A 72089-nucleotide genomic window follows, 5' to 3' on the forward strand; every position below is an offset into this window, starting at 1 on the left:
CAGGAAATTCAGATTCCAGCAGCAGGTAACACCAAAGGATAGAACAGCACAGAGATACAAAGACTAAAATAAAAAACACAAGTTATATACAAATAATATACTGTACACAGTAGCAGCAATAGACATGTCTAAATAAAATATACCAGTACAGATTTATAATAAAATAGCAGCAGCAATAAAAAAAGGTAGCAGCAGTTATGTTGTTTTGTATTTGTAATCAATTACACAAATCAAAACTTTGTGTTAGGTTTTAGGTAACCCTGTTTCTATAAGTCATCGCTTTTAGTTTACACTGTGTCTTTTTGTAGAAACCTCATTGTTTAATGTTTCCTCTTAATGTTTCGATCTTTTCACAATCCACCATCACAACCGACACAGCTAAATCATCTCAAGTCAAAATCATCATTACCTGCATCTAAAAGGATAAAGCCTTATATTTTGATTTCATTCCATTGTTTTTGTTGTCATGAAGAAAATAACACAGCTCGTCCAATTTTGCACATCAGCCACTGATCACAGGGTTTTGGAATTGCTTTTGAATAGACTCCAAATGGAGCTACAAGTAATCGTATGAATGTCCTTCAACTAATATCACTTGAGTCAGTGTCAGATGAGTTTAAAGACTACAAACACACAAAAATGGATATCTCATTGAAAATAATTGATTTTAAATGCAGGCTATTTCCAGGACTCCCTACATGGTCGAACCAGATCTACAATACAACCTAACCCTAACCCTAACCCTAACCATCCTAATGCAGGAGCTGTGTTTTGACAAGAATAATAATTAATGTAGAGAAAGAGAGAGACCTTTTTTTGTTTCAGCCGCATCTTCCTTTTTATGTAACTGTTAGTCCTGCAAAACTGAATTAAAGTTTTGCTGCTCAGAAAAAAATGCATTATTAAATTTTAGCAGCAGAACATTTACAAGCAATTATCTCAAAACCTGAGACAATAACATCATAACTACCTGCACAGCTGGATAACCATAAAGGTTAGTACAGGTGTTTTTAATAAACTGACCCTTTAACCTATGTTTTGCAGTACAAAAATGACTCCTCTATAAAGTGCTTGATTTGTGGTTGTGAAAATGTCAAGAATAAGTTATACCAGCTGAATGTACGGGCTATCCCAGGATTCGCTGCTCCATCTTAATATAGTTACAAGCTGCAGTCATTTGCGGTCCTTCACTGGTAATAGCATCCCGCTAAATGAGCTCCCATTTCCTCATCTCATCTGAGCCCAGCATGACCCACAGATAGGGCCTTGTAAATTCTCCCCCCATCTGGCTCCTTTTAAGTCTATGTCAGACTGTCCATAATCGCTCTGTCAAAATGGCATCCCGTCACCACCGCTTGTTATGAGGTAGCGCAGAGTTGGAGGCTAAGACATACCAGAGTCTGAGTAGTCTAGCGAGCCTGCCAGCCCCCTTCATGTAACATGAGGAAATGAGTTTGTGTCAGGACTATTTTGGAGTTGCTTTGAAGTCTTATTTTGCCCCCTTTGCCTCCAGGGGGGACAGTACAGAAAGCAACGAGGGGGGCTACAAAGCGGGAAGATCTGCTGAAATGCCCTGATAAACCAGAAGGAAGTGCTCTCATGCTCTCATGTCTGGGTGTTCAAAGAACATTGAAACGCACCAATCAAATCTTGTATGTATGTCACTGTGTCATAATAAAAAAATCTCTATTTTTCTTTTTAGTTCCAGAGTTAGTACTCGTGAATCTTCTTGCCTGCCTATATATTTCAGGAGGGATTTTTTTTAATTATCCTAAGGCCTCTTTCTTTCTTTTATTAATGCATTGTTTACATTTTGCACTTATTTTTTATTCAAATATGCATATCATTTATTTATAGCTGTAACCCATATAGTGGTGAATTCATTCTCGCAGCAGTTAAAAAAAATCTATGACTGTAGTTTTCAGTGCTAAGTTGCTACTGGGATGTATGTCGTTGTGTATCTGACCGCCGTTGCACGAAAATCAAAGATAAGATTTAGAAAATTAAACAGAAAATTCACAATCCCCCTACTAAAAAAGACACAGTGTTATTATTACATTGTACAAAATCATAGATCAATAGTCAGCAGAGGGTCCGTCGATATGAGCCGGGAGCGACTGAGTCCTCAGTGGAGAGAAGGGGGAGGGGAATATTCCTTAGGCAGAACAAACAATGATTTTTATTCACTCACAGGATAACACAAATAGGTACACACGCTCGGGACTGCCTTAAAATTGCTTCACACACTGAGGCATAATGCATTAAAGAATAATACGCCCATGTTGCCAGTCAGCAGCACCTTGAACCTGAACACAAGTTTTTTTTTTGTTTTTTTTTACTGAAAAGGGGCCCATCATGTATTGACACCCCAATTTTTCCTCAAAAGCTGCCATAACAACACTAAAGAACTGCAAAGAATTATTATAAACACAACGTGAAATTCACACATGCGCACATGCACACACAGCCACATGTACACACAGATCCTTCGGTGGAAATGGTGGATGCTTCCCACCCCCTGTTGCGTGAAGAGCGGTGTTCCTGGAGTGGGGACAGCGAGGGGGCATCCCGCAGAGCTGTTTGAGCGTCCTTGCCAGCACCAGACAACTTCACTATCCCTGCCCTAGCAGGGGGCGATAATCACATCAAGCTTCCCTGACAAGAGGCATTGAATTCAGCTCCGGTCCCCTTAAGAGTCTGGCATCCAGCAGTCTCTCTTGAGCAAGCTGCTGACGTTACAATGAGAAGGTTTGTGTTTTCATTTTTTCGCACTATAGCATCGCTCTTCTATTCTCTTTTTTTACTCTTTTTTTTTTTTTGCAGCCAAAATGTAATTTAGAACGATATGGGATTCCATGTCACTGGGGCGAAGATCTGAATTGGCAGAAATCGAGTGTTACCGTCATTGAGAAGTGTTATTGTATTGGTGTCTTCTTATTGTCATGGTGAATTTTCAACAACATCTACAGCTTTTGTTGGTCTGTCCTAACATATTTTTGAAAAGTTTTCATGGGAAATCACTTTATTTTCTGTATGTCATTTAAAATGTCCATAGATTCTATCCTGCAAAAGTCGCCATCCAATTGGTCAAACCACTGTCAGTGACCTCAAATGCAGAATAAAAAGCCAAGGACTGAAACAATATAACTATGCTAACTCATACTTTGCAATGAAGCTCTAACCCATGCTGGGCAGTGTTCCGAAAAGAAAAGGATGCTATCTCTTTAAGAGGTCCGTGTCCTCCCTCAAACCAAACTCGATCAATTTTTGCCGGCTCCTCTGACAAGCAGAGGTATTATGATTTTTTTTTTTCATTTGTCAGCTTTTGTGTTTCCGAACTTGTGCTTCTATGCACGTGAATCTGTTGACGGGACTCTTGCAACACCCTCTGCCCTTTTGAAGGTTGTGGGAGACATTGTTTACATTTGGTGATTACTGAAGGCTCATTTGATATGACTATTTTTGGAAAATTCTGTTATCAAGACTTTAAACAGCAAGGACAAAGAAAAGGAATCCTCATTCATCTTTTCTTCTGAAATCCACCAAAACAGATGAGAACCAGACTGGACTGTTTTAAGCAGCTTTATGGGCCTGCATAGCTCCTCTCCTTCCCAGGGAGCCTGGTCTCCAGCAGCTATGCCCCATTCATCACCTGCTTTCAATGGTCGAAACCAAGCCGCCTCCAGCTAGAGGGCCAGGTAGGGTGCCGGGTGGTGCACAATGTTTGGGGGATTAGCAATCAAAGGAGTGCGGAGGCTAGGGCCCTTCGTCCAAGTCGGCCATTCACTCCAAGCAGGGGAGGAGAACTCCAGCAGTGGCCAAGGTCAACGTCTCCAACTCAGCTGGAGGTAACTGGGAAAGAACCCTGGGAACCAGCCGCCTGTGCTGTGGTAATCACCGGCTAGCAGGCTAGCAGCACAGCAGGAGTCTCACCCACCAAACATTCATCAGTTTGAGCTGCTGATAGCATGGCTGACAACAAGATAATGCCTTGCTTTTACTTCTCTCAAACTTTCTTCTTCTGTCCTCTCTTCTTTCCTTCTTTCTTTCTTGAATTTTGTTCCGTTCCATCCTCATACTATGGGATTGGTTGTCTTTCTTTGAGTTAAACTATGTGCTGAGTTAGCAAAACAACGGAAGAGTACAACAGTCTTTGAAGTCAGAATTAGGCTTTCATGAAAGCAAGTGACTTGTCTCCAAATTTCCTCCTATGGCATAACTTGGTTACCACGGTTTCAAACAAAGCATACCAAACTGTAGTGCACTTTGAAAAAACCTTTCTTTAATTTGAATAGTTAGAACATGACAATTCACAGTATGGCCATAAAAGTGCAAACTTTTTGTCAGAGTGAGAAATCCCTCTTTTTTACTGCTATCGCCATCCCGAAGCTCTTAATGGAATACTGATTTTGGACGTTGCATAAGCTGATTTGGTACCCTGTGGTGCGAGACATTGGACTGAGAAACCCTGATGGGACAGCTGGTTGTAGACTCGCATACTGTGGTAAAGTACCCCATGCATTATTGTAGATTGCACTGAACAGATTAGCTTAGCGCGCTAGGACTGACAAGAGGGAAACAAGCAATGAGGTAACGATGAAATAAAATGATTCGTTGTCGTTTTTCCAGTCGCAGGCAGGAATGCAACCATGCCCCACCACCCCACCCTCCCACTAACACACCCCTGTTGGGATATTGGCAAGTTGTCATGACGACAGGGATGTTCTCCTGATGAAGTCTCGCTTAGCGGCATCCAATCAGATTGTGGAGCTACAACCGCAGCGTGAACAGGGGAGGACGCACCTATTCCAGTTGCACAATGCTGAGAAAGGACAGGCGAAACTCTGGACCACCAACGGGAAATTGGCAATCCGTGGGAGGCTGTCAATGTGCTGCTATGGTTCGACAATACACAAACAGCGGGGGTCGTGGATACAGAGGCTGCCAGGTAGGGGGTCTCCATCATGTCTGATGCTGTTAGAGCCGCAATTCTTCGCTTTTATCAATACAAATTATTTATGCATTATTTTTTTGCACTGTTTGCATGCAGTTATTGAACACCACCATTAATGTGGCGTACATGGTCTTTCAGGACATTGGTCATAGCTATCGGACAGCTTCAGGTGAACTTTACTAAATTTGCGAATCACTCCTGCAGGTGGTTTTTACAAATGCTCAACAGCCACAAGAACTACAACAAAAAGCAAGGGGATTATGTGAATAGAGGGGAAATGTCATGTAGCATTAACTTAAATGTAATTTTCTATTCATTTCACTGCGGGACATGGACTACGAGTAGAAGAGGCTAATACGTAGAAACTGCAGGTAGCAAAGTGAACGAAAAACTCTCCTGGTGTTAGTTTGATCCAGGCCTTTTATTAAGGACCCTGGGGTGGATTTCTCTCTTCTTTTTGCTGCTCGGACCAAAGGAGAAGCCGGGGCTTCTTGCGGCTCTATGAAAGATGGAGGGCTTGGTGGGGGCGCGCTCTGTTTTTTTTCCAAGCACTGCAGGTAGCCATTATGGTCATCGTCCTCTTAAGCTTATTATTCCAAACACGCATGGTAGCTGCATGCAATTAATCTTTTTTAAATGTTAGCCCATTCAGAAGATGATAATAATTTTCATTTATTCTTTTTATCAGTTTATTTAAGCTTTAAGATAAACCTCTTTCACCATATCCTTACCCCTCCTTTGCTCAGTTCCAGCCCCTTTACCATGGGATCTCTGTGGGACGCCATTCCACGGACTGACCCCATATAGTGTTTGTGTTTGACTCTTCAAACTTGAGAATCAAATGAAGGTTGTCAGCATGGCAAAACCACTTTCATTAGCTACTGGCTGGATAGCAGCACGTTTTCTTTTTAAAATGTTCTCTATAGGCAGACTTTTTACAATTGACAGCTCCCTTTGGGGTTTAGAGATAATTGTTTTAAATAATAAAAAAAATATTGGGCTATTAAAAATATTTTCTATGTTATTGTATCATACCAGTTCATTTAATTCAGTTTCAGTCATCAGGACCAGAGTTCATTGGTTTTTCCTGTTGTGTTTGGAACTTTTATCAATTGAAACATGCCTATAGTTCTGTTTTTAGCATAAAGTTGTGAATAAAAAAACACACACACTAAAAACACTTGTGATACCATACTGAAGGTAAAGCTCAGAAGTTAGTGTTTTGGACATTGAGCATTGACTCTAGTCATACTGATATAGGCTTAAAGTAATAATACATATCCAGGATGTTACAATTTCAACCAGTTCAGCAGTTTTTTTCTAACTACAAAAGTTGAAGATTCTCTTCCATGAAAATAGGCCTGGTAAGAAACTTTGGTATTAGAAACCGTTTAGCTTGAGTAGAATCTGGGGAGTTCAACTTCACACTGGGAAAATGACTATAGATAAAGTTGAAAAAGCAGGGGGACAACGTGCAAACCTTTATGCTACCCAACTCACTACAGTGTCAACTGCAATCCAAGCTTACTTAAACCAAGATAGAAATTGTGAGACCAACTCATGTTATTGAGAATTCCTTTGAGCGTTAAAATAAGCTTTAAAGTTGTATATTTTGTTTACCAGATTTTGAGTGCCCTTTTTATTGTTACAATGATCTGTACGTGTTTTATGTGCTTTGTTTTGTACTACAAATGGTAAACCAGGCCTTACATCTATCATCATGACCCCCACTTCATGGATTAAGGCATTTTAATGGGCATGAATATCATGAAGAGTCGGTAGGTTAAATGTAACACTAGCCAGCCCAGTGGAAATGTGCTTATTCATGTTAAATTCAAGTTTGGAGGGCATGGGTTTTCCCCAATGCTATGAAATATGCACCACAAAGGTTGTGGAGAGCCTGTTGACAATGATGTCAGTTTGTAGCAGGAAAACCTCTAAGTGGGTGGTTGTTGTCCTTGTAATGCAGATTAGTATAATGTCGGTGCTAGGGTCAGAAATTGTGAGCTTTGCCCCATTCTGTTTATTTTATGACCTTCAGAATCCAGGGAATGTTAACAGCATTGTGTTCAGTGTAAATGGTGTAGTTTGATCATGACAGTGTGTTTTCCATTTAGTTAACTTGTCAAGGCTTGTTTACAGTCAGGATCATTACAATTTTAATTTTGTCTTGTTCCAAAGGTCCAAAGTGTTGTTAACCCTTGTTAATGAAGATGTCAAAGAAGCCACAAAGGCCCTTTAGAAAAAAACAACTCAACCTGCTTGGAATTCAGGGATTGCTTCATGTAAACAACAGCCGCTGTCTTCCAGATCCAGAAACATAGAAAGAAAATGCATAATAAGATGATGTTTCATGGACTGAAATCAATCACCAGAAACACATGTGTCACTAAATGTCATATTGTGGTTGATTGGACCACCCAGAGGTTGCCCATTAAAAGCCATGCGGTTTCCATTGAAGAAGTTCCAGGGTTACAACCCAAAGGCCGTTCCCCCTGCCCACCAACCCCACAGATCCAGATCCTGTGATCTATGGCTGGGGTCCCCTTCCGCAAATTACTCCATTTGAAAGGAGACTGGAGCCTGGACGGAAAGAAACAAGACCCCCGGATTGCTGTGCAGGAAAATGTCATTCTAACTGTTAGCCTGCATCCCAACCAAGTCAGAACCAAAACTACAAGAAACCATGTGATGACAAGTCATACAGCTGACACTTCACTGTTCACTCAGACTGGAAATGTAATATGACCATCTGAAGATGGGGGGAGCAGTTGATGCAGATTAATTGCCCATCATTTGTCAGCGTAGTGCAGAGAAGCTAGCACTGTGCAACTGTCTTTTTGAAAAGTTGTCAGCCAAGGACAATGAATGCATCCCATTCCTTTTCCACCTTGCTACATTTGATTTAATAGACAGAGACATGGACCACAGACAGAGCTGTGAGAGCGCATACAGCAGCAATGTGGTCAGGTTGTAAACACACAGACATGAAGAGGAAGAGCGGGATTACAAACAGGTTTGATCTCCCCGGGGCTGTCCACACCGGCTGACAGGGGAGGAGGGGAAAGGAAAGGAGGCGGGGGGAGAGGTGATTTGGGCTCCTTTTATTCACTCCTCTCTCGTCAACTACCTCTCTCTTGCCGGCAGCATTGTCATTTGGGCTGTCCGGATACAAATGAAAGTCCGGCATTGAAAGAAGCACCACAATGAAGCAGGAGACAGACAAACAAGCAGACAAATGCACCTGGAGGCGGAAATCTTGGTGGAAAAACAGCTGAGACCCACCAATTTGTTAACAGCACAGTTTTGAACAGAGCCATGGTGTTGCCCCCCTGCCCTACCTCCCCCATCCAATCTCTCTTAGTTAGTCTTTCCTATTGTTTATAAGTTTGAAGGACATCAAAGAGAAGTAATTTATCCCTTCCAGGATGGTCAAAGGAGAGCCCAAACTACCTTTAATGCCAAACAAATCAATTTGAATTCGCTATCATGGTTTCTTATTCCAAAAGAATCAAAAGCTTTTTCTAATTCCAGTGAAATTGAGTTCCATTTATCCTTATCCAGTTATAATATTATACTCTTTGTTCACATCCTATTGGTGTAGGAACACGTAGGAATAGGCAGATCATGAGATAATGATGGCCAGCCTTTTTTCCCCAGTGTGAGGATGACACGGTCTAAAGATGAAAAACCATCCTCCCCAGCCAATTTAGACAGAAGAATTAAAGGTCTTGCATAGCTAGAAAGTGACTCACGTCCTTCAAGTTAATGTGTGACTTCTAATATCATCTGTGGCTGAAAGGCAAATGTCTTCTAAAAGGAGTAATGGTACATCTGCAGGAGAAATGGGACCTATCAGTCAAACCTCATCTCCTTTATAGCACCAGTATGTAAAAAAAGCAGTGAAACCCATTTCAAATTTGACTTTAGTTTTCAGTACTCCACATTATATTAATCATTGCAGAATAATATAATCGCTCTTTTGATATTCTACAGTAAGTGTTTGAATATTTAATGAATCTCCTAAAACCCATGTAAGGTTTTATGCAGCAGCTGCCTTAAGACATTTGTTACTACATGTGGTGTTGCAAGTTGTGCTGGCAAGTGTTCAATGTTAAAAGGCAGAACTATATATGTATGTGTTTTGGATTGGATCCCTTGATAGTTAATATTACAACCCTATAGAAAGCGTGATATCATTGCACTAAATGCTGCTATAATTTTATTAGAGAATATCTTATTAGACAATTTCTGTACCATGTGACTATATGTGTTGCACATTGAAACCACTAAGGCAAATCTGGTTCTCATCACTATCTGAGCCCATGATAACTTTATGCATTTAAGCAGCCACGACGTATCTCCAAAGAAGAAAGTTGAAGAAAAAAATAAATGACAAATGAAAATGTCCTGCCAGTCAGTTCTTACACACGGACTGATAAAATGTTCACACATACACACACATTCACATGTGGGCATGCACATCCACACATCAAATAGAGCTGGAACATCTGCCAGACACTGGACCAGTGGTTAAGTTAAAAGATGAGGAGTGGTCTGGTGAACGCTCTGCTATTCATTCATCTCGCATTGCTGCCCATTGGTTTTAATTATGGCTGCTTCTTTCATGTTAGAAATAGGCATGCTTCAAAAACAGAGCTGTCCTTGTTGTGTTTTACCATTGTTTCTGTGGGACTCTGCTGCTGGGGCAAGGGGTTGTATTTGAGTGAGTGTGTGTGTGAGATCTATCTTTCAATCTTTACTGAAGTCTGCCTCAATGTTCATTCAAATGTCTATTTGTGTGCTTTTTAATTAATCAGCATTTGTCTATGCGTCTGTGAGTGCACATCAGCGTGTGCTTCACCATACATGTGTAGAATTTGGTCTTCCTTATTTCCCCGACACAGCTGCAATTGGACTGGATTGATGTGTAACCCAAGTCGACACTTTAAAGGGCGTGAGGCCTGGACAGACGTGGTCCTGCTAGTATACCAGATGGGGCTTTATGATGAAAAGAGCATAATCCCCATCCAGGCATGACTTCCATCGCTTGTGCACTACAAAGCAATTCACATTTTCAAGAAAAAAAAATCTTTTTTTTTTTCAACTGCCCTAAACAGATCTCAGTTTTTCATGTATTCTCCCCTTCTCTAACAATCATTGTATCTAAATCTTCCTCTTCTCACACCCTTCTGTTTCTGCATCCCTCTGTATCTTCCTCATCTCTCTCTTTGCCTCCTCCCCCCCTCATTTTGCTCTTGAAGACTTGCAAATGTGGCATTAGCTAATATTCAGAGAGCTAGGCAAGTGATCCCTTTTCATCTGCCAGGGCCTTTACTGATTGAGCTACAGTGTGTGCATTGGAAATGAGAGCTGGGCCGGGGCTGGCGAGCCCCATGCCTCTGATTGGTATTCAATATACATGTCACTGCAGGACATGCTAGTTTGGGGCTAGGGGTTCACTCCCCATCCCTGTTACAGTGTGTTTCTATCTCTCTCTCTGTCTCTTATCCTCTCCTAATTCCAGCCATAGAAATGGCTTTCTTTGCTACTGTCACTTTTCAAGAAGACAGCAAATTGGACACAGGGGCAATTCATTGTGTGTGCCAGGGTCATACTGTAAATCTGGCTGACATTTTTTCCATTTTGGGTTGTATTAAGACGCATGGCTTTGAGACATTCCACTGTAGCTGGATGTAGTCCTCTTCCAGCACTGCTTGCTTCGGGCTCCAGTATGTTTCATACATAACTTTAAAGAAGCTTAATTGTGCACAACAGAAAATGTAGGTCTCTCTCTAATTCCACTCTCTGCTCTGGTAAATATATCTCTTCTTGCATATTTTCAGTTATAATTATAATCATCGGACATAATAATTGTTATTCACATGGCACACTTTTGCATAATCTTTCGGTTTGTTTTAGTGTTTGCCTGCAGTGTGTATCTGTTTCTCATTCATCTGCCTTTTTTTTTTACACATAGTTTGTTTTTTTAATAGTAAAGCACATACAGCTGGTCCTCCTTCATTCTCTCTGTTGCTTGTTTTCTTCGTTTTAACAGCTTCACTGTGAGCACCATGGGGAGCAAGGATTTCTTTCTGTCTTAGACTTACATCACGCTTGCACAATATGTCAGGGATTGGACTTTGCATTTATATGAGGTGCACTGTACTGTACATGAAAACTGACATGGCAGAAGTGGTGTGTGGCTTAAGCACAAGTTATAGCTCTGATATTCCCTCAGGGAATGGAGCTGTGACGTACACAGGAGCACCTGTGCATCAGCAGAAGAATTCCTGCTTTGAGAGCGATGTGATCACACTCAGAAAAAGGATAGACAATAATGTCATCATCATGAATATAACCTAACATTTTCTGTTTTAAAGTAAGCTTATACATTTTTCAAAAGCCACATCAAAGCCTGATAAGTCACCGTAAACAGAACAATATTTTATAAGGAGACTTAATTTGCAGAGATAGGTACGTAATGAAAGTATGCTGTGGGCCGTATATACTTTGAGCCAATGTTTTCTTTTGTACTTTCTCCATAAGAGGGTGAAAAGCAGTGGGGTAGAGTTAGTGGTGGTGAGTCAATACTCCACTCCAGTCTGAGACACAATCGTTCCTCCCCTCCTGCTGAAATCTGAGGGCCTATCTGTTGGTTCCTCCTTGTGGGCCTTGTTCCAGGTTTGCCTTGGCTCTCTTCCAGGTGTGGGAAGTGAAGTGTAAACAGTTTACAGATCTGCTGTGGCTGGGGAGGGCCGAGGGCTTTAGCTGAGAGGAATGTAACCTGAACACCACTTCACAGGGAGGCAGCGCTGCAAGACGGAGCATTCATGCATTTTGTGTCAGAGCCGAACAGGAAACTGACCCAGCAGTTCAAGGCAGAGTCGGCTGGTGAGAACGCCTGCTGACGTCAGTCCCCATGTGTGTGTGATTGGGGGGGGGGGGGTCCTGGCAGAGGAGAGAAGGCTGCTTGCCTTTTGCGCCATATTCACTCCTCATTCTTTACAGTAGATGGTGTAACATTGTTTTTTCATCAAATACCTAAGCATGGACTCATCACTTGATACAAAGTGTATAATGAAGAGCCTGCTGAGCCTACAAACGCCAAACAGCTGCAGATTACACTAAAATGTGAACACTCACAAGTTCATTTTGAGGTTAATGATACATCCTCTCTCATATTAATTACTGTTATTGTTTTGTGTGTGCACAATAACAGGGTGATAACATAACTCTGACAGTATAAAGATCCAAAAAATAAAGTGCCACTTCATCTCAAGGGTGATATTTGCACCTTCAAAATGATCTGCTCTGTAGTACTCTTTCAGAATAAATCTTTATTTTGTTTTTATTTTATGAATGTAGATAGGCATGACATCGTTTTTCCCTTTCACCCGCTCAGATCATTGAATTGTAATGATCTTTTATGACCCCCATCTTGTCACAAGCTTTATCCTTTTGCAGCTGTGTGACACCCACCAGTCTTTCAATCTTCTCATATTTAAACTTATTGAACAGGGACAATAGCACTTTACACCAAAGGCACAGAGTTTGAGTCTGTTGTGAAACAAGAGTCAACACTGAGAGATCCTTGGACACCTCTTGTGTCTAAGGATGAGAACTTGTTGGAGCAACTTGTATTGCCACTGATTGCTTTACTTTGGAGTTAGTTGATAGCCCTTTTCTTGTCAGATATAGGCACACCAGGTAACCTTGTGTAACCCATTCAGGAGACTGGGGTTCAAGCATCATGTGAAATCAAAATGTCAGTGTTTGAGTTATATTTCAACCCACCCAGCATGATGCTTATCCATGTCGTTAATCAAGCAGTTTGATATGTGATAAAGCAAATGCTACAATATGCATCATGAGAAGCTGGAACAAACCATGTGTATTTGTTGACATTGGATGACAGCACTATAAGAGTATCTCATATTGCTCAGGGTAGGTTAACATTGGGTTAAGTTGACAGTCTGCTGTGTCTCATGCAGTTAGGGCTAAAAGTGACCTTGTCCAATGACTGTATGACTTTACCTCATGACGCTATATTACTCTTTGAGGCCTGGGAAAACAAATCTGTTTGACAACTGGGGAATGTGTTTGGTGTTGAACATCACCACTCTTAATCCTTCATAGAAAGCTCTGGTTTGTCCTGAACTGTTGTTTCTGCAAAATGGCTGATAAACAGTTGGTTTGCCTTACACCAGGGCTCTATGATTTGTGCATAAAATCATAGATGTGGGCAGAAATTAATCAATCTTGAACCAGGGAAGGTTAGTAATATGAGCAAAGATAAAGGACTATCTATACTGTATATTTGAATTTCTTATTTGATTGTGGCTTATGCAAATTATATTTTGTATTTGTAAGTATGCAAAAGAAAAAGCAGTGACAGTATGTGTCAGTCCTGTGATGGACATATCACCTGTATTCATGAGCTTCGTGCTCTTGCAGTGCGCGCACACACACACACACACACACACACACACACACACACACACACACACACACACACACACACACACACACACACACACATCACTGTTGTGTTTAAATCACCTGATGTCACATGCTGTGGATGAGCTGTTCCTCATTGAGAATGAATGCAGCTGAGCCTGCTGCTGCTGTAACACTGAACCTCAGTGCAGGAAAATGAGGTGCTGGCAACAAAGAGCTTTGAGGAAGTAGACACGTATCTCCAAGGACACATACCACCCAGCAGATCAAAGGACCTAGAGGACGTGTTTGATGGGGAAACCACACTGGTTTTCAAAGCATTGTAGTCCTGCATCTCACTAGCCCACCAAGGCCCATGATAGAAATTCTAATACGTCCGCCTGTCAGTTAATTGAAGCCCCTTTCTGTCCCTCAGGGGACAGCAGGCTGGTCTTTAGAGAGCATTTTTGTCCTGCTGCATGCTCCTCATTAATTACTCTTCCTCAATCACCTCTGCAATAATGTATTGTTCTTTTATTGTTTGAGTGCGTTCTTGTGTCTTGTCACAAATCTCTTGTCTTGGGAGGAGAAGCTGATGTTTGACAGAAAAGAGATCACAGCTATCCACATATTCAATCATATTCTAACAGTCTACCTTTGGGGATGTTGTGTGTTGGCTGTGGATGTGTTTGGTTGTCAGTGTTGTTGCATTTGATCATGGGGGGATGATTCAGATTGTTTACTATTGTCTGTGTTTATGATAACAGAATACATGGTAGAGGACATGAGGAGGACAAGAGAGGAGATCCAATTGGAGGTTTTGAAGGTGATTGTCTTTGGCAAAGCAGAATCATTTTTTTTACTCAAGGTAGACATGCACAACAAACACTTGCAGAGAGATGGAGAACTCCTGTCATTCCAGAGACATGCCCCCCCTCCCCCCGAGACAGACAATCTACCAGACAGTCAGGAAGTCAGCCCTGTCTGTATGTGAAGTTGTCAGAGCTCAGCCGTGTTTTTACATATGGCACTTGGTGGTGTTCAGAGTAAAGCTTACACTTGATCTCTGCAAAAATATACACACCGCTCAGGATGTGAAGCGGTGAGAGTTATCATGTCTGGGATCATATTTGACAATGCAAACCCAGGAATATTTCCAAGATTAACATGTCCGTTAAAGCCATTGAGCAGGATGATGCTGCATTCTGCTGACAGTCCTGACATATATTACCTTGAAATCCCTGATGAATGCTTATTCAATTGCAGTGATATCATGGCGTATCTTCAGTTGTGTCAGCGTGGAGAACTCGCCGGGTGCTCTTGTAGATGTATATGATACTCCAGTAATAGACACTGACTCTAGCTCTTGCTCGGGTCCAAATAGCAGTTGGAAGTCAACAGTTCATTGCCACAGCGTTTAGTATTTCTATACTTTCCCACTCTGTCTCTGTGACCTCCTATCTACAGACCAAATGACCAGTTGGGACATTGAAAGGGAAATTGCGTGCATTCCTCCATAATCGTAAGAGGTATTTAAATGTGCTTTCTAAATAATTATGTGGTCCAGTTGGGAGCATCCAATGAATTTTACACAAAAGAAACTTTCTGCTATTTACATTCCTAAAGTGTAATGTGGTTTACTTATGCAGCTGGACGCGCCGAATCAAAGCATTCATTCCCGAGTGCAGGCAGAGAGACATAGAGAGAGAGAGAGAGAGACATGAGGGGGGGTTGAGGAGAAAAGTTCAAAGCGTGTGAGGTCAAGCTTGAGGGTCACTCTCTCAGTGCTTTTTCACTGTCTGCATGAATATATAACCGGCAATTGACTTTCTAATCGGGAGTGGCCTCATAAAATATGCAGTTTAATAATAACCGTTATCATGGGTCCTTTTTTGTTTTCATCCTGTGTTTAAGCATCTAAAGCCAGCTGTGAATTAAATAATAATGGGGCTGCTGCCGCCTGCCTCCCATTTGGTTTTAAGTTTTACCTCTGAAATCCAAAATGACAGCCAACCGTTTCCCTCTACCCCTCACTCACATACAAAGCCCTTCCCTGCTGGATTTCCTCTGATTGGATCAAAGCTTTGACCTGTGTTGCCAGGTGGCCTTTCCTGATCCCAGTGGTCCCTGCTGAGTAGGGACCCATGCCGGGGCACCTGGGAATTACCTCGACAGTTGTGCAGTCGGCGGCTGTCATAGAGCCCTTGTCTTTTTCATGTCACCTTTGACACTGGCCTCTGTAGCCGTCGCCTGGGAGATCTGATGCTGCGCAGTGAATAATAGAATATCCACCTCTCTATGACCAGCGTTGTCACCTGTGCTCCCCATGATGAAATGTTCCCATGCTTATCTTCAGGGGTGATGTGTTCTTGCTGTCTTTTCCAGGGTACAAAGGAAGGCATAGGATACCAGCCATTGGGGAAAGCTGTCAACAAGGTGGCTAAGCTGGCAGTGCCAGGGGCTCACACCGGGACCAGAGCTGCCTGAAGTAAAGACTCAAGGATGCTGCAAGATGACAAGGGACAGCTGGAGGAGTTGAAGACGCTTCACTCTGAGAGTTGACACAATGGACAACAGTAAACAGTGAGAAACACAAAGTGATGTTCAGTATCTCTCCTTTCCCATTTGTCTGAACATCAAAACCCCATTAGCCGCACAAGTAAGTTTTTATTCATGCTTGATTTTCTGTTTTTATTTTGTTCTGCAAACTTGTCCATGAACATATGTCCATGTTTTCATTTCATACTGATTTACCACATGTGCCACATTTTGGTGAACCATTTGCTTTCAATTAGCACAGCCTGTCTTATCAATGACAGCTTTAAATGTTCCTCCCTTATACCAGTGGAAGTTTACAGTCCTCTGGCCTGTTACATTTACCTCTGTGATCCTTGGAAAAGGATTCCACTGCTATTCTCAGCTGTGTAGGAGGACAACACTCTTACATGTCAATCGCTGTGAGTGATGTTTTGTAGATTTGGCATGTGCCAATGTTTGCATGGATGGATGGATGGATGGATGGATGGATGGATGGATGGGTGGATATGTGGATGGATGGATGGATGGATATGTGGATGGATGGATGGATGGATGGATATGTGGATGGATGGATGGATGGATGGATATGTGGATGGATGGATGGATGGATGGGTGGATATGTGGATGGATGGATGGATGGATGGATGATGGATGGATGGATGGTTAGATATGTGGATGGATGGATGGATGGGTGGATATGTGGATGGAAGGATGGATGGATGGATATGTGGATGGATGGATGGATGATGGATGGATGGATGGTTAGATATGTGGATGGATGGATGGATGGATGGATGGATAGATATGTGGATGGATGGATGGATGGATGGATGGATGGATGGATGGATGGATGGATGGATGGATGGATATGTGCATACTCAGGGCTTTGCAGAGGATAAGGGGATGAGTGTAGAAGACCAGGGAGCTGTGGTTTGGCCAGATGTGATGCTTTTTCTGTTGTTGCTTTCACTACTCACATTTTCCAAGCAGGACTTTTGCAGTCAGTTGGCTTATGATGTATCATTTTGTTCACTCAGTTACTACAAACTGCCCACTAGGAACATTAAGAAATATTATTTCTGAAGAGTTAACCTTAACTCCGAGTCAACTAAGAGTCGTTGTTATTAGTAATTGTTAATACATTAAAGATATACAGTATGTATGGTAAATCATTGTGCAGGAAATAATGCTCATGGGTGTGTGACCATGATGGTTGCCATCAAAGCCACTGTCTTTATGGAGCACATGTGTGTGTCAGGCATCATCTGCTGTGGATTATTGTGGTCTGGGAATGTCTGCGGGTTGATCCGGCCCCCACCATTTTGTCACCATGTGTCACCCCATTATACCCTTTTGAATTATAGTTGTTATGTATTCTTTGTGATGTCCATATATATAATGTCCTTATTTGTAAACAGCATTCTGAAACAAAAAATAAGGTGTAATAGAATAGTATAGTAGTTTTTCTTGCATTTTATTGAATAAATCATAGTTCATAATTAAAAATGCCATCCCACCTTACAAGCTTGCACATATCAAGGCTCTTCGTATGCATTAGGCTAAACACACAAACTGATTTGATGCTCTGCTCAATTAGCTAGAAATATGATGCAGTAGTTCGCTGTTATCCTGTTATTGGCAGCAGTGGTACTTACTTGACGGTGCAATACAGTATAGCTGTTTTCACATATGCACTCCTGAAAATATCTAGATCATTTCAGGAGGACTGCTCCTGAGATTGTCATATGCACCTCACAGCATGAGACTATCCCTGTCAGATAGGAGGGTGGGGGGGGGGGGGTCTCCTAAGGTAAAATGTGCAGTAAAAAAAACGGTGCGGAAGTAGCAGATGAAGCAACAGAGTCCGCTATACAATGCTATAATGAGAATATTTAAAGGGATACTTCACCCGTTGAAACATGAATCTGTACTGACATTGGGTCATATGTGTAGTAGAAATGTGAAACACATTTTGAAGTTGGTGCCTTCTTGGCCAAGAAAAGGCAGAAAGTATCTTTTTGGCTCATGTGGATGAAAGACACCAAATCCCAGAATGCACAGCACCGCAGGCCACTCCCACTAAGGTCAGGTATACAGACATAATTTACTTCAACACAGAAGGAATTGGCATCTTGGAAATTCCTGTCAGAAAACAGACTCTACGTCTGTGTCCATAGACAAACAGTGAGAGCACCGACACTACCAGTCCGCCCCAGCTCGAGCCGGCCCCGGCTCCTCATCCTCACCACCGCTGACAGGCAGGCCTTATGTCTCGGGTGTTGAGCTGGCAGCGGCTGGCGTCGGCCAGCAATATGGTAATATCACCGCGAGACAGTTGCTGCCGACAGGCCGGTTTAGTTTCTTGGCCAGCACGGCCGCAGCAGCGAAGACACAAGACCGGCCTGTCAGCAGCAGCCGTCTCACCGCTATATTTATATTTTTTCACCATTATCAGCTTTCTCCATAGAGCCTGTTAGCATAGCTTCCAAGCAATATGGCGGACGTTAAGTTTCGTTTCTGGGAGTGAGTTCCCACCCACTGATCTGTGATTGGTCTGTAGCTTCAGTGGTCGAAAATATGAGGAACTAGCGATGTAGTTTCACTGGAAGCTCCCTTTCAGACTTAGAAATACAAAGATTTCCAGTCTCAGGGGAAAATGAGGGCGGGATGCACGACCATTCAAAAATACTACCAGGTTTCTAATGATACAAAGATTAATGCAAATGGTTGAAGTATCCCTTTAACTTTATATCAAGGCTTTGTGTAGTTCGGCGGAATCACAATGTCAACAAAAGAGTGGAGAAGAAAATACTGACGAAGATGTAATGCAGCCGCTTAATTACGTGCACAGAGATCGTAGTGGTTGTGTGTATCCACTCTATACACCGAGCAGCAGTTACAGGATAGAAACATCGCTCCCTCTCCTATCAGCTCAAGGAATTCTCCGGAGAATATCATGCTGCGTTCTAACATCAGCTCACTAGGACTTGGAAAAAAAAATACTGTACTAGGGGTCTGACAGGAGGAACTTCGGGTGAAGTCCGAGCTTACAATTTGGCTGTTTGCGTTCACACAAATATATCAGCAAATATCAGCCCTGTGTTACTTAGAGTGTTCTTTAATTCTTCTACTTCTTTTCTCCCCTTTTTTATATGCTTAATTTATTTCTCTCCACCACATCTATGTAATTTAAGTCCAGCCATTCTCCCTCCATTCTTTGTATGTACCTCTCCAATCACAGCCTCCTGCCCCTCTACCTGCCTCTCTGTAAGCCAGTGGGCAATGCATCCCTCATTCCTTGAATGCACACAAAAGACTCTGTGCCCTGGCGTCAGCACTCCTGAAAATGGACTGCTGCCACCAATGCTCCAGCTGGGGCGTCAGCAGCCACCCCCCACCCCCCCAAAAAGAAAAATTCTTGGAGAGAGAAGGAAAGATGAGAGTGGGAGGATAATCCATTAAATCCGCCAAACTCAGGAATGTATTTTCATTAAAACTAGTTTGTTTGAAGGGATTGGGAAGGTGGAGGAGACGGAGTTGTGCTATCAGAAGTGATCAGACCCAGTAGCTGGACGGCTGCACAGTGCTGCAAGTATTACAGAAGCAGAGAAGTGAGGATAGGCTATACGTGGATACATATACACAGACTGGAGAATTTGGCAGCAGGACTCAGTAAAAGGAGTTTAGCTGAGGAGTGAGCTCCTGTTTTAAATCCAGGTTTCACCGCTTGTCACATTGAGGAACAGTGTTTCTTTGTGAATCCCAGATAATGTTTTTGTGTGTGTGCATGTGTGTCTGTCACCTCTTCCACTAGCTAAAGCCATCATCCCTCTAGATCTTCCATTATCCAGTCCACACAAGCCCTGGTCAGCCTCCAGTAGAGGTAATTACAGACCAAGAAAACACAGGATACCCTGGAAGAAGCTTATCAGAATACACACACCTTCCACTGTCTTAATTGTGACTGGCAAGCTGGATAACACCGAGCTTCATCATCCATCCTCCTTGAATTGGTATTGGTCTGCAAAGAATGTAACAAGAATCCAGTCCAAGGCCCAATTCTAAAGTTATGATCCTGATTATTGAGGTTTTGCTGTGCTCAGCATCTTCAATCTCGCAGGACTCTGACCTTGACCTTTTGCCTCTCATGAGTATAAGTTAGTATTGGGTGGCTTGCTAGATTGCTAGCCCCATATAAAGTCTTAGTAACAAGCCCAAGATCGCCAAAGTGATTTCGAGTCTTCCCCTTACACCGGCTGCTGAAAGTGACCAATTCACCAAGCGTAGCATTGCTGCATGTATGCTGGTCATTTTCCAGACAAACACAGTGCACGAGCACAACAAAAGGTGTATTTACAGTACAGTATTTTTACTGTTATTTTCAATGTGAATTAAACAAAACAGCATCAACATTTCACTTCTATAGGAGCAGACACAGAACTCTGTCCATTCAGTGATATGGGAAATTCAATATTTAATTTTAAATGTTAAAAGGAATTTGCAAAGTGGGTTAGGACGTCACTGCTAGTGTTTCAAATGTCTACCCCCTCGTTCCTGTCAAAGTGAAACACCTGGGCATGTGTGTGTGATAAAGACTTCAGTAGCCTATATTATTATATGTATTATATTATATTACATTATATCAAATTGTTTTTGTACAATAGGCCTATATTTTGTCTGTTGAACAAACAAGAAACACAAGAACATGTTAGTGGTAATGATACCCCCCCCCCCCCCCCCCCCCCCCCCCGCTGTTTTTCTCTGTTCCTGACAGTGGGAAAAAATTGCCTGGAGTTCTATGATCAACCAGATCAAATTGGACTGTACCAAATCGAAGCAAATTGGAACCGAATTGTCTACATTTCATTAAATTGTCCCTGAATCAAATCATAATCAAGATTTGTCATTGCATATGTGTTCCCTAGTCTTAGCCATCGCTTATGTCTGCACAACTTGAATTTAATTTACCTGAATGATCCTTTAAGAATTAAGCCAGGTGTGGACAAAGGCATTTCACTAGGCCATATATAAAGCAGTAATATTAGATCCTGTATTTTGGGCTCTCTCTCTCTCTCTCTCTCTCTCTCTCTCGTTCTCTCTCTCTCTCTCTCTCTCTCTCTCTCTCTCACTCTCGTTCTCTCTCATTCTCTCTCTCTCTCATTCTCTCTCTCTCATTCTCTCTCTCTCTCATTCTCTCTCTCTCTCATTCTCTCTCTCTCATGTTCTCTCTCTCTCTCTGTCGTTCCCTCTCTCTCTCTCTCGTTCTCTCTCTCTCTTGTTCTCTCTCTCTCTCATTCTCTCTCTCGCTCTCGCTCTCTCTCTCTCTCTCAGCACTTTGTTATGTGTCTCAAATATCTCCCTGAGGCTGTATATTATCACCTAACAGTCTGAAAGCAGGAAGAAATGTATCAATCAATATCATTCTGTGGTTTCAGTAATCCCAGCCTAAGTGTAATAGGCTGCTCAGATCCACTTTTTCTACATGCTGACTCAGTCAGATGAAGACACCCACCAGGCCTTTTGGCTGCTCCTCCCTTGCTGCTCTGCCCTTGATCAGCACAGGGTGGTGGAGGCACATGGGGACCACCATGGGATTAAAAGAGTCTGTTTCTCCCTTGATCAGCAGGGAGGAATTCTTGCATGGCTTTAAACATACACAAACACAGAGAACTGCACATTTCATGTACACAAAACAGGAGGGAACATCACAAGACAGAGTTATATCAATCTGATTTGATGACACACAATAACACACTCAAACTGAAATATCCCTCCATCGCCAAATGTGTGTAAACATTCACTTAGGCGTGTGTTCAGATGCGATTGCAAAACATTACACATGTGCACACATATTTTAAGCAGAGACGTCATCAAAACATGAATATGACTCACACTAGTATACAAATAAACTCAGAGAAAAAGCCCAAACAATGTGTTGGAACACACACACTTGCAGAGGGATACCTCTCTTTAAAACCATTTCCACAATGTGGTATGCATTAGCTTCTCAGGCCAGTGGTGATGAGGTGTAAGCTGACACCTTGATGTCATGATGGTGTCATCAGCAGTCTGCAATGTGTGGACCAGATGAGGAACCACATACCACATACAGTACACCATCAGCCTCTAAGACTTGTCAGTCAATCTCCCTCCGCCTGTCTCCTCCTCGCTCCCTCACTCAGACGCTGCCATGGGGTGCAGGAGGACGATGGAGGCAGTTTGAAGGTTGGCACTGATAGCGAGGGGCAGGGAGACCGGGCCAGCTGAGGGAGATATGGGGTGGGATGGTGAAGAATGTCGAAAGAAAAAAAGAAGAAATACCAAAGGAAGGTTGTGGAAGGTTTTTCTCCTTTCATTGTTGTTTCCTTAGAAAAAAGCTTTAGACACTGTGCTTGGCTGATAGCACTGCTACTGGCACACGAACACACAGTAGGCATGCAAACACACACACACACACACACACACACACACACACACAATCATTTGACTTACTCTACATGGCAATCACCATGGTAACAAAATGTACAGACCACAATTTGGATGGGATATTTTAAGTTTTAAAGGCATGGAAACAACAATAGGGACGACAAAGGGAGGAAGTGAGGGGAACTGGGGAGAGAGAGAGAGAGAGTTACACCAGTCTAAGTGCAAGCAGACGGACATGAGAGTGGTGCATAGATGTTTTTTGTGCGTGTGTGTGTGTCACTCAAAACCATCTATATGGGAAAAGGTTGAATGTTGAATGGAAGATGAAGTAAGATGGCAGGGCCTTAAACTCTTTAAACGGTAATGACATACTACCACGCATTTCAAAAAGTTTGGACATTGAGTAAAATGTAAATAAAAAAAGCTATGTGATGATTTGCAAAACATTGGAGCTGAGATATTTGATGGAAATCATCACAGAGACAACATATCAAGTCGGGACTGCAGGAAGGCCAGTTTATCACCTGAACTCTTTGACTGTAGGGAGCCATGCTGTTATAATGCATGCAGAATTTGGTTTGTGACCGTCTTGCTGAAATAAGCAAGGCCTTCCCTTCGCTATTGCTCCAAAACTTGTATATTTGGTTTAAAATGAATGGTGCCTTCACAAATGTGCAGATTACACATGCCATATAAACTTACTGTACCATGCATGTTAGCTTTAGAACTGTCTGCTATTTTCATTGCCTAGCAACAGCGGCAGGGCTTCTGGCTCTGGTTTATACACATTTCTTCTTTGCGATGTAGAGTTTAAGAACGCTCGATTACACCTGGGTGTGTTTCAGGAGTGACAGGAATTCAACCAATCAATAATATTCCGCTAAAACATCCCACAAGATCAGAAACAATCAGTTAATTTTTTAAAATCTCAAGACACACAAACAGGATCAGACATTTTCTATGTGAACTAATGTTCTCAGCTTAACATCAAATAAACACAGCTATATTATTTAATGTGACATAATGCACACTGGACGGTCTGTATTTATATATGTGTGCTCATTGTCATGTACAATAATTATCATAAATCCAACTCTCAGTTGCATGAGAGCGTGTAAGTGTTTGTGTTTCTGGAGGAGAGCTTGGTCCCATCTCTCAGCCCTCTGTCCCATTAAAAAACTGTTTTAAGCTATTTTCTAATAATTGTGGGGTTTCAAAGTTTTTGAAAATCATCACATCCTTTTTATACATGTGATGTTTGTCTTGTAAATTCTTGCTCTATTTAAAGATACTTGTACTTTAAAGCATAGTATACTTTGAGCCAATAACTTTGACATGATGCCACCAACCCAATCGGTAAATGAAATCTAAAATAACAGATACATAAAGATACATCTAAATACTCCAAAAGCTTCCTGTTTGGCAGCTGGGTAGATGTGTTCATGTGATTTTTGGTAATCTGACCCTTTAAACACCTTATTCAGATTCTTGCAGGGGCATAAAACATGTTTGTACTATTTTTTGTCAAAGTTTGGATTATTTGTGTGTTTGTGTTTTCGTTCTTGCTTTTCTAATTTAGTTGAGGTGGTTGCAGCTAATTTGGAGCAGATGGGGGATGGGCATCATCAAAGATCAGCATCATGTGTTGTGATTGGTGGTTTTTTGGTTAATCTCTCCTTAAAATTTGATCAAACCAAACCAAATATGCGTTCCTAAAAAAGGGAGTCATCGTTAACTATGAGTTACAAACTTTTAGTTAACGGTGGCTTAAAGTGTTTTTCATACATAACTACGTATTTAAAAAAAATGAAATAGCAAAACAAGGGAATTGTTCAATCATGCAAAGTCTTACAACCTTTTGGGAAATGTTCCATGTGTTTGACTGTTGTATCGGTGGGTTTATACGCACACACCTGTATGTGGCCAAAATGCAAGCATGTGTGTTAAAACGTTTGTTGGCACATTTGTATGTGTGTGTGTCCTCACAAATAACTGCTCATCTCTCCTGTACGGGGGAGGCTTAGCAAGGACAGCTGAGTTCATTTCAGGAGCTGAAGCTGGTCAGAGGTCGGTCACTGGTGTAGGTGGCCTCTTGTACTCAGACCACCATCCAGCAGTTGCCAAATAAATCACTCTTGCTGAGTGATTTGGCGAGCATGACATACCTCCATCCCTCACACTCTCTCTCTTTCTCTCTCTCTCTCTCTCTCTCTCTTTCTGTTTCTCATTCTCTGTCATGCTCTTCATGCTGTCACACAGCAACCAGCAACCCATAAAGCCACATCTGGCCTACTTCACTACACTGGACATGAACGACACCTTGAGAATCCCTTTCTTCATCAGTGATAGTTTTTAAGGCCGAGTCAAACTTTGTGCAACATTCCAGATGAATATATTCTTCCATTTCAAACTTTTACTCTAATTTGTTTTCCTATTTTATCTGTTTGTCTTCCATAAAATCCAAATGGCAAAACATGTCCAGATGTTGTGAAGTGTGCAGGAGGCATTCCTGTAGCACACAGAGCAGTTTACCACGCACACACACACACACACACACACACACACACACACACACACACACACACACACACACACACACACACACACACACACACACACACAGATACAGATAAAGTCTGTAAATAAATTGCTACATGAGTTAAACTGTCCCTGTCCATGTAACCACGCTGCTCTGCCTGCACACTTGTTTACTGCTCCAATTTGTGGTCCATTTACGTAATGCTTTTCCCATCAAAGTGCAGCTGTTTACCCTCGTTGCCAGGAAACCATGTTGGCTTACACAAGGGAAGATGGAGAACAATGTTGGAGTAAGAGGAGCCACATGCAAGAGTGCACCCATCCGGTCGGCTCTGAATGAAGGAGACATATAGCTTTCCATCCAAACAATAAATCAAATGTGCCACTTATTCAGACTTCAAAACAAATGTGATTATTATCTATAAATGTGATACTGATGATGTTGGAATGTGGTACATTAAATATTTGACATTAGAGTTAGGGTTACATTGTGACTGCACACAGGTGATGGCTCAAATGACATCACTTTTAGTGCTCTTTTCAGCCGCTGTTGTCAAATACCTGCTGCCAGATCTTGCCAAGGCACTGTAGGTAGGGCAGAAGGTCCCTGCTGGCTTGTCTGTCATACAAGTTTGTTTACTATTGCTGATATGATAAGGAAAAAGTGAGCTAAATATTATACAGGATGGACTTACCCATCCATTTCCACTCACTTCATGTAAACTTTTCTGGCAAAACTAATCTGCCACATGCATCTGACACTGACGCATACGAGTTCTGTGTGTGTGTGTGTGTGTGTGTGTGTGTGTGTGTCTTAAGACCAATATGACAGACCCTAAAAGGGAAACTGACCTTTAAACATATATCTATGCACACATATGCTCACAGAGACATTTTTTACAATATGCCAATTCCCCACAAGAAAAACCACAATCACTTCCATTCAATCTTGAGGTCTGATGCTGAGCTCAAAGTGTAGAGTTGATTCCCTTCTTGTGCAGATCAGACCTGACAGAAACGAGGCCCAGAGGTCTCCGCAGGTCTCCAGCTTGTTCATCACATGCAGCCTTTTGACTTCTGCAGTCCTCACGTTTTTTAAATAGTGATCCAAACTGGAGACGACAGACCAGCATGGTGTGCAGCTGCAGATAGAGAAAGGTTGAGCTCTGTGTGCGAAACACTTTCACCATGACGATATGCCTCAAAAAGATAATTTGATGATCTGTGTGTTTGGCTGCCAGGTTAGCCCACCACCTCCACTACATCTCCTCCCAGCCCCTCCTCCCGCACTTCTCTCATCACCAGGGTAACTTATTAATTTTTGTCGGCTGGTTTTCCCTGCCATTTAGAGATACTACCAAATCACATTATGTCTGTCATGGATTATGTGTACCGGCTATGCATCTCTGAGAAGAAAGGAAAAAAAAGATCAAAGATGTTCTCACAATCATCTCTCAGTGAATACGGGAGATGGACGTGTTTGTGTGTTTGCATCCCACATATGATTTATGGGCGCTGCAGATAGCCAGCAAAAATGCCTTTCTTCACATCATTCTTAATTTCCTCCCTGTTTGGTATAATCATCAGGGTTATCAATCATTGAAATACTTTTTTGGGGGAATTCCGCTGAGTGCACGATGGAACATTGAAAGGTCATCCATGCAGTCATCTTAGCTGATGAATGAATGAAACAAGAGCTGCACGTCTCAGGTTTCCTAACTGAGCTAAGAGTGCCACATTCCCATATTTACCCACATTTGGCTGTGTGTGTGTTTGTGTGCGTGTGTGTGTGCAAGTGTGTGTGCGTGTGTATGGCACAGGATTTGAAGCTGTCACTTTGTAATTACCTCAGCAAATACAGGCTTGGAGAGAGTTGACTGAAGACTTCCAGTTGGACAGCCCTAGGAGAAAATGAGAAGTGACAGACCACATAACACAGCGTGGGACGTAAATAACTTTTACCCCCCACCCCCCTTCTCCTCTCCCTCTCCCTCATTTATTTTTTGTCGTAGAAACATGGATGATACTTCAAGGATTTTGAAAGAGGGAGAGGGAGAGATGAGCTAAAATGAGAGAATATCCCCGCTTTCATCTTTAGAAAAAATCTCTGAATCCTCTCTCACTTGCTTTGATGAAAGTCTTTGGTTTTTTGCTGTTTTATCCTCTTACACGAGGTGTATGTATCATAGTGTGTGAGTGTGAGTGTGAGTGTGTGTGTGTGTGTGTGTGTGTGTGTGTGTGTGTGTGTGTGTGTGTGTGTGTGTGTGTGTGTGTGTGTGTGTCTCACGTGTTAGGAGAAACACTGGCACACAGTGATATCATATTCTCAGCAAAATGTGTGTAGGTGGCATGAGGAATCTTCCTTTCTGTGTATGTGAGGCACTTTTTCAGAGCAACAGTCGACGTTGGAGGGCCTGAATTTTTCATTTTAACGTCCCTCATCAAGGAGAAGAAAGTCCAGGGGTTCATGTTCTACCCAGCGGCAGCTCAGATTCATTCTGTACTGTGGGACTTCACCATCCTGTGTTGTTTGAGCTGTGGGCAGGTTGTTACCATGACACACTGTGAGGCCAGTATTGATCACTAAAGAAACACTTCCACATCGGTGGGGATTGATGGGATGTCTTCAAGTTTCCATAACCTGTTGGGGAGGAAGTACTCTGATCTCTTTCATACTTAAAAAGAGATAAAGAGCTCCTTTACTTATACCATTATCATATTTAAATGTGATTTCCAGATAAGATTTTAATTAATCATGACACCTTAAAATGTAGTTTCCTTTACTCTATGGATTTCAAAACCTTAATTGTAGCATCAAGGCTTTTCCCTCTGTTACTTAACATCATGAAGTTGTTTTTTGTAAACATTCAGGGATCATTTATTTACATCAAACCATTCTAATATTTTTCTATAAATGTTTAACTATATCAAACACCTGTGTGATATTTTTCCCAGAAATACATAACGTGGGGTCGTCCACAAACAGAATAAACTCAAGCAGTTTGGATACATTAACAAAAATCAATGATGTACAAAATAAACAGTTACAATCATAACTGGATTACAAGTAGATATGCATTAAGATGTACATCACTTGGAGTTTGTAGCTGGAATTATAGGTGCTTTATTTAACCTAAATCTGAAATAGTCTGCAAACTGTGTTTTGATCTAATAAACACAATATCGAGCATCTGACAAGTAAAAGAAATAAATATAGAAACAGAAATCAAAAAATTAACCTCTGAGTTTCTTTAAAAACGTTCCTGTCATTTTTGTATTTTTATTTGGAGAGGTTTTTTCATGGAGTCGTTTTAAAGCTTACATCTTGTGCTCTATCACAGACCAGGTGCTGCAGGTGAATTCTGAATGAAAGGGGTTAAGAGTCATCTGTATGGTTGTCTTATTTGAGAGTTAGGTACTTTTAGCTGCAGAAGACCATTTAACCCTGTTGAGCTGTCACGTAGCATTTCCTTCAGAGCATCTCAGCTCATATGTCATGAGTATGCTAACTGCTAACTATGATATGGATGGCAAATCATTCTGATGCTCACCATTCAGAGGCCGGTTGAAAAAATAACCAATGACTGAACCGAGCAGTTCCATGAGCAACTGTTGTGTGAGGAGCCATGCAGGCAGATGTCAATCAAAACGTTAATGTGTAATAGTTATGAAGGTCAGATTTTGTAGATGCTTTATGAGAAACTAAACTTCAATATCATATTATGCATTTTTACAGTTTCATGCCAAATTTCAACTACATTCAGTACGGTAGAGTAGCTTAATCTTTTATGATATGAAATAATTGATATGTTGATTTATATTAATAAATTGCAAAGATTAAGGAGCATAAAATGAAATACTTAAATACATTTTGTAAAAAACTGAACTTTAATTCACAACTTGTGTTAATGCTCTGAATTACATTGCACCACTGACCCAAACCCCCATATGTACATTTAAATACACACTCGTACACACATACACACACTTATATAGCACACCCTTTCAAGCTGTACCATCTCGCCTCTGGCTCTGTATCACCAGTGTCTTCTCCCTTTTTCTCTTTTTTTTCTCTTGCCCTCCTCGCACCTCCATCGCTCTGCCTGGCTCCCGTCCAGCTATAGATTGTTAATTATGGTTTGTACGTGATGCGCGGTCTTGCCTCCAAATACTACAGCAGTGTTCTTTGTCAGACATCAAAGTGTCAGAGTTTCATTCCATGGGGATTAGTGATGGTAGTGTGTGATAATGCTCCTGCTTGCTCGCTGAATTAAACGCCCATGGCTGGGTGCAGGTACAGGAGTCTAATGAACACATACTTACACAGGCTTTCAAACAAGGTGCATACACTTAAACAATGAGGAAAAGATGCAGGAACATGACACAGGAAAGCTGTGTACATGTTACTAAGAAAGAACATGCCCTGAAGAAAATACTCACCGCCTCATTTCAGGAAGATAATATTCATCCATCATGATTAGCTGTGGAATAAACATCCAAGCAAACTCTCTTTCCTTTCATCTGTCTCTTCTCGGATAGAAAAAAAAAACCTGTGTGTTGGTCAACGTCCACAGAGATCCGCAGTACATTGACTGTCCTTCACTCATCTCTCATCTTACACCCCCGTGGCAAATTGGATTTTTAAACGGCTCGTTTTTGATCATTCCCCCACACTCATAATTGACTGTGGTTCTCCCTTTCGCTGTCTGTTTTCCTCTCCCTCTGTATCTCTCTCTCTCACAAGCAAACTTAATGAAACAAGAATTGGTGAAACAAATTGTTAAAAAAAAAGAAAGTCTCTACAGCTACACAGCCATGATTTGCACAAAGGACAAATGACAAGTGTTTAAAGGGCTTCGGGGCGTTTTAATGTTCAGTTTGTGCTCGAATGAGAGGGTCTCAGGAGACAGCAGGAAAAAACAACCATGAAAGGAGAATTACAGAGAGAGGGAGGGAGAGGGAGAGAGTAATAAAAACTTGTCCTTGGTGATCAATGCTTGTTCTATTGTCTGTTCTATTTCTTTGTCCACAAGGACGCAGACAGAGGAGAGGAGGCAACTGATGAATATGACAGTGTTCAGGCCTGATACTAAAAGCTTGACCACATTTTGTGTGTAAAAGTAACTTGGATGATGCTTTCATGCAAGCGTGTCTGTATGTCATACACAGATTAATACATTTTTGTTGGAATAAAATAGTGTAGTCATGTCTCAGCTCTAGAGGATGAGAATGTGTTTCAGGTTACCATAGTCATTTTAGGTTATAAACTTTCTTTCACATAGTTCATTAATGAAATGTGAACATGGGAACAGCAGAAGAAAAGATCAACATGACAAGAAACATGACTAGTTATGGATGGATGGATAGATGGATGGATTTGAAGTGAGATCAGCAGTGACACAGTAACATATGCATGCAATCAGATTGGATGTATGTTAGAAGAATGCTTACATCTTTTTTTATGCCAAGTTTAACAAATCTTTGTGTTCTTGTTTTCTATGTTTTTTACGTACATTGCTCTCATTTACGTACATTTTAGTGTGACACTCATTGTTCTCTGATGGTAGAACTTATTTAGTGTGTACAATATAATCATATGCTTGTCATTTGTCAGATTAAGCAAGTTATTGCTTCAAATACAAAAACTGTAATGAAAGTAAACAATCCTTTTCATCACAGTGTTTAAGCGGTTCCTCTAATTGTAACTTTATGCTTGCTGAAGGTGATGACAGCCATGAGAGGTTTTAAGGTTGCAACTGAGTAACACTCCCTTACACTGTAACAAAAATTACATTTCTGTTACAGTATATTAGTCGTTTAATCCTCTTATTTTATCATACATGGCCAGTAGTAAAAAACTATGGTGTAATTGAGCAAATTAGCTTTGACTTGTGATGTGAAGAAGAATTTCCTCTGGATAAAAACATGAACACAGAGTGCCTGAGCAAAAATAAGAAGAAAAGAAAAAAGACCTGTGAGCCTGTTAGGCCAGGTAGAGTTACTGTGGCAGTGTTACCTGCATCATTCATGTGATTATTCCTGCTCTTCACAGGCTTTACAATGTGTCCTGCTTACTGACAACACTCTTATCCTCTCTTCTGTTTGTTGTCATGACATCCTCATCATCCATCTGACATGCTCCTTCAGATACAGCTTGTCATTCACGGTCTCTTTAAGCTCTGGTGACACAGTCAGTGTCTATGTATCTATGTACTGCCTCTGTGTGTGTGTGTGTGTGTGTGTGTGTGTGTGTGTGTGTGTGTGTGTGTGTGTGTGTGTGTGTGTGTGTGTGTGGTTAGTTTCCTCATCAGACACAAAGAGCTGACCTTTGTTTGTCCTTGTGAACTGGTTTAACAGCTCACAGTGGTACCACAAAAAAAGGCACAGATAAGGACAGCAACCACAAGAAAGCGACAGACAGCAAGTCTGAGAGAGATAATGAAAGAGGCAAAGAGTAAAAAAAAGGGCATACACAGGTAAAAAAAAACACCAAAATATGAGCGTTAGCAGTCAGACAAATATCTCTCTCCACCTGTAATCACCTCCTGCAGGTCAGCTTCTGCCTCGCCACAATCCTCCAACTTACACAGAGCCAAGCCATCAAACTGCTATCTCCTCTCCTGCCTCCCCTTCCCTCTTTTCTCTTCTTTCTCTTTACACAGACAGAAAAAGACCTTGATGTTTTTCCAATAATTGGCAGCAGAGGTTGACTTTTTCCCTCCCCCCATTCCCCCCCTCCCTCTTTTTTTCTGTTTATCTTTTTTTTCTCTCTCTCTCTATTTTTTTTTTGCTCTTCCTCTTCCTTTTAGAGATGAATACTTGGCCCTGGATCAAAGGCAGACCCCAACCGGCCACTCAGGCCACCACAAAGGGGCGTTGGGCACTGGCGTGGGGCCAGGTGCTGCACATGGCCACATAGCCAGGGACAAGGCATGCAGATGGGGCCTGCAGCGCCCTCGCTGCCTCCACCCTTGCTCCCATGTACCAGAGGTCAGTGGCAAAAGTATCATAGCGTGTGCTTCTTGTAAGATGATCCAGTCCTGTAGAACTTTTGTCTCTCCATCTCATCTTTATGCTTGTGACATTCTGTTGCTTTTAGGGTTGTCAGAATAAAATCTGAAATTAATGCATCCTTTTTTTTTCATTTTGATCCGTAACATCAAGATAATGGCATAACCTTTGACCAGAAGGTCCTTCCTTTATTTCAAAATAAAAGCAGGGTTAAATTGAACAGCAAGTAAAGTACTTTAAGCTTAAGACAGTACAAAAATCTAAATAAAAGCCTATTTTTTTTTTTATTCTATGTAGGAAATAATGGAACATGCGATTAACATTTTGATTAATCACAAATAACTATTGAAATTGTGCGATTAATCTGGAGTGAAAAAAAATTACAATTTGACAGATTTTTTTTAATTTGCTTCAACTGTCTTGGATCTTTTTACACTCGTCTTTTCTCTTTTTCTTTACCGTTCAAGACTGCAGATCCAGCAAAGACTGGCGGCCTGCGCAGCGGGAAAACAACCAGCTGAGGTAAACATCTTGCCACCACAGACAGAAATGTTTGAGGGGATCTGACTACAGAGTTTAGTTGAGACCTTCCTCCTTCCCTCAACAGCCCTTGTTTAAATATATAAATGCTACAGCCAACTCCAATGTCTCTGGGGCCAGTCCAAATAAATAGAGGTGAAGGACACAAAAAGTGGGATAGATAAAACAAATGAACAAGCCCTCCTAGTCCAAATATATATGCAAGGCCCAGCTTGCTTTTCATCCCCTTTAACTGACACGTTTGCAGAATTCCTCTGAGGACAGTCAAGATGATGTTCCTGAGTCAGACAAGGATTGTTGGACTCTTGAATTACAGACCAATTGATATTCAATTCAGATCTGTTTTCTTCATGGTGCATGTCAAAGAACATCCATTCTGTCAGAATCTCTCTGATAATTTTCCAATACAGTTCCCATCTGTATTGCAATGGGAACGTGGTAATACATTGACCTAAGAATGCACTATATCAGTGGTTCTCAACTGGTGGGTCGGGACTCAGAAGTGGGTCGCAGAGCCATTTTCAGTGGGTCGCGAATGTGTGCCTGGAAAAAAGCTTGAGTAAAAAGTCTGTGAATCACTTTTTAAACACATTTGTTTTGTTCAGTTTCTTGCATCTGTCACATGTTTTGTACCGACTGATGTCCAAACTCCACAATTTTTCAAAAAAAGATATCAGATTGGTCAAAAAATATCAGAAATTTGGGTCGTGATTTTTCACTGAGCAGTTGGTGATGGGTCCTGAGTCCAGACAAGTCCAGTCCAGTGAAAACTAGATCTGTGAACCAGTCCTTTTCTTTGTCTTATTATGCAGGGAAATCCACGTGTCTAAATGTTGTTGGTTTTTGTAATAGACCCCAGTATGTATTTATCATTCTTACTCTTCATGAGCAACTTGTTGAAAAATGCCACCAGAAATATTTGATCAAAGTGGGAGAAATATGAAATTTCAGTTGGAACAACATGTCACAATCTCCCACTTAAAAGAATGTTCATAAATTCCTGAAGCAGCTAAAACTTCCAGGACATTGAGGAACAGACATACATTTTTGGGAGAGAAAAAAAAAGGCCAACAGCAGTACTTTTCCACACTCTGCATGCTGTCATGCTTGAATCCCCGGCTTCAGCCATATGTTTAAGATTAGATGTACTTTTTGTTTGACGAGAACACAGTCAACAAAGTTCGGCTGCTTCCCCGCTGGTCATGAATCAACTTTGCTCTGTCCACACCCTCTCTTTGTGCTTTTAATTCTATTAAACACTATGAATGCAGCCATCATGTGTGTGAATGAGAACACATTCACAGTATGAATTGTAGTGGATATTGTCATAATGCTAATAAGTTTTATTCAAGAGCCTTATTATTTCTCTCTAATACTGTCTCTAGCTATCTGGCCTATGCTAAAGCTCATAGCTCACTCTCAAACTGCTATGAGGTTAATGTTATGAAGCCTGAATAAAAAGTACACGTAAATAAAATTATAATGAAACCTTAAAGCCAGATTTCTTGTCCACCAGGGGGCGGCAGATGAAGCTTGCGCATATTTTTTTAATCACCTTATGAAGTTGATGGCTAATGTGTTAGCATGAAATAGCATAATCACTATTTTCAGAATTTCACTATTTTCAGAATCCAGTTAGCAAAATTGAATTCCCTTGAAGCTTCTATCATGTGCCAATCATATTTACCGATTTTGTGTGCTCTGATGTATTCTCTCATATCAACAACACAATATATTATGGTTTATAGCTGCTATGTTGTAAACCCAAAGGCTTTGTTAAAAGTCCCACACTACTGTGCTATGATTGTTCTTTCTGCTGACTTTAGAGGATGTTCAGTGTCACATAAGTAACGGTTATTGCAATGGCTCACTCTGGCAATCATTATCCTGCAGTGTTTCAACTCTAAGTTTTAGTATCAGCTCAGTAATCAAGAACATACCAAAAATGTTACTGGGTACCAGCTTCAACTTTTGCCAATGATAAACCAAAAGTCAACAAGTTCAGTCAAGTTCAGTCAAGACTTAGAGGTGAGCTGTACCACTTGTGTACTTGTCTATTGGCCAAGCCATAAGTGACCCAGGAAGAGCAGCTTTCCTAATGTATGCTGAACTTCCATAGAGTGTGACCTGTGAGATTTCTTTTCCTGTAGGAGGAAAGGACAGGGGCCGAGCCGAGGGTGGAAAGGGCTAGAAATCTGATTAGAGACCCTAGTAGCCCTCCTAAAAAATCGTATGAGAGGCTATTCATGGTCAGAGGCGGGATTTAAAAATCTACTACTGTAAAATCCGGAATATAAGTCGCATCGGTATACAAGACGCACCCTGTTTTTAAGGTCTCAGTTAAAAATAACAATAGTTTAAACTGTCTTCCTGCGTGACGATTTATATTGTGTTCAGAGATGTCTACAACGTGCAGTTTCTGTGCAGCTGTGTTGTTCTTTTAGTTCTGTCTGTTTTCTCTTTCGGGAGTTTGCACTCCTACTAGCTTCAGTACGGTAGTTGAGCTCTCAGCCTGCAGGGAAAGGTGTGAGGCACAGACCTGCTAGCTTGGAAGTCGCGCTGCCCGACTCCGCTGGTCACTCTTTAACTTTAATATAGGACTCTTTAAATCAAAAGAGAACTCCACAAGGTTTACTTATGGAACAATATACCACTGTTTCTGTAAATGTATGATTATGACCTCGTGAGGAAGAAAAGATGTGGAAAAAGTTGCGCAGCCAGACTGGTCTGTGTCGCCGTCTTTCCCAGCACATACACAATGAATGGGGATGGGTTTTTAATCACGTCAGGTCGCAGTGATGGGGCTGTGATTTTAGACTGGTATATTGGTCGCACCGGTGTATAAGACGCAGCCGACTTTTAAGACGAAAAAATAGGTATTAAAAGTGCGTCTTATACACCAAATTTTACGGTATTTGCATTGTTTTCTATTACTTTTCATCGTAGCACATTCCCTTTGTTAGTACTTTAAAATGTGACTTTGGACGCATGCATCCTCTTTTGAAGTATTTAAAGAAGAGGCTAAGATGTCACTCGGTGGTGTTACTTTATAAAGTTCAAACATTTTACACTGAAATAAAACATTTGTCAGGAACTTCAATGTTAGTGTTAAGAGTAGATATGATTAGCGGAGATAGAAAGGTTAAATAAATGCACTTAATTCACTTGTGTGTGTGTGCAACTCACACTTCAGGCTACCCTTGAAGAAGTCAGTGCTCCAGTAGGGCTTCCCCAGTCAAAAAGTTGGGGAGTAAAGTGTTTTCACATAATTATTATCGTTTAGATTCATCATTCTTTTTTCTATAAGAACCAGTTTCAACAAACATGAATACAATGCTGACCACAGCGTAATCGTACAATTACTCACCTTTACAAGCCCACCTGGGTTGACTGTTAGTAGATGGAATATCATTGGAACGGGCTCAGAATGCATGTAATGATAACAACCAATAATCACAATGTTATTCTTGTTGTATTTAAGAGATGGTAAAGATTTGGAAATGATCCTTGTTCCTGATTCTTTCATGTAGCTCAGATCAGGGACATGATCTTCAAAAGCATTTCAAATGTTGATGCTTTCGGAATACTTAACACAGGTTTCTATAAGTAAGTCCACTGTATAGTTCAGGTAATGCTTACTCCATGCTGGGAAGAGGTAAATAAAGCCAACTACATAAAACAACATGACAGACTTAATATGACCCTTATGGAAAAAGCAATTAGTTCCGACTCAGATAATGGCCCACTTAACACTTAAAGCATACTAATTAAAAAAGCGAGGGGGGGGGGGGAGATAATGCTGGTGCCTAAATGGGGTCCACTGATTGGCTGTTTAGCTTCTGTGGTAACTTCTGGGTTGTTAGAAAATTATGAGAAAAGGAGTCTGATGTTGTTTTTCTGTTATAATGGACATTATTTTCACTTTTATGTGTTCCTCCTACAGAGAAAATAGGCCTGATCTCTCCCTTTGTGGTTGCTCCAACTGCTCACTTCCACCACCCACACAACACATTTTCCCAGGCAACAATGTTCCTCCAAAGTTTACACACAATAAATAACGATATGCCCAAAGCAGTTAGCAGTGGCCCCGCTCTCCGTTTCCTGGCTGCAGTTGAAATGAAATGGTAATTTTGACTTGAGGAGGATTTCAAAGGGATGGCCTTTACTTTTCATCTTGGTGCATACCACGAGCTCGCCGACACATTCACGCTGGGATTTGAGGGAAAAAAAAAAAGGAGAGGAGAAAAAAAAGAAGCAGAATTTTAAGTTTTTCTATGAACTTCCTTCTATCTTTTTTTTTTCTACCATCTCCCCACAGAACAGGAGATGTAACGTTGCTGAGATCTCTCCCCCAGATGGACAGCATTTATATAAACAAGCATCCCCGGTTCAGGGAGCATTTGATTGATGTGTCATTGTCTAAAGATTGTTTCCAGGCATTTGAATAGATAATTCAGAGTATTTGATGTAGACATTTTTCTTCAAAGGTCAGCTGTGGGGGTAGAGCAGGGGTGTCCTCTATCTCCCAAGCTATTTTTGCATCCAAGGCTCCAACCAGCCTGTCTGCTGTTCACAGGGGAGATTGACTGACACTTGAATCGCCCTCTGCTCAAGATTACAAGGTGCTTTCCAAAACTCCATCTGAGATTTGCTCACTATAGCTCTGTTATGCAAAATACCTTTGTCTCACACAAAAGCCTGTAACACTGTGTGGATGTGTCCTGTGTCTATTTGTTGTCTAGGTCGGCTCAAGTCTTACAGCAAGATTGGAGCGAGACCAAAGATGCAGCAGAAGAATAGTCCTGGACTCCATTATCTCAGCGACAAGGAATGGGAAATGGAATTAAAAACACCCAAAACAAGGTCTGTCACACATCAGCAACACAGGCCTCCATTTTCCAATGTCTATATAGCCTTATGCTATACAAAATGCACTCTGAAAATCAAAACAGCCTCGCTCCTTTTCCAGTATCTTATTTCCAACATCAGAGCATCTTTTGCTGACCTAGCAGCCGCGGGGATATCGAGGCAGCACTTTCCCCCCCGAGTTGGCCGATCACATTCCATTGTCAGTCAGCCATGAGTGAAGCACCCGAGTGACAAAAGAGTGTGAAAAAAAAATAAAACACACAATGGTGTCTTCATTATCTCGTAGCTGTGCGGGGCCGTGAACGAGGCCAGGGTTAATTGGCGTTGATTAGACAGTCAGTCTGCACGGCTGAGCGAGCGCACAGATCTCACTGAGGGGGGGCCACAAAGGGAGAAGAGCAGCGGGTGAGATCGCTCGCACACAATGATGTGAAATCAGTGTCAAGTGCTCTTCCTCTGTGGGTTTAGCTGGCCGGGCAGCAGATAAGGAATGTAGATGATGCAACACTGTAGTGTATTATATCTGCCTCTGTGTGTGATTACTGTAAGAGCTTCTTGTTTTGGCTGCATAAAGGAGGACTTCTGTTCAAAAGGGTGAACACGTATCATGCCTTGAGGAAAAGTAATAATATATGAAGCAGTTATAATGGGACTAGAAAAACCTCAAACACGCTTGTTATTGAAATGATTATTCTTATTTGATTTTATCTCAGTAAGTAATCTATTTCTAAATCAATAACCTTTTCAGGGACATTTGCTGGTCTCTCAGTCATTCTATCTTCTATCTGTGGTCCAGTCAAATGAATGCAGAGGAGATTTGCACAGATCGCTCTGGTGCACATAGGATGTATCCAAATCATTCTACCGCTAAATGGTTTCATTTCAACACCTACCAAAGGAATTATCACACCAAGACATTCATGGTCCCTAGAGAAACTAAGACATATGTGGGACTCATCTTTTGAATCTGATGATTTCAGTGATCCCCTGACTCTTCCTCTAGTGATTGCATTTGTGGGTTTTAGTGTCCAAACGTTCATTTATGTATTTATTTTTAATTTATTTTACCTTTATTTCACCAGATAAAGAACCCATTGAGATCAGGATCTCTTTCACAACGGTGACCTGGCCAAGAGGTCAGCAGCACATGTCATAAGAACAGTTACAATGAAGTGACAGTATAGATTAACAACATAGTGTTTTCAATAAATAAAGAAAGTGCGGGAGCTGTGACACAACAATAAAACAACAATTTAAGATTTTAAAAACACAGGCACTGTTCAATGGTCTCATGCTGTCTGTCCCTCAGGATAGAACAGAAAGCTCCAAGTGGAGTAAGTTCAGGGAGTTTTAGTTTAGTCTGTAGAGTATATTTGATTGTTAAACGTGCTAGAAATGTTAGTGTCCCCCTAAAGGTGAATTCTGATGACCTTGCTGATCCTCTGACTTTAAGTGTGAACATCAGATGGTAAATATCATTTATAAACTGTAACTGATGTTCTTATCAATGTCATTCCTAAGTATGATCTTTCAAATATTATTCAAATAATAGCATGCAAACCAATATGGGGAACATGGTTAACATTAAAACTCCTTAAGATTAGCATGTTAGCACTGTCATTGAAAGCATGCTGATGTCAGCGTTCATATAAACAATACTGTGCCTGTTTTTTGGGGAGAATTTGAGTACTTGTAGTATAACCAGAAGTTTAAAGGAGCAATATGTAACTCTGAAAGCTTCTTAAAATGGGTACTGCAGTCTAACTTTAAAACATTAGAGAGAGCTGTCTCAATGTGCCAACAGGTTGCCATGTCGCAGACACTGAAGCTTCAGTGTTTATCCAGCTCTGCATCAGTCTTCAAACCTTTCTGTGTTCTAACCGCTCTCCATTTTTCAAAAGTATCTCCAATATGTGTCCTAATTCTACCACGTTTCTGGTCATGAAGCTTATTTGAAAAATATTTATTTCATTTATGGCCTAACAACAAGTGGGCACAATTTAACATAAACTCAGTTCAGTGCATTTTTGAAAGATTGTTTGAATTACATTTTGTCAAATAAAACTGCCGGCAGAGATGTCTATTAGTCTTATTAAATGCCTCTTATACAAAATGTCCAACTTTATCCACTTAACAATGTTAATACATATTTTTCTCACGCTGACTAAAAGCACCAGCAGTTTGTCCTGCTGTGAAATGTAAACCACAGATTGTTGCTGCTATGTCACCTGTCTGTCTCTGTTGGTGTTTAACAGATAAACAAGGCCTTCGGTTAACCCTCAGGTATACATGTCTTTCATGCGTGATTTTAATCGCTCTGTTGCTTTTGTAGCCAAAATAAAAACGACAATAGAGGTGGTTTAGATGGACGCAGGACTGACAGGCATGTAAGGAAGGCCAGGACGTCGTAACCTTCACGCCCCTCTTAGAGTAAAGAGCTCGCTGTGTTTGAATCTCACAGATCAAAGCCTGCAATGCAAATTCCTGCAGCTTCCACGCTGCCATTTGATGTTTGGGGGAGCCAAATTATTGTGGCGATTACAGTAGCTGTACACAACCGGTGGAGCAGGCCAAACAAGGGTCCTTGTTGTGACTCTCAATTAGTGGTGTGACATCTCAGCACCCAACGTCTGAGAGGCATCCTACAATAAGTGAGGCTGTTTGGGCTGATAAAGTGATTTGGCTTGGTGGGGTCCTTTCATCTGCACCGACAGAGGGGTATTTGAGGCTTCTGGGTATTCTCTCTGCACATCCTCACACCTCCCCTTATTATGACAATAGTGCTACTGTGTTCAGCATCTGAAAGAGGCTATAGGCCTACTGCACCGTGAACGACTCCAGCTCAGTCGATTGTCATGTGGTACCATGACTGATGCTCAGAAGCAATAAAATTAACAAGCATGTACTAAGAACGCAAGTGTGTGTGCATGGATGGATTTAAGTTAAAATACAGTTACATGCAGCATTTTATGGGCTTTTAGTTCAGTTTTTATTTCACTTTAGCAGCTTGACAGAGAGCAGATATTTGATATCACCCCATTAGCAGTGTTCCAATGTTGTCTGAATATTCAAACTTGCAGCAGCCTCTTATTTTTTTGTTTGTGTGTTATTGAAAGCCACATCGAGTTGAAAGGATAACTTTGCCTGTGGGAAGGACAGCACAGCAGAGGATCAGGTTCAGCTGTATTTCTGATAACACTTTGCATTCTGCAGGCAGCAGTGACAGCTCTGATGCCTTGTGTTTGATTGTCTCTTTCATGTCTCCCTCCTGCCTTCAGTGTAAGCAGCAGCCGGGGTGGAGGTGAGCGGATGGCGAGCGGACCACCGCATCAGAGAGAGATTGAGATGTGATGCGTTTCTGCAGAGATGATAGATAGAGGCACTGTAACGACGTTGGTTTTCAGACACTCCAGGCTGTCTCCTATATGCAACAGAGAGTAGCAAAAGGCCCTGGTGGTAAAACTACATCCAGTGCAATTATCATCACGACAGGGATCTTTCACTGAGGGGATACTTTATCAGCCGACTCACATTGAGATTTTGTTTCAACCCTTTCAACTATGAGAGGAAGTAAGTGTCTCATCTTATAACATTTTAGACACAAAGTTACTACTAAAACCCACGTTTTTTTCTCCTTTTTTCTTTTTTTTTTTTTTTAAAGATTTGTGCTTTTTATGTCTTTATTTTGGCGAGGAAAGTGGATAGAGTCAGAAACTGGCTAGAGAGAGAGTACAGGAATGACACGCGGGAAAGGAACCACAGGTCAGATTTGAAACCGGGCCGCATGGGTTGCACGTACTAACCACTAGGCAAATGGGCGCCCAGTAAAATCAAGGTATGAAAAGATTTCTTGGAAAGATACATTTGGTTTTCTATACTTTTCAATTGTCATAAAACACTGAAGCCAACAAATAATTGATTCAGTAGTAAAGAAAAAAATATTTTTGAAATACATAGCTATGCCACATGTCCTAATCACGTCAGTCTCATGTGTGATGTTTTTTGTGCCTCTCATAAGAGAGCCTATAGTCCATGTTTGAAAAAAGTCATGGGGCCATCTTCACAAAGCTTCCTTAGTACTAAGAGTTGTTCCTAGTGACAAAATTCACTAGGAGCAACTCCTAAGAAAATTCTTAGAACAATTACATTTTCTAAGAAATTCCCCTTAAAGAAAGGACTAGATCCTTGTAAAGATGAAAGTTATTCACAAAGTGTCTTAGCCCTTAAGAGAGCTCCTAAGGTTTAAAACTGTTAGGAGTAGTGAAGAGGACTTTTAACAGGCTTAAGAGTTTCTCAAGCTGAGGAGAAAATGGAGAAATGTTCTCCAAACACAACATGAAGAATAATCTTTTTGACTGATAGTTGGGCAGAACAGACAAAAATGATTTGTGCAGACATTTCAATTCATCTATGACTTTATTCAGTACAAAGTGAGACATGCATGTTGAGTTTCTCTACATGTGGTTACCGCCACAGGTGAACCTAATCACTAATTAAGGCTCTTCACATGTTAATATAACTCTCAGCATGTGAAGAAGCTGCTGCAGAAGTGAGCATCTGATTTCAAACATTTTGTAAGTTATATACTTTTAAAGTGCGTCTTACAATTTATCACACAGATGCTAATTTCAAAGTGTTCATAATTACACAATGTCTGACAAGATTCTATGTTTGACTTTTTATCTCAATTTTATTTTATTAATTTTGGTCAACCATGCCCTCTCACTAAGATAAAAGTTTCTGTCTCTTCCTTGCTCCGAGTTGTTCTGAGAATGTTCCTAAATCACTTCTAGGCTAAGACTCATTGCTATGAATTTTAAGCTAAGTTAGGAGCGCTCTTAGAGGATTCTCAGAATGTTTGTGAATACAGGCCCAGTTCGTTTGACAATTATTAAGAGTGCTCAGATCCGTACTCAAGCACGGTACACTTCCTTGGCCCTGGCGGCACGCTTCGGGAAGCTGTGCTTCAGCACGTTACAGTTCATGCATGAGCACAAGCATGCGGCTACACAACGTGGACACCAGCCTTCATTATCAAGAAATTCAGGGCCCGTGTTCACAAACATTCTGAGAATCCTCTCAGAGAACTCCTAATTTAAGCTGGGTACACACAACAAGATAATCAGGCCGATTTTGGGCGTGTCCTGTAAAACAAACCACAATCCAACTGACAAGGAAAGGAGTTGGACCAAAATATTTACCGTAATAGATGTACCAGCTAGCCACATTTAGCTTGCCCGTCATGTTTGTTTACGCTTAAAATCGCGTCTGACCACGCAAGATTACACTTTGTGATAGTCGAGACTCTGATTTTTGGTGAATGAATCGGTTAGTGTGTGGTGTGCTGAGTTGATCGTCTCACTATAAGAACTGAACTGTTAATCGATCAGGATTGTCGTTATGTGTGGGGTCTCTCACATTATCAAAATCGTTTAAGTTTTTAAAAATCGTGTAGTGTGTACCAGGCATTAGCTTAAAAATTCCGAGCAAGGATTTTTAGCCTCGGAGTGATTTAGGAACATTCTCAGAGCAACTCTGAGCAAGGAAGAGACAGAAACTTTTATCTTAGTGAGGAGGCGTGGTCGACCCCGTTGCTAGGTATGACACATTTTTTCAGAAGCTGTGATTGGTTAATAAAAAAAAATTGAGATAAAAAGTCAAACATAGAATCTAGTCAGACATTGTGTAATAATGAACAGTATGAAATTATCATCTGTGTGATAAACTGTAAGTCATACTTTAAAAGTATATAGCCTACAAAATGTTTGAAATCACATGTCCACTGGTGCAGCAGCTTCTTCACATACTGATCATTACATCAGAAGGTGAAGAGCCTTAATTAGTGATTAGGTTCACCTGTGGAGGTGAGCGCTTGTAGAGAGACTCAGCATGCATGTCTCACTTTGCACTGAATAAAGTCATAGATGGATTGAAATGTTTGCATAAATCATTTTTGTCTGTTCTGCCACACTATGAATCAAAAAGATTATTCATGTTGTGTTTGGAGAACATTTCTCCATTTTCTCCTCAGCTTGAGAAACTCTTAAGCCTGTTAAAAGTCCTCCTCACTACTCCTAACAGTTTTACACCTTAGGAGCTCTCTTAAGGGCTAAGACACTTTGTGAATAACGTTCATCTTTACAAGGATATAGTCTGAACTTTGAGGGGAATTTCTTAGAAAATGTCATGATTCTAAGAATTTTCTCAGAATTTTGTCACTGGGAGCAACTCTTAGGGGGCTTTGTGAATACGGCCCCTGGAGTGTTATGGCTGTATCTGACTAAATAAGACTCAAAATAAGCCTCAAAGTCAGTAAAGTAGCTGTCATGTTCTCTTGTGTTGTTCTCTGATGTGCGGACGTGGACTCGACCGTGCGTCTCTTTTATTTTTATTTATTTATTTTTCGAGTCCGCCTTTCTTGTAAAGTAAGCGCGCTTGATAATTAGGCCATTCATGTGTTGTATAATGTCTTTATGTACAAGAGGCAACCGTGCTCAGGCCCGGTTAGACCATGAGCAGTGTGTTGCAGGCCAGCGGGGTAATGGGGAGGAGGGAGGCAATCATGATTAAGCACGGTACAGGACAACTTTGCTCATGTGAGTGTGCCCTAATATATCTCCATCAGGGTTAACAGATCACCTTGGGGTAACTTGTAATTCCCAGGCAGCAAAACCACTGCGGGCATACCCTTTTTATCATATACTTTACTCTAAATTTGATTATTATTCAAACTTGACATCATACTTGATTTGAAAGTCTCAGAGAGTCCAGATTCAGACCAAAGAGTTGTTGGGAAAATGTAAGTGAGGTATTTAATCATGTGAGAATCAGGATCAATTTGTGGTAGACTACAATCAATAGGATGATTTTTTTTTTTGTCACCTGTGAAGTTGCCCCCTAGTGGCTGTTGCAGATTTAGGCATTTCCAAATAAGCTAAACTCTTGCAAACAAGAGGCTACATTCAATTCTTACATACACAATGGTTAGAACGAGTGGACTTTAGGCTGAGTGCCGCAGACAAGCTTGGGAGGTAGAAACTATTGATGGAACTACTTACATTTTGATTATTGTTTTATATTGGAATATTCTGACAGAGAGACATAGAAATAATGCTCTTTTTTAAGCATATGAGCTGAAAGATGTGTTAAAGTTTATTTTCTATTAATTTTCTTTGAGTGCAATGCTATTGCTCACATCATTCTCTGTTAGGTCCTGCGAAAGCAATGCAATGTCCTTTTGCTATAGCTTTATTCGTCCCAGTGCGAGACATTGTGTTGACCTGGAAACAGCTATTCAGCGCTGTGAGAAAGAGGCCCCTGAAACGCTCCTTCCACTAAGAGAAACATATAACAGTATTAGATCTAGTTTAATTACACAGGCGCTTGTGGATGGGCCCCTCTTTTTCTCTCGGCGGTGAAAATGCTTAACGTTTGTTGTCGGTTCAAGGCTCTCTAAAGGATGTGCTGGCATGTGGAGGGTTCTGGCAGAGAGGAAACTTGCGGTGGGGGTGGGAGGGGGGGGTGAACTGTTATTGTTTGAAAAGCGTGTAAGCGGCCTTCACAACACCGCATCCACGGAAATGAAGCAAAGACAGAAAGGGGAGAGAGAGAGAAAGAGGCTGAGAGAGAGAGAGAGCAAGAAAGAGAGAAAAAAAAAACTCTTGCGCAGCTTTGACTGACGACTTAACAGGCGAAACCGAATTTGTCTTTTGCCTAGAGATGTCAGATGCCTTGCCAGTGAGAGTGAGCGATGGAAAGAGGGAGAGAGAAAGCACACCACAGAATCTCTCCTGCGTCTTTTTTTGCGCCCTCTCTTTTCTCCTCCGGTTTAAGACGGCTCGCTGAATGCAACGACATCAAAGGCCCAGCACTCAGAATGTACATTGTTGTTCCAGTAACCACATGAAACAGAAAAGGGAGAGATGGAGAAAGGCTGGGAGAGATGGCGCAAGTTTCTTTTTTTTTCTTCTTCCTTTCACTCCTTGTACATAAATAGGAAGCTATGGAGGGAATAGCTTTAGGAAGAAGATTAACACTTTTATTCTCTTCATTTCAAAATGTCTTCAATATATATCCACATTCATCAAAATGCTAACCATTGTTAGGATCTTCATGCCTGACCGACACCACTTCAAAGCAGAGGTGTCTAAAGTAATAGGACACACAGAACTCCTCCACAAACAGAGCTGATTAGAGGAGAAATAGAGCAGCATAGGAGGTTTACAAGAGCGTCAGTCCTGACTCATTGTCGTTAAGAAAGCTCTCTGTAATCGAAGCTAAACTTAGAAAAGGAACAAGCTCCACTCTGCCATGCGAACGCTTCCACATTCCACATGTGAGTAAAAGAGGAACTTAGAGAATAAAGTCCCAAACTTGTGCCTCAAACGTGACTACCCGGCTTTATTCCTGCCTGCCCCTTATCTTAACTCAGAGACCACCCAGGAGCAACAAGTCCGTTCTCACCTTTAGTTTGAGAGTGTGTGTGTGTGCGCACACGCTTTGTACTTTAGAGGCACTAGTGTACGTGTGTGCGTGTACGCTCCTCCAGTGTGTGTGCATCTGTGAATGAATGTGATTGCTGTGCATGTGTGTGTTTTCTGCCTCCCACCATCTGGGCCCTGTTTGGAGAGATTTTCTGTAAAAATCACAGTCACGCCGTGGCAGGATTACCACTGTGAAAAGCAGCACCTGGAAGAAACTCAGTGCTCCTGCTCCGTTCCCTCAGATGCTCAAAGAAGTTTCTGGCTTCCCAGCTTGAGGCGCAGGATTTGTTTTTGACCTACATGGGCGTCCTAGGCCTCATGTTCCTTTCCAAAAAGGCAGAAAAGGCAAAGAAACACATCTCAGATTCACAGTCAGCTTCATCCAGCGAGGTTACAATATCACCACATTACAGCGAGCGCATGTGTGTGTGTGTACATGTGGGGGTGCACTCACAGCATGTGCGTTTACACCCCATATATCATATTCCCATGTTTTTTCTTTTTAATGGTGAGCCAAGACACTAAAGGCTGATTATCCATGCTGAGATGTAAAGCCTGTGAATGAAGGAGTTCAATAATCCCAGATGGAAATTGAGTCGGAGCATCTCCACTGAAGATTTCCCATTAGAAATAATCTCAGTCCAGGATTAGCCACAATTAAACTGTTTTGATGTTCCCACACACTTTGCAAAAAACGAGAGATGTCTTTGTTCTCGTGCAGCACGGCGTCGATGTTGCATCATTGCTTTTTTATTTGCCTGCGTCTCCCTCAGCTGCACAGAGTCACCAGGAAAAACTCTCACATTGATCCATGTGACATGAAGTAAAACATCAAGTGGTCAATGATTTGAGGTCAGTAGCACCACTGCCTCCAAAAATCTCACAGTTAAAGTACTGACATGTGCCACTAGGGGGCCCACATCTGAAGCAAGGCCCCTAATAGACTGATTTAAAATGCTGTTTGTGGTTCTCAAGAGTATCTCTGACTCTCTCTTTTTACCCCCACTCTGCTCTCGTTTAAAAAAAAATCTCTACAACTATGACGTTATGATTTAATTATGTTAACTGATACATATTGGACAAAAAGATTATCGTATTTGAACTGCTTTGCCTCCTGGTGTATATCAATAAACACCTGATGGATCATAGCAGAGTCAGCAAGACAAACATGTGCTGCATCTCATAATGAATAAGTGAATGTTATTGATTTATAAGTTATGATGCTGCTGAAAAGAAAGAGTCTCCCCTGTTTGGATTTGTACTTTGCCGTTCCCTGATGTGATATTTAAATAGGGGGACTATGTTGCTGTCTTGTATTCGGGCCTATCTGTTGAGAGAATGTAAAAGAGTCACATGATGTGAATGATTTTTGTCTGACTGCGTCGCCACACTACAACAGTTTGAAGCTCATCTTTTTGTCTCTCTGCTTTCGATCTCATTCATTCCTTCTATTTCTACACATGACTGTATATATTTAGCTTGTAGATTGTGTTTCTTTCAGCTGAACCATGAACACAGTGTGCATTCATGCCTCCCCCCTGGCCCCCCTCGACCCCACAGCCTCTGTGTCACTGTCACCATTAAGCCGGCCGCCCTCTCACTCTCGACCTGCTGACCCTGTGCTTGGTGCCTGGCAGTGCAGAGGGGTCTGATGTCTGTGACATCATCCTTCACAATGAGTCCACTGCCACCTCCAGCTCTACTGCCCATTGTCCTCCTGACAGTGAGCGGCGTTGTTTGGTGCCGGGCGGGCACTGGCGCGGCACGCTCCCTCTGTAAATGATAAAAGAGAGCGAGAGAATCGCGCTGAAGCACGAGCCTTGTTTGGCCGACTGCGCCGACCGCTGAGCAGATCGCAAGGCGCCCTTTTTTCCCCTGACAGAAGCTTGTGTGATGTGTGGAGATAAAAAAGAAGAAGAATGTGTTTGATGTCCAGATTTGAATAAATACCCTGATGTTAATCGCTTCACATTGTTAAATACATTTGGAAATAATGTGGCTCGTTATGTGTGCATGAATGGCGACCTGCAGGCTCACCATTTTTATGACACCCTCATGTTTGTTTTGTCTTAATCATGTGGGTGTCTTCTGGTGAACATACAGGCCCCATGATTAAACCTTCTCATGTAGCTGCCTAACAACGTGCAGTTAAGACCCTTCCTACAGAGCAGAGCCCAGAATGACGTTGATCATCCCCATGTCTGAGATGATTCAGTAGAAGTAATACGGGTGTGTCTTTACTGGATTTGCCCTCTTAGTCAATTTAACCTGTTGTTTTTGACACATATGAGACATACTGTACATATGGACGAACACATCAGTGGATTTAATGTGTGTTTCCTGGAATTCCACAGGGATCCACATCTGGCATGGATTCTTTTACTGTGGTTATGAAAGCTCGGGCTGTTGAGCGTGAAGCTGAAAGGAACAGCAGTTGCTCAGATGTTCTAGTTTTTTACCCAATCTCTGCTCGTCAGGTCACCTGAAGAGACGCTTCATGGTTTAAACCTGTAAGCATCTCCCTACTATGTCACTGAGCTTCTAAACAACTCTGATAAACTAGTTGAAGAACACTTTTCTGAGTGTCTTTAAGAGCAGATGTCCATCTTTCACCATCTGTTTCATTAGACTCTGATGTTTGATGTATTCGATCGGATGTATCTGTTTGATCTTCTGTTACACCTTTTACTTGCTGAGACAGTTCAGGGTCTTTTGTGATGTAAATTCCACATCCTATGGCCCAGCGTCCTTTGAAGGATGGAAAAGGCTCAGACAGACCTAGACAGAGAATCTTTCTCAGGAATTCACCGTAGGTGTCACAGAGACAAAGCCAGCCCCCCCCCCCCCCCCCCCCCCTTGTCAAAAAAGACGAAAAAATCTCGCTTGCCGCCACAGCATATGGAGAATTGTCCCCAATTCCTTTTTCTTTATATCAAATGCAACGTGTTTCAAGTCAAACCTTTTGTAGCCTATACCACATGCGATTTGGGCTCTTGTGTGGCGACGCAAACTTTGTGACTTTTTGATATATCTCCGCGAGCGCCGTCTGACAACTTTCTGTCACTCACACTTTTTTCTTTTTCCTCCTTCCACCAAAAAGCGTTTTTTTTTTCTTCTTTTTTTTTTTTTTTTACCCCATCGATTGATTAGCACACATCAAGCCCCTGTCGTCACGACAAAACTTCATTTGAATCTTCAGTTCTTTCCTCGCGTCTTTCAACCAGCAGCTGTCAGCCACATCAACAGCAGACACGCTCCGCGCCAGACAAAGTTAAATTGAAGCACACTCTAACACTATATATAGATAAAATGTCACTTCTTTCAAGAGACAAGGCACCTTCCAAGTCGTCAATAAGGAGCGCTTTATCACGGGCAAAATATCTTTGAAACGGGAGAAGAGAGAAAAAGATGAAACGCTCATTCTCTCTTCCCACTTTGAGCTTAAAAGAGGGAACAGGCGAGATTCTTCTAAAGTGGGTAGAATCGTTTAAGGGGCTCGCTTTTTGATCTGCCTGTCCGTCAACGAAAACGAAGAGCACCTCCTGATGCTTCTGATCGTTAGGTGTCCTCAAAGTGTCTCAAAGTCTCTTTGTTATCGCTGAGTGCGTCGATTAAAGGGAGGAATATCATTTATTCATTTTGCCATTGAGCGAAAGAACGAGAGGATTCGAGAGCTTAGTGTTCATTTTCGTCAAACTCTCGAGGTGCGCTGATGAAGTCGGCTTTCTTTTGAGCGACGAGTAGAGTCGAGGTAAAGACATGCGGAGTGAAAGTTTCGGCTTGGCAAAATTTTGAAAGGCCCCACTGATGTTTGAGATGAAAAAAAAATGGTGATCAAACTTTATTAAACTTTTCTTTTGAAGGCAGGCTGCAGGACGACAGTTCTGAGAAGAAACCTGTCAGACAGGGTGTTAGTGATGGATGTAGAGATACACACCACACACAGGCAATCTCTTTATATCCATGTCTCATACACACTCATGTGTTGCTGCAAGTTTGGACTGAGAATATATAGAACGTTTAAGTACATGTTCAGTGGATTATGTCAAATTGATTTTAAAGATATAGGCAAACAAAGCAGGCTAGAGTCAATACACACTGTGTGAGCTGGCTTCCAATGCTGTCTTCATCTTCCCTCCCTTTTTCTATAGCTCATTCTTTAACATGCCTCTCAGTCTGGAAGTCCCTTCCATTCCTACTGTTTCAGGTGTTTTTTTTTCCCCTTTTTCAAACACTCAGTCCTGTTGCGAGGTGTCTCTCAGAAGTTGAAAAGTTCTTTTCAAGCCTGAAGTTTTTGCCGTCTTCACTTTTCAACTGGCAAGATGAATATCGGTGGGACAAAGCAGAGAAAGGAAAAGGCTTTTGACGAGACTTCTGAAGGCCCAGGAGCTCGTCCTGTCTCTCATTTTTTTTGCAGTTTTCCCATAACTGGCTTTCTCGTGTGGCTGCTATAAAAAAAAAAAAGACACCGTATCAAATGCAAACTGAGAAGTCGCAGGCTTTCATGATACATCAGTGGGGCCCTTGTGGAGATGCTGCTCTGCTTAGGTTTTTCACAACTTTTGAAAAATGAGAAATTGGTGCATTCTCTCTTGTGTTATCAGAGCTGCTGACAGTAAGTTCATGTTCTGTATGTGCAGAAAGACGACGCCGTGAATACATGACCCAGAGCAAAGAGGAGTTTTAAAGTGCAGCTAGTCAGACTTTATCTCACACAGTGTGTGATTGACACATCTTCTTTATGAGACACAATCAGAGGCGGAAAGAGGCAAAGCACAAATACTTTGGTGCTCCTAGAGTTTGAAGGTATTCAAATTAGATCTCTATTTTCCTGATAACTTTTTGCTTTTACACCCCACAATTTACCTCAAATACAAATGTAAACTTTTGACTACTGAGGTTTTTTTTTAAAACAGGTGTATTACTTTAGCATTAAAGCGTCTAATAGAAATGATTCATTGTATTTCTTTTTTAAATTTTTATAGAATTAGAACCTAAATACAGAAAACAACTTAATGAAGATATTCTTTGTAGGTGTATCCATCATGATGTATCACATATATATATATATATATATATATATCATATATCATAGAAATCAGAAGCAACATGATAAAAACAAGGTCAAAAACAAGATGAACTGGGGCACCGGTATAGCAGTGGTTAGTGCGCACATCCCATGTACGGAGGCTGTAGTCCTCCAAGAGGGCGGCCCAGGTTCAAATCCGACCTGTGGCTCCTTTCCCGCATGTCATTCCCTACTCTCTCTTTCTGATTTCTGACTCTGTCCACTGTCCTAGCTCTACAGTAAAGACACAAAAAGCCCCAAAATACATCTTTCAGAGGCAGTTATTTCATGTGACCATCAAATAATTCAGGTTTAATAGTCTCCAAAATATGACCTGCGGTTATAGCTTTGCAGAAGATGACTGGTTGAAATGTCCTTACTATTTTGTACTGTTATGCATATTAGAGCCTTCTACTTTTTCACTTTTAACAGCAATTTAAATGGTTTAATAAGAAAACACAATTATTATTGGTTGCTGTATTCATATCCTTACTTCTACGTCTGTAAAAATGAACAGGAAACATTTACTGTGTTGCACTCCCAGATGCTTACCCTTTAGTACTAAACAGACGTCTCTCATTCATAAAAGTCAGAGATGTGTGAAATGCTGTCATTTTAGAGGAATGGACGAAGGCATTTCATTTATTTTCCATTCTTACAGGTGTGAGTTTGTCTTTGTAGCTTGTGCCGTCTGGACAATGTGTGTTGGATATTTCAAGTCAAACAGTCAGTGTTTAGTGTTCAGCTGGGCTGGGGGGCCCGTGGTTTAACACTTTCAAAAATCACTTTGTGGGGCGGCATCGTGCGGCAGCCTCGAGAAAACCTGAAATAGCTGAAACTAGACCTCTGTGCAAATAATCACCCTGGGCGTCTGTAAACCATCATGTTTATGCATTGTAAATTGTGAAAAGGAATGCTTTAACATTGTGTGGCGTATGTATTTCAAGGCTTTGAACGTTGGATGGTATCCGGATTTCACCCACACAACCACAGGCTTTTGCTCTCGCCTTTTGACTGAAATATCACTCAGATTCCAAAGGGACTAAAAAAAGGCTGCCTAAAGAATGTGTCTGAAACCGTTCCCAAGCTGCCTCCATGCATTTAGCTATCACTGCTGCAGGGTCAAAACCTTCCACCAACTTCTCACTATTCTAAGTTCTGCTTTGGTGACCATGCATTTTTGAAATTACACAGCAGGCTTTGAGAGGTTTGTCTGAGTCTTGACTTCAAAAGTGTTCTAAATCCATCGAAGACATTATAATCCTTCAATCCTCCTCTAAAAGTGGACATACAAGGTAACAACAGAGCTGCTTATATAAACACTCAGTAGAACATATTTAGATGTTGCGTCAACCTCTTTTTCACCTTTGAAGGAGTTTATAAGAAGAGTTTTTGGCAGGAGTGCAGTCGCCACACCGGTTATCTCCTTCCTACACTGTAATTCATCTCATTTGTAACACACCTCCTCCTTTCATCTGCCGTTTTGAAACCTTGTCTCACAACCTGTTTACCCACTGAGTCCTCCAAGAAGACTGGGAACACACAGGGTGATGTCATGACATACATACAAAGATGCACCCACTCCTTGTATCAACAACTGGTTGAATTACCTCCAGTGTCACCGGCTCAAAAAAGGCAGATTAGTTTTTTTACTTTAGTAACTTCTTTCCCAGAGTGTACTTTACTTTTTACTTGAGCTGGGTTCAAGTCAAGTGCAGTTTTGTTCTTCTGTTGTAACAGATAAACAGATCAAGTGAAGCCCTGATACATTCACCAGACGGATAATAGAGACTAATAGTTCAGATTTTACATCCCAGTCATTTTTACATCATATTTGAATTCTTCTCTCTTTTTGTTGTTGCTTGTATTTTGCCTTTTACTCGTTCATATAGACCAGGGGTTTCCAAACTTGTTGTTGTAGTATCACGCAACCCCCCAGGGGTCCCGACCCCCACTTTGGGAACCACTGAGGTAGACTGTAGACATGTTCAGAATTATGTTTTACCGATTTTCAATACAAAACAGTCCGCATCTGATCCCCTCACCAAATTTTCCAATGGTAATAATTTTTTCATAAATTCTGTTGCTTTGGCTGACAAAACATGTTACACCAACGATGTGTAAGAAATCCTCCCATGTACCAGTCACATAAATGAACAGTCAACATTCTAGCGGGGACAGAGAAAGAACTGGACTTTTATTTATGTAGGCATATTTCGAAAATATTAACTTTTCATAAACTTACTATAATGTCAAACAACAATCCTCTCTCCTGGACATTTTACTTGTATTATACTAAACTGCTTGACTTATTATGTGAAGTGACAATGAAATTGATACCAGGACTAAGTTGGTAGGCAATATTGTCATAGTGAATTGTAACACTTGTTAATGTACCTTATGGAGGTTAGGATGGATGGTTGGTATGCAAATTGTAGGGCTGTGACACCAAAGTGCAAAGTTTGCACCCACACTCTGGTGTACAAGTCGGGTTACATTATGTGACTTTAGAGCTCCCAGGTGGCTTTGACGATAGTATATTCTGTATACTGTAATGTCTGTGGAAGATTTTGAAAGAGGTCTGGTCTCATCTGTGTAGCTGCTTGACTCTGGTTGCATTACAACATGAAGCATAACACATGATATCAAACAGATAACATATAGGTTATCCACCCATTCATACCCTAAATGTTCTCTGTTTGATGTTTTTTATTATGTGGGTATATGTTGTATGTTGTGATGTTATATTGACTTCCAATGGAACTTATCTGAATCTCCATCCTCCACCTATCCATCCTTCCATCCATCATCCATCCATATTCCATCCATCCTTCATCCATCCTTCCATCCATCATCCATCCATCCATCATCCATCCATCATCCATTCATCCATCCATCAATCATCCATCCTTCCGTCCATCAAATCAATCATTTGAAACACAATATTGATTTAGATTTATTTTTAATGATGCATTTCTTCCGCTTAACAAACAGTCAGATGTTGGATTCTACAGTTAGAGCTTTTTCCATAGCAACAGTTAACTCATAGCCTTCTAAAAAAACAACCTTAACTAGCTGTTATTACTCACATTACAGTAATCCAATTCTCAAATTCGATTGTTTTTTTTCACAGATTAGACAGATTCTAATTTCTCAATTTCTTTTTCTAAAGACTAAGTACTGGACTTTAGGAGTGAAGCATGCTCAGACAAGGTCCTGATTTTGTGAGTGCGCCCTCAGATTATCCCATTCATGATTTCCGTGAAGTCATCAACAAATGAACTTCAGTTGCAAAACCTAATTGCTACAAGTATTCCAACATGAGAAGCTTTAATCTATTGTACGTTTGGTTTGACATAACTTAACTATTTTTTTCTTTGTTTCTTACAGGTGACGCTAACATTTAGCAGGAAAACTCTTTGAAACAAAGCTGACATGATGTAATTGGTAAGTAAATGTTTATGGCTTTAAACACACTGAGGTAAATGCAATGAGAGGTTTTCAGTTTGGGCTGAGTTTGTAGTCAATTTATGGATAAAGAATGGGCTGTCAGTACAAGTTTGAAACGACTCATCTGAATTTTTAATCACTTGAAAAGCTTTTGATCAAGCATCTTATAATTACAAGAGTTGTCACTCTCACAAAACAATCTATCATTTCTTCCACATTTCTCTCTGATTTGTTAAAACCTTTGATTTCAGGCTTAGTAAAACGATTTCTTTCTTTTTTGTGTCAAGTATTTTTGGCTGTTGTTTGTCTTTATTAGATAGAAAACAGAGAAGAATTCACGGGATTTGATCGACGACAGAGAGGTGGGGGTTGGCATGCAACAAAAAAAATTAATTGCTTACTGACTTAAACCTGGGTTTTCTAAAGAAGTGTGATACAAATGACACACAAATACAAACCCTGGATGATCACAAATATGATAACGAACCTTATGAATTGAAAATATTTATCACAGTATTTCAATCATAAATAGCAGTTGTTCATTTGATATCAGGAAAAGTTATACACAGGTTTTTTCTTCCAAAAGTTCAAACAATGCCCATCACATTTCCATACCGCTATGCTTTTCATACTGACACTATGATGGCATCTGTGTCGCTTCTGATGCAAGGTTCCATTTAGCTGCTGTTTCAATCAATCATTCAATCAATCAATCAATCAATCAATCAATCTATTTTCATCAACATAGCAGCCAATGACAACAAAAGTAATTGCCAACACTTATCATATAGAGATCGCCTAGACTGTACTCTTTGTAACAATAATAGCTCAAAGGTACTTTTTAGTTTCAGTCTCCTTTCTTCCTTTTGAACATTCAGTTAATTAAAGCTCTCTGTTTAAATAATAACTCCCATACACTTACATTTTGGATGAAAGTCTGACAATATCACTCCCATCCATCAGCCAACATCATCCCCCTAAACAGATACAATTGTTCTTTCTTCTATGACACTTGACTTCCAACATGCTAAACGGCCTAGAAGTGACTGTAGGTGTTTAATATTGTAATTTATTGCTCAAGATTTGCTCAATATAGGGTGCCGGTGGCCTGGCGGTTAGTGCCCGGGTTCGACATTTGGCTCTTTTCCCACATGTCGATCCCCACTCTTTCTCTCTCCCCGATTTCTGACTCTGTCCACTGTCCTTTCTCTAAAATGGAAGCATAAAAAGCCCCAAAAAATAAACCTTAAAATGTGTTTTACTCAATTATACTGCATCACTCTTTATAGGTAGAATTAAGAACAGTGATGAAGAATAGTTTTATGTTTCTCTGTTTTAAATGTCTCCAACATTAGCATGTGATGTTTTCATTTGTCACATATGATATGAAATAAAAGTGCTTTGAGCTCAGACACAGCACAGAATTTGAAGATTTCACTTCTGGCTTTGAAAACATATTCACTTTTATTTCTTTTAATGGAAGAAATCACATTTCACAACATACTTTTGTTGCACTCTCTATTCAGCCTCTCTTTTGGATTTTCAGAAACCTGTCTGTCATTTTTTTTTACGTGTTTTGTGGAACCGATGCTTTTTAGATCTAAGCAATTCCTGTTTTTAGTACAATATTCTGATCGGAAGGATCAACAAAACGATGGATATGAGACACCAGTCGTAATAAACCGTAATGAGTCCCTTAAAGTTCAGGATTAGCAGGGAATTTGGTGAAGGAAAATGTGCATGGACACTTATTAAAAGAGTTCAACATACACACACAAACACAAACCCACACACACACACACACACACACACACACACACACACACCATTAGTCCCCAGAGCTCCAGCTGCCCAGGCCTCTAAAGTCATGTTGTCCCAGTGTGATTGAAGGTCCAGCTGGTATAGCAGCCCTTTTGATCCCTTTCCTTTTATGAGAAACATAAACAGCTCCTCGTCGTCACCCACACTGAAGTGATTGATTCATACACACACACACACACACACACACACACACACGCACACAAACACACACACGTATTCTTACATTCACATGGTGATCACAGACAGGCACATGCGAGCGCACACATTTCCTAATGGACGCCCTCTCTCCCGCTGTAATCACTCGGCTAATGACCTGCCTGAACTCTGATTGAAGCCGAGAGGGTGAGAACAAAGGTGTAGATAGAGAGAGAGGGAGAGAGAGAGAGAGAGAGAGAGAGAGATGGAACCATGCAGTGAGTGTGAACATGGCAGCAAATATTATGACCCACTGATTAAATCCTGATATACATTAGTATGTGTCAGGGTTATTAAGTTACGTTAGAAGCCTCATAATTGATTCAAGTTTTTTTTGGTTTTCAGTGATTTTGGAATTAAAATACTCCCAGTTCCCAGAAGAAATAATTCCATTCTACAACTAAATTCAGGAATATTTTAATGACATGAAGTTATTTTTTTAAGAATTCTTAAATCTTAGAAACCAGATGGCCAAGACTTTTAATTGTAATAATTTTAAGAGACAACTCGTAACCACGCGGGCGCAGTCCCACTGGCCATCCGTACCGTGCCCAAGCACGCTTCAACACTAAAGTCCGGTTCGTTTGACCAGTGTGACCGCTCCGTGTCGTGCTCAGGCACGGTACACTTCCTTGTCTTTGGCACATTTCAGAGAGGTGTGCTTCGGCACGGTACACTTCATGCACGAGCACAAGCATGCGGGTACACACCGCTGACAGCCTTCATTATGGAGAAATCCAGAGTTTCATGGCTGTATCTGACTAAAATGACACAATATAAGCCACAAAGTAGCTGTCATATTCTCTGTGTTGTTCTCTGATGTGCGGGCGTCCGCACGGACTCGGCCGCGCATCTATTTTATTTTTTATTTATTTATTGCTGTGTCTGATTAAAATGGCTTAAAATAAGCTGTAAAGTCAGTAAAGTAGCTGTAATACTCTGTGTTTTTCTCTGATGTGCAGACGCGGACTCGACTGCGCGTCTCTTTCTCTCTCTCTCTCTCTCTCTCCCTCTCTCTCGTCCGCCTGTTTGTAAACTGAGCACGCTTCATAATAACATAAAGCGTGCATGTGTTGTATTAAGACGTTATGTACAAGAGGTAATCGTGCTTAGGCACGGATAGTCCTGTGTAGTGTGACCGCGGGCCGCGCCGGCCTTTGGGGGAATGCCGCTGCGGGGGGGGCAATTGCGCTTGAGTACAGCATGGTACAGATGACCAGTGTGACCGCGCCCTGAGTGAACCATATGACTGTCAGGCTCTTCCCACACAACAGTGTTCCACTTCAAATGACATTACAACAAGCCTTTTAGCAGTGTTAAGAGATAATCTTAGTCCATACTAACATGCACATACACTATAGACATACATGTGCTGGAGCTAACATGAGCGCACACAAACAAAACAATCATGCTACTGTACATGACGCTGCTGTGCAGCAAGGGTTACAGGCTGTCCTCCAGAGCAGGGTAATATATTACAGAGTCTAACTGGACAAAAGCTGCTGGACTAGACATCAAGGTCATTGTCTGTATTTAGTCATTGATGTTGAGTGAGCCATTAGCCATGCTAATAATGTTTGTTTTGCCTTGAAAAGGTGCTGATATATCAACAATCAAAACCTGGATATCTACATTATTGTCTCCAAAAGTCTGGATTTAATTAAGGCAGGAAACCTTTTCAGCAGTGCTAATAAAAGTCTTCTATAGGAGCTCTCAAACCACAGAGTACACACATACAATTACTTAAGTGATGCACTTTATAGACAAAATCAAAGCCTTACATCCTTGCAATAATTATGAAAGCTTGCATATGAATGCAGTATCACTCCATCATGGTGCATTACATGTTCCATATCTTCAATGAACACAACATACTGTAGCTTCAGCCTATGGATGACTCTGTCTTCATTTTCTTTTGCTTTGGAGATTCATGTTCTTATTGTGCTTTATAACAAAAGTACAATATTTCTCCTTTAGCAGGCAGATAGTTGAATTGAAATCCATTATAGATATCCTCATTGACTTAAATACCACATGCTGTGTATCTGCTTCCAGATTGTGTTGTTATTGTTGTGTCCGGCTTGTGGCGAGCTGCTCTTGTTGAGACTATAGAAATTCCTGTTGTTGTTTATTTTGTGTGTTACTGATGTTGTTTTGTCTGAGAAAACTAAGCTTTGATTGAACTTAATGTCAAAGGAATTTCTCTGTGTGGGAAACATAAACCATACTTAGAAGACGCATAAGTGTGTATTTACAAGACTCTTCATGCATTGCCATCCATTGCACGAGTACTTACATAAAGTTTATGACCGATATGTAGTCTTATTTCTCAAAGAAGCGTGTTAAGGTTTATCTTATAGTGACTTTATGACATGACGAAGTGAAAACAGTTACAGTTTTGTGCTTATATTAACAATAAAAGACATAATGAATGATTAAAGAGGGATTTCAAGTGATTGGCTCCAGCCCCCATTTAACAAACTATAGGGAGCAATAGAGGGGCAATAGAGAGACAGGAGGGGAAGAAGGGAATGTACAGCCGGATCTACACTTCCAGGGGTCTCTGCTGCCCCAGAGGCGTTTCAGGGCCTCCTCACACGAGAGCCGTCCTTACATGAGATTTGCATGAAACCAACTTTGATGAGATCTCCCTGCAGCGAATATGCTGGGACACAAAGTGTTGTCATAGTCACAACATGGAAACTGAGAAAGAATTCTCATTTTTTTGCACCACAGAGCATCACGATGTCTGGAAATGATTCTTATATGACCAGTGTGTAAAGATAGTTTAAGACACATCTCATGCATATACCTAGCATGCTGCAAATGCTTCTTTCACTGTGTGTATATGAAGGGGTGGACAGGATGAAGGACAAATACAGACAGAAACAGACTTCAAATAAAGATAGTGAAAGATAGAGCTAGAAATCCACCAAGGCAGAAAGACAGAGGAACAAAGACAAATTGACAAAAAGATATGAGAGAGAGGAGAAGGACATATGAAGTGAAAGACGGATACAAAAAGATGAAATGAATGAATTTGAGATAATGTGAGTCCTGGGGGTCAGCTTCTCTTTCTCTTTCTCTTTCCCCTCCTCTCCCTCTTTCTCTCACGGTAATCCTTCCAGTAGCAGTGAGCTGTTAGGCTCCTCCATAAATCAGCGTTTGTATGAAATACCAGCGGGAGCCAAAGGTCAAAGGAGAAAATTAGCAGCTGTCTTTTCCTCTCCTTTCATGTTAGCCGCAGGGCTAATCGCCAAGTGCGCCATCAGCCTCATTTCCACTTTAAAACAAACTCCCCGACAAGCTGGGGAGGAACTGTTTGCCCCCGCTCTTACATTTTATGGCACCAGATTTTATTCTGGTGGGAGGAGGGAAAGGGAGGGAGGGGTGTTGAGAAGGGGGGTGGGGGGGTCACCTCCCTCCATCTGCACTCTTTTTCTTTGCTTCCAGCCATCCCATCATGTTCAGGTGTGGGAGGGCAAACAGTGGAGCATGCTCCTCTCACACTGCCTGTTGACAGATATCAGTAGCGTCTCTCTCTCCCTCCCTCTCTCTCTCTCTCTCTCTCTCTCTATCTTCTACTCTTTAATGCAGGGTTACTGGGAACCTTTTCACTCAAACAGTTTGTGTTAGTCTCATGCACTATACTGTTAGGACTCCCCCATAGTTCAAATACTTGCACTTTTGGACAAGACTTCGGCACTATTGGATGACAAAATAAAATGGTTTTGGGAGCATTTCTTAATGTGCTGAAACAGGAAGAGGAAAAAGATTGAGTCAGTGAACCTAACCTGGTCGGGAGCAGGTTTTCTTCAATGAACCCCGAGTTTCTCTAGGTCTCCTCCCTCTTTGAGAGCCAGAAACGTCGTTTCACTTCCTCATTCTATCATTCAGTCTGTATCACGTCGTGTTAGTGAAGATTCACCGTTCGTCTGAATAAAAATCCAGGTTGTTTTAATATGATATGTTAGGATGGCAATAGCCTACTACAGCGTATAAAACTAATTGTTTTATCGAACATGGCATGTCTTTAAGTCGGTATGAAGGGGCTGCATTACTCCGTAGGGAATTAGAGCCTATGCTACATTAACGTCGGGAGATGTTAATTTAATAGGGTTAATTTATAAACTAAACAGGATAAAGGTGAGAGGACATTTAGCCTATGTGTGTGAATACAGCTTTATGTTGAGGATAAAGTTAATGCACATTCAAATAAACTCTGAATTAAGTTAACTATAAATCTATATGAGCCTATTATGTTATTATATTTCATTTTGAGCTGTTTAAAAGTCGATTTTCTTCTGCTGGATTGCATCTCAATGAAAATAAATTGTATAGGTTTAATAGCCTACCATTCCATCAGTTTTGACCTGCAATATTTTAATTCTGATTAAATATTAAATGAATAGACTTTACGTGCTGACGCGAGCAGCTGTTTTCTCTTACACCACTTTTCTCTCCTTTGCCGCTGCGCTGCAGCAGTGTTCCTTTTTTTCCTTCTTAAAAACCTGTTCATATTCGCCGTATGGCCACATGAAGATATTGATATATTTCGAGATGGTTAAAGTAGGAGGATCTCTTTTTTTGTCACCTGTTGCCATGGTGAATCGTAGAATCGGGGCTCCATTCATGTTGGCTTTTTATCGTCGTGGTGCACATGCTGAACACCGAGTGGACCTACTCAGAGTTTATTTAACAAACTCAAATCAGCTGGTCTAGAACCGAAAACTCAGAGTTTCCCATCTGAGAGTAAATCAACTCAGAGCTCAGACTTAGACTGAGGATTTGTTTAACCTTCTTTCAGAAACGGGCCCCTGCTCTTTTTGTCAAGTGTCATGAGATAGCTTTATTATGAACTGGCGCTAAACATATAAAGATTGGTTGATTGATTGATTGATCATTTTATTGAGAGAATACACATTGCTTTATTGAAAAGCACATTGCTTTGACTTTATTCTGGTTGTTTGCTTTTGTGACTTAATGCTGTAGAGCAGATCACTGCTTTATTGTTTATATTTTCCTCCAAATGGGAGAATCAAGCGGGACATTGTGTTGTACTGAATAAGTCTTGAAACTAGCCATTCAGACCATAAATGATTTTGGAAAATGTTATCTGATGTATTGAGTGAGAGGAAGTAGTTTGTGCCTTGAATTTCTTCCAATGAGATTTAGTTTTGCAACAATTAAAGTCCCCCCTTACCTGCCATTAGGATGCAGCTATAAGAACAAATAAATGAAACAGTTTGATTGCTAATTTATCACAGGAACCATGCAATGATTACTACCTTTAGTCCTCAAACAGTTTCATCAAAGCGTTCACAACCTGTGTATTAATCTCTGCAGGAATGTTTAATGTAATAGTGGTACTTCCATATTTAATCAGTCTGTTTCTAACTGGGAGCACTGGTTTTCTACCAATTTTCCGCCATATAGGACAAACTAGAAGTCATTAATTCACTTGTCTGTTTATTCTTTGTTTCTGTGTTGCTTCTGTTGTCTTGTTTAAAGTGACCATGGCTCCGTCTTAAATATGTGAAGATGAGAACACCTGTCAGGTTTGAGCAATCCAGTTTGTGTCATTACAGTTGATTAAACCTTTACCAACGGTCTTGAACAGAAAATCTGAATTTACATCGTAATAAACAGGACACTTGAGATTCTGTTTTGGTCATGAATATTCAACGAGACAAATAAAAAACTTACATGTGATTCAAAGTTTTCAGGGGCTTGAAGTTGTAAAATGTATCAATGCCTTCATTTATAAAGCATTTATCAGAACTTGATGTCATGTAAAGAAAAATATCAAAATTTTCTAACTGAGGTAAAGCAACAGCTCTGAGTAAAGCTTAGCAAAAAAAAAAAAGAATTTCACAATTGTAATGTTTGTTATGCAGCTGTTTTACATGATAACAGTGGATTGTACAGGTGTTCCCATTATTCTCCCAGACCTGTATCTTTGTGACTGCCTCCTCCCTTCCTCCTCTGCTCCCTTCTTAAGAGAACCTACATTTCACTTGTCTTTTTTTTCGGGCATGACTTGTAAATCGTGATTCTGGATTCAGTGTTGTTAGAGCATAAAGGCAAGAAATAATGCATGAATACAAGAAGTAGATACATCTCTTCTTTCTCTTTCTCGTCCATTTTTATTATCTGTCTTCTCTTCTCCTCTCTGCTCTCCTCTTCTCTCCTCTCCTCTCCTCTCCTCTCCTCTTCTCTTCTCTTCTCTTCTCTTCCTCTCATTTACTTTACACCTCTCTTCTCTTTCTCAGCGTCCTCTCGACATCCTTTTTTTTCTCTCAGTGGGAATGTTTTTCCCTGTCTGTTGTCAGAGCGGTGAGGTGCAGAGCAGCAGTGCTTTGTTGATGTTCCTCTTTGCCTATCTGCTGTGCGGTGTGTTTTGAAACTCACCCTCCCTCTGCACACCTGCTGAGTAGCTGCATGACACTGGGAAACATCCCACAATAGGGTCAAAACACTTTTATCTTAGTTTTAGTTATGGATTTAGAAACTCTCACAGGAATAAAGGAACAATGTGCAGCTGGTCAGAGATTAGGTCCTGGACTATGTCCCTCTTTGCTGTATCTGGGGTTTCCTTTATTCTCAGTGGGTGTGTTTTACTCTTCCTCTTGTAAAAACATCATAACCTTACTAAAAAGGTATGTGTCAATAAACACAAAAAGAAGACGGTTGCATGATGCATTCTTCACATCAGTCATGTGTAGGTATACTTGAGAATTATTTCACATTAACTTTAACATATGCATGCACAGCCTTAATGGAAACTATGGGCCTGTCTGTGGTTGCAAGTTTGTTTGTTTGTTTGTTTGTTTGTGTAAACTCTAACCCTAACCCTAACCCTTTTTGTGTCTTGGAACACATGAGCTGTCTGACAATGATTAATGCCTCTGGGATCACTGGCCAACTTTAAGGGGCTTCAGGCGTAGCCACCATCGCTACCTTTTCCGTACAACTGTTTGCAGTTCGACCAAAAACTTCAGAAGTGAAAATGGAGTCAGTGCTGAGAGATGAAATTAAGAGCAGATTGTTAGCTACACTTGTATGCTTTTCAAGATTGTTTAATATACCTATCTAATGAACAATCTTTAGAGTTTAATTGTAATTAAAAATATATATTTTTACATTTAAAACACTACAATTTTGTTTTACTCAGTTTGTTTAACTTTGTAATTGCAGTGTTTGCATCAACCTGACAGTGTGACTGCAGCTTTACATTTTTTTGCATGACTCACACCCAAACCATGACAGGTTGTATAAGTACAGGGTAACTTACTTGGAGAATTAGTGCAATGTTGTTGTTGTTGTTGTTTTTGTTGTTGTTGTTGTTGTTTTTGTTGTTGTTGTTGTTGTTTTTCTTGGAAAATGTGGTTAGATCTCAAGTCTTACTGAACATTTTCAACATTAGTTAAGCCGTTTTCACATATGCACTCCGGATAATATCTAGATATTTACAGGAGGACTGCTCCAGAGATTCTCGCACGGCGATCGTAGAGGTCGCGTGCAGACACTTTAGGCAGTCACTATATAAACGTCACTCGTGTCTCATTGGCTCGAGGTGAATCCTCGGGAGTATATGCTGCCGCGTTCAGACATCAGCTCACTCGGATATTCTGCGGAAAAAATACTAGGGGTCTGGAGGAGAAACTCCGGGTAAAGTCCAGGCGAAAAATGCTTCTGTTTGCGTTCACACATAGCCTAAAGAACCTCCGGGTAGACTAATCTCCAGAGTTTTTCAGGAGATTTCCGTATGTGTGAAAAGGGTTTTAAAGACAGAAAAAGATCAATAAAATATTGACAATCACATGCTTCATCCACACCTATAAGTCTGCACACATGAACCAACAAAAACACAATGGAACAAATAAAGTTTATGTTATAAAAGATCTGAAGGAGAGCGTTTCTCAAATCCAATCACAGCTGGCAAAGCAGAGGGAGCCATATAATAACTGTAACATTAAGGATATAGCTATAAAGTCGTCCCATCACCACATGGACTGACAGGTAATCATTTCATATACCAAAACATCCATTTGCATGCATCTCTATGACAAGTATATTTATTGCCTTGAGTTTCAATGTGGCGGTTGTCTGCATTATAATCAGAAGAGTAAGAGTAAGGTACGAGTATGGTACATTTGTGTTCACACTGATCAAATGAACCGGACTTTGGGGTCAAGCGTACTCAGATCTGGGCCCGGGCCCCTAGTGTGAAACTACCCTTAGAGTCTCTTTTCGACAAGAATACCTGGAATTTCACCTGTAAAGCAATCGGTCATTGACCTGAAAACTGGATGAATGAGTGAATAATTGCCTTGCTTATGGCTGTAACAGTAGTTGTTGGTGTTATCGACAAGTATTATTCAATGTAATGTTTCTGACTTTACCAGCCATGAAAAATGTACATCGCCTCTTTGATTAAAAATAAAGTCAATAAGTGAGCAGTATTATCTCTGTTTGGCATCAGGAGGCAACATCACTGTTTGTAATGATAAGTGCGATTGTATGAAAGCAGAATAAAAAACAGTACTATTTCTAAGTTGATTGACCACCTCAATAAACTTTTTTCCTAAGTTTAAGGTCTCAATCGCTATATTCAAGTTTATTTCAATACAGTATATTAATTAAAAGAATGTCCCTACTAATTAAGTATCATCTAAAATGTTAGGATATTGGTATGTTTATATCATAGACCAGTGGTTCTCAAGTTGTCTAGCCACAGGAGCCATCACCATATCCTCCATGAAAAATCCCAACACAAATTTCTGATAATTTTCAAACTATCAGATTTATTTATTGAAAAATGGTGCAGTTTGGATCTCAGATGGTACAAAACATGTGACAAAACAAAAGAAAAAAAAAACATGTTTCAAAAGTGCTTCATAGACTTTTTGACACACTTTTTATTTTCCAAGCACACATTCGTGACCCACTGAAAAATGCTTGTGACCCACTTTAGGGTCCCAACCCACCGGTTGATAACCTCTGTATAGACTGTATGTGATAAATGAAAGTCCACCCTTTAGTCACCCATTGGTATAACTTATATTTAAAGTCTTAAAGGTTTTATATGTGATTTTTCACACTAATTATAATAATATAAATCAAGTATATCCTCTGAAAATAACTCTGTGAGTCATGACTGTCTACAATGGGTGTAACACCCGAGTCCCACTGTCTGTGATGTTTTCAGAGTCCTATCTTCAGTTTGTTTACATCGTCGGGACAGCCGGCTGACTCCTCCCCTCGTGTATAAAAGTTGTTTAATTGAGGGACTAGAGAAAAGAAGAATAACATACTGTACTCACTGCTTAACTGTGTTTCTAGATCACGCTCATTTCAGGTAAATTTACATGCAGTGTGAAGATACGAGCATAATAAAGATCGCTAGCATTAGCATGCTAACACAACAATGCTCCGCGAGTTGTTTTGGTGTCATGCTGGTGCTCAAGGGCGACACCTGCTGGATCAAAAAATCGCACATAAAGCCTTTAACATTGGCCACCTTGGGCATAGCCATTCTACTTTTTGGAACAAGAAGGGCTGTAATTGGACGAGGGGCAGAGCTTGAGAGGGATGAGGGTACTGCTAACTTTGACATTACCCATTTTAACATGAGGTAACGGCAACTGCTATTTTATAGTTTTAAGCATCCAAAATGAAAAGAAAAATACATACAAAATGGTTTAGTGAAGTTAAAGACTAAGTGAGTTGTATGTCCATTTTCTCTTCTTCTTTCATACAATAGGCATTTTCGGACCGCAGGAAGTTTTTCATAGTTCGAGGAACTTTGGAAACCCTCCCCTTTTTTTATTGATTCGGCACAGCAGGAACTATGAACTATTTAAGTTCCTAGAACCCCGTTCAGAGGAACCTTTTTAGCTCCTCCTTCAAAGTGGGTACCATGGTGGTGCTTATGCAGACAGAAAAAAAGTCCCCATTGTGTGTAGTTATTAGGAAACTCCCTAGTGGATAGTTCCTTCAATAAGTCCCCAGAACTATTTGGTCCTAAAACACCTAATAAGACTTAATTTTGTAACTAGTGAAGTTGCCCCCTGCTGGCAGTTAGAGAGAGCTGCAAGTTTTACACGCTTCTGTAATGAAATCACTTTTCAGACACTATGGCTACCTTTACATCCTCGACTCTATTCGATTTTTGTCTATTTGGCTGTAAAGGTTAAAATCAAGCAAAAATGTCTTTGTGTTTATTTTAAGGTGCCACTCTCTAACTTTCATCCTGTCTTATCGAGTCAAGCTGTCGAACAATGCATCATTTCATCAACAATGCCGCTTCATTTGCCTTATAAGTGCATGCATGGATTTACTGTCAGGCTTAGCATTGGCCAGTTAGCTGTCATCAGTTTAAAAAGCTGTGATCTGTAACAGACTGTGTTCAGCCTCTAATAGGCGTGACTGTTGCTTCATATCCAGTGTTTTTTTTCTACATCATGTCAGACGCTCATTAGGGATGACCGACTGACTGAGCTCAAAGTGAACACTTGCACGTTTGTCTCACTTTCACAATCAGAAGAGTATCTTGATTTGTCGAGCATAATAAGTTGACAAACATAGTTAACACAAGTGTAAGAGTATTTGTGAAATAACAGTATAGGAACAACTGATAATTAAACAGATGGTGCAGTGGAGGAGAACCATATGAATTAGAGTATATATTACAATGAATTCACTCAATTTTTTGTGTGTTTCTGCATTAGAACAATGATGTTGTGTAATGTGTAGAAGGCTGTGCTTCTATATTGTTTTCTCTGCATATCATCTTGCACTGAGGAAAGACAGACTGTCCATACATGCTGTCTTCATAAACATTTTCTCACATCTGAAAGGGTTTCGGTTACTACAAAGGCTTGCCGAGCCCAAACGGATTAGGCTGAGCATCACAGACATTGTTTCCATACATTATTAAACTTTTAAGCCACCGAAAAACAGGATTTAAAGAATAAAAAAAAAAGAGGGAGAGTTGTAAGAGAAAGTAATTATTCATCCTCATTGCTCACACACACCCCACACCTTCTTCTGCAAATCCCTCTCTGTGTTCAAAAGATGACCTCTCAGATTGGTTGCTCTTTTTGTAACCTGTTTGAAGACATTACCTGGTTTAAGTTGTTCTTGATTTATTTTCCCAAAGTTGATATTTAAGTTTATTTTTCTTAAATTGGGTATTTTACAAGGAATGGTCTTAACAAGCCATATCAAGTGGATGAATGGCTGCCTTCTCAAACTTTAAGGGTGTTATGCACCATGTCCAACTTCAAAGCTCGTCTTAACTCCACACTTTAATTGTATCTTCTTCAAGCTTGTCTGCCTGACCGCCATCTGATTCTGCTGACAACTGCACTCCTCTCTCTTCTGCATGCTCACCCGTCTATCTCTCCATTTCTCCCTCTTCGTCTTCTTCCATCTGTCATGAAACATACCCCCCCCATCCCAATCTATCCTTTAGCTCTTCTAAAGTCACTCTGCTACAAGTGTCAACTTTGGCACGAGCCCTAAATTACTTTTTTTGGATGAGTGTTGACATCTACCACTCAGCCTTCAGCTCATGCAAACAGAATGATGCTATTTGCCTCTTTTTTTTCCCCTCTCTCTCTCTCTCCACTCTATTTATTTCTCCATCGCTCCTTCTTTTTTTCTATTTCTCTCTGCCTACAAACAGACATTCACGCTTCTCTCCATATGGGCTTTAATTTGCTATTGTCCCCCAAGATATTCCTCGCTCAGGCTTGAGATAAAGGGATAATCACTTCAAAGGGAAGCTAGGGGGGAGACTGCCCCCCTCCCTCGCAGCTGAAAGGACAAGTGGACAATACGCTAATTGAGAGGGGGAACTGATCACAGGGTCTGTTCAAAGGGACGCCTGACCACGCCCCCCTCCTCCCTCTCACGCACTTAATTTTATTAGTGTTTATGGTGATGCTTGAGCCAAAATTATCACTCAAACGCACCACAGCCTTTGAACTCCAAAATATTGGGTTATTTGCAATTATCCACCCTTTCCCTCTGTTTTTCGGTGCTATTTTAGCACAAGTGTAGGATTTTTTTTAGAAGCAAAAAGTGATCAAATGGGATGAATAGAATTTATTGTTTGCTTTGTTGAAGTGCATGCTGCTGGCTTGAGCATGATGCAAATTCAGAAGTTCTTGTGAAAAACGATAGAAGGGGAGAACAAGCCTGCTGATGGAACTAATGATACATCATCAAAGAGTTCTCCAGAAAATAACCAAAAGAAAGAAAAGAAAAAAGAAAAAAAAGAAACTTTTTTTTCTTTTTAATCATTCCTACACAATATGTGAAACCTGTGTAGACAGCAGTGAACACTTTCTCTACACCTTTAATGCGATCTCTAATTAAAGGAGCCTCTTTTCCAATCTGTGGTGACGCACCAGATGCCTTTAATTTTCTTCCCAACCACGAGCTCTCAATTAGCCTTCAGGTCACCACATTTTATTGGGCCTTCATAGCAAGTCAGTGGCAGCACTCTCATCCTGTATTGTGCTCTCAAAGCGTTTGGATCTTCCTGTGAAATGGTTAGGGCCCCAACAAAGGGGTCAGGGCAGGGTCAACATCAAATAGGGGCTTCTTGGGGCTGCTTTACAGCACCCTCTCCCCTCTTTTGTCACTGCTACACACAAGAGTGGGCATTCAAGGGTCAACAGGTGTGGTCTCATGAGTTTAGTGTATCAGGACACTTCCCAATTGAATTAAATAAAGAACCTGCATTTTATTTTGGCTGCATCTTTGGTAATCTCCATTGTTGTGTGTTTTAAAAATTAAGTATTTTTACAGTATCAGGAGTAGTAAGAAGCCTGAACTTTTCTCGTCATTAAAAGCCAAAATATGAACGGAGCTTGTGGCCGTGTCAGCAAATTGTCAAACTGTCTTGGATTCTTTATTCTTTTCTTTTGCAGTGATATCTGTGCCCTTATTTAATAAGAGTTATGATAAAAAATCTTTTTCCCCAAAATGTGAATATTCCACCCATAAAACTGCTCTATACTTCAAATATTACATTTTATAACCCCAAATTATCTCACTTCTTCTTTTAAAGCATATAAGTAAGTGTGAAGATAACAGTATGGCTACATATTTCATGGCTTTAATTTGGGCTTCGCTGATCAGCATATAGTGCCCCGTGAACAACATGGAGCCAACGCCGATGACCATTTGCGATTTTGTCTACCATCTCGCAGACAGCAGACACTTCCCATTGCAAAGTGTTTGAAGTTTTTTGTGCATATAATGGGTGCTGGATTTTTTTTAGGATTTGTGGCTGAAAAGTTTGTTTATCCAGAGCCCATTCATACAAAACAGTGGCTATGGATACCACCATTCACCCTGTCACACACACTCACACATGTGCCCACTCAGAGACAGAAAGGGAAGGAGTCATACTGTCATACAGACACCTTGCATTGAACTGCATTTAGGATTGATTTTAAATAAGGCTCAGCATACAAGACATGGTTGGCAGCATGTCAATTTAATCAACAGGACTCCATTGCTTTACCAAGAAACCAACAAAGGATCACAACCGCTGACATCTGTAAGAAAGCTGGATTAAATTAAAACTACCCGTATGCATAGGCCTATGCCAAAACTAAAATGCCCGAGATGTGTCGTGTGTCCGGTGTGGCTGCAGGACTCTGTTTTTTGAGAATACAAATTGTATAACTACATACCAAAGCTAAGATTAGACTGGATGAAAATTGCATGTTACCTTCGACCATATGGCCTAGTGTAAAGATTTAGAAAATGGGGACAAAGATGCTGACATAACTTCAATTCCACATGGGTGATGCAGAGCATGCTCAGGTTATACTTATTCATAACTCAACATGAGCGAAACCACCACTTACAGGGACCTCATGAAAAGTTGGATTTCATTAGTTTCCTTGTCCTGTACCGTCCTACAAGTTTTGTGAATTTGAATCCTCTGACTTATATAATTATATCCTTCTTTAAAGTTGATTTCAAACATCAAAGGGACAATATAGCCTTTGAAGTAGCATGGGATTGGATAACTGTCTCACCCACTCTTTAAGATTCTGTCACAATGACATTAGTGAAGTCATGTGAATTAAAAGACTGGAGAACAGCTCTTGCCTTTGCTCTCTGTCCAATTTCAATCAAAATGTCTTGCTGTGCCGTTTTCTCTGAATGTGGAACTGGCATGTGTGTTAGGTTGACATCTTTGTGGCTAAAAGCCTGTGACTAATATGCAAATGATTTGACAGTTACACTCTATAGGATTATCATATCGAGGCTATAACTTAAAGAATACATTTTAAATCATTTTGGACTAAGTTTAAAATTGTAACCAATTCTGATCTCCTAGTCTCCTATTTCTGTCCTGTAGCCTAATTAATATTGAATAGCCTATTACTGTAATTACAAAAGGATAATACACCCAAACTCTTAACACATTGTTAACAAACATAGTGATAATGAAGAAATGTGTTGATGTTCAACAGGATTTTAAAAAATCCCATTGATCTGTAAAAACAAACAAACAATTCATACCGGCTTCACCACAACAAGGTGAACGCACTTAGCTCGATCTGTCACCTGAAAAAAGCCAAAGGCAACAAAAGTATGGCTTTTGTTTGGCTCTGTTTTCCTGTTGAGACTCTGTTGAAACTGACAGACTGTAAGAATAATGCTATTGGCGCGGTAGATCACTTACTTCTGACGCTCCAAAGCCCCGGGGAGTTGGCTAGATTGCTTGTCTTTGATAAGGTCCTGGCATGTATGTAAATTCTCTCCCCGTCTAGAAATGTTAAATAAATGTTTAGGACAACCAAAGGAAAGGGTTTGACATAAATGAGTTGTCAAATATATTACATACTGCTTTCTTCTTGCTTTTCCTGTATTTTTATTCTTTGTCTTTACCATTTAAATCGCTTTATTTCATTGATTGTTGCGAAGATAAGACGCTGGGTTTTGTATGTATCTTCCGGGACCAGGCCAGCGGTTCCTCACTTTGAAGTCCGCTGTTAAACCTTCAGCCTAGTTGGTTTAGAAACAGCTCGGAGGATTTCAACTGCCTGCCATGACTTCTTGAAGCACTACTTTAAGGGAAAAGTCGAGGGGGGAAAACACTTTTTTTTATTTCCGGCAATCAGTTTGTTCAATGCGAAAGGACATAACAGGACAGAGAACGGTGCGTCAAAAGGCAACAGCCTGTTGTTGGACTACTTTGCTTTCACGTTTTCAAAAAAAGGAAGGCTACTCGGGTACATGGATGGTAAGTTGTAGGAAAAGCTGTTCCACAGGCCCCCTCTCTTGGCCGCTTTGATGTGCTGCTGCTGAGCTTTGAAGTTGAGAAATGCGGGCTATGTTTCTTGTTTGTGGGCGAGAAATACGGTGAGATAGATAAGAAGCTTATGTGAGAGAGAGTGTGTGTGTGTGTGTAGCCCAGATAAAAACCGAATATTTGTCGGGTTGTGCGTCTTGCTGGGAAAAAAAGTGGGATGTATTCTTCTATCAGAGCACCCCCCCCCCCCCCTCTTCTTATACCTCCTCAGATTTTGACACCCCCAGTGATCTACATAGGGACTGAGCCTGCCTACTCTGAGGTCAGTTGTTGAATGGGACAGGGTACAGCAAACTACAGTGCTTGTTTTGCAGCGACTCGGGACACATGTGGCACGGCGCAGACTTGAAATAGTCCGTCACCGCTTTTTTTTGTACAGGATTACTGTTTGTGGGATTTGGACTGTAT

The 72089-nt window shown here is 40.8% G+C and overlaps 1 protein-coding gene and 1 long non-coding RNA gene across 4 annotated transcripts in view; both read left to right on the forward strand.

The window, feature by feature from the left end:
* Window positions 1-3210: 3210 nt before the first annotated feature.
* On the forward strand, window positions 3211-37399 carry LOC132954420 (uncharacterized). Its single transcript, XR_009665760.1, has 5 exons — window positions 3211-4948; window positions 15779-15976; window positions 31705-31885; window positions 32374-32428; window positions 37189-37399. It is a non-coding gene; the product is annotated as an uncharacterized LOC132954420 (long non-coding RNA).
* Window positions 37400-54293: 16894 nt separating this feature from the next.
* The window catches only part of LOC132980904 (axin-2-like), a 34175-nt gene continuing 16379 nt past the window's right edge, over window positions 54294-72089 (forward strand). Inside the window, exon 1 of one of the 3 annotated variants that reach the window (XM_061047298.1) lies at window positions 54294-54313. The gene's annotated coding sequence lies outside the window, so the exon portion shown is untranslated. Of the gene's footprint in view, window positions 54314-71376; window positions 71613-71921 lie in introns of those variants that run through there. The other 2 variants (XM_061047291.1, XM_061047284.1) reach the window with 2 other exon arrangements.

This window comes from Labrus mixtus, chromosome 2 (genome assembly GCF_963584025.1).
Source record: "Labrus mixtus chromosome 2, fLabMix1.1, whole genome shotgun sequence".
Classification (NCBI taxonomy): Eukaryota; Metazoa; Chordata; class Actinopteri; order Labriformes; family Labridae; genus Labrus; species Labrus mixtus.